Raw genomic sequence first — 66,576 nt, 5'->3', positions numbered from 1 at the left:
CTTTTTTTCCTGTTCTAAGATAGTTATGCATTGCTAAATCTGTACTTCACTGCTTTTCTGTCGACATAAGCAACAGTCAAAGTGTAATAAACTTTAATTTACTCAATTTTTCTTGCTTCGATTTGATTGTGTTTGGAGCTATCAGAGTGGTATGTGTCTGTATTTTCAGAAGAAAAAATGTGTATATTAAGCTGACTTTCTTTTATCCTGGTTAGCTGTGAGATACATGCTAGAAGATGCAGTATGTTTGATTAAACTGTAAGAATAAGAACCATTCTGCAAGTGGTTAGGTAGATCGCCAGATTTATTTTTTGAGTTTGTCTTTTCCATTCTAATAAGATGATATCTGACAAACTAAAAAAACTAACTCAAAAGGGGAAATATTTTAATATTAGATTACAATTATTGTCATAAAGTGCGAGTAAAATCCGACTGGAAGCCTTAACAATCTTTCTGACGTTATGTCTCTAATGTGTAAGTCCTGAGCTTTACATTAGACATGTAGGGAGCAACATGTCCCAACATATGTAAAGAATGGATTTTATTTTCAGACACGATTGGTTTAATGTCACCTATAAACTGGCTGTACACTGTGTGCTAAGATAGGTGTGTCTGAATAAAAACATATTATTTAATTTAAAGAGTGTATCAATGAGATGCACTCAAGATATTATTTCAATGTTGCACTAAGTCAGTGAGAGTTTGTGCAATTGTCCTTTAAAATGTTCTGTATTTACATGAGGGGAAAATGTTCACATTATTATCAAGAGTCACTGACATTGACCATAACATGACAGGAGCTAAAAAAACAGAAAAAAAAGACAGGAAACAGCATGAAATATTAGACATTATAGTATTATCTAGGGACTTCCGTGTATGTGTGTGTGTGTGTGTGTGTGTGTGTGTGTGTGTGTAGCAGGAAGTCAAAGCATCCCCTCGGACTGTGAGACCCCTTAAACGTACACACACACACATGCAGGGAAAGATGCAGCACTCTCCTCTTAAACAGGAAGTTCTGTTTTTGTCCGCCATTTCCTGTCTGTCCCACCTTGACCCTCTCTCTCCCACACACACACACACACCATCAGATATTAAAGTTTTAATGTATATAAATCTTGCAAGAGTCCACTAGATATGCAGGTTTTAATGACACAAATAGTATCAAAGCTGATGTATTAGTGGTTAGGTAACAACATAATCCTGAAGTTTTTCAGATTTTTCATTTGAAGAATAATTACTGTAACAGCGATTAGAGAACATACAGGCAACTATGTTTTCATTTTATGTGCGTGTGAGTGTGGCCATTGTAGTGGTGAGTGTACTAGTAATTAGGAAAAAGTAATGGGAAAAAAACAGCACAACTATTTTAAGTAACATATTTTAGTGTTTCCTGGAAATTGTGGAGAAATGAGACCGAATGATGGCGAGAGACCGGACACAGACCAGAGACAAAGACACAGACCGAGAGGGGACACAGCTGAAACATGTTTGTCTCTGGCTTTGGGTCTCTTATCTTTTCAGGAGGAAACACAGAATATCTTGAACTGGTTGGTCAGAGGTAATAAATGTGGAGAAGTCAACAGTGATATATGAACGTTTATGTGTGTTTGCGTGCACTGAATGTGTGTGATTGATGTGCGTGTTTGTCTGGTGGAGGAGCACCCATGGAAAAAGCTATACATCAGGACAGACACACGGGAGAACTGGTTTCTGAGAACACTGGGTGTGGATGATTCTCTCAAAAACCCACACACGTCACTGTCAAGCTAACATCTTTGTGCAACCACGGTTAGTAAAAGATAAAAATAGATCAAATAATCTTAACTCACGGTCCACTTATTTTTTAGCTTTCTACTGCATCACACATCAAGGGAGTTGGCTCAGTTGTCATGAAGGAGAGAAAAGGAGAAAGCTATCAATAAACATCCTACATAATAGATTGATTGATTGATTGATTGATTGATTGATTGATTGATTGAGTGATTGATGGATTGATTGATGAATGAGTAATTTACAAGCCTCTAACATACAACAGTTTCAGCCTATTGATATTAATTACAACATAACATTTATTACATAAAGCATTATTATAATTACTCATAATAATTGATATCATCTGAAAATGCTATGAGCTTTGCACTTCAATGCATGTTCATATGCACTTTAAACGACATAGTATATAACGTGTGACTTGGATGTTTATTATGTTACTTTTTCAATTTCTCTTGATCGAACTAGAGATGCACCGATTGATCGGCTGGTGACTGGAATTGGCCGATTTTAACGTGATCGGCCATGACCGGCGACCGGCCGGTCAGTCTGACATATGATGATTTTATGCCGGTCAAATGCACTCAGGCGCCGCATGAATTAACATCACGCAACATCAGCATCACACATGCACACCCAGGATTACCACTATATGCATGTAGCAGCGGTGCACCGCCGCTCCATCAGCTGTTTATGAAATGTCATAAAGTCGTAATTATGCACGGCTCTGTAAAGCAGTCTGCTCTACTGATCTCAGGCGAACAGTCAGCTGCTCTCTCTCCCCTCTGAGGCTGAACAACTGGAACATGAAAACCGCACTCACGCGGGTCTTGTGAAATATGACAGCTACAGTTTATCGGAAAATAGCGTTGGGCACACTGACTTTGATGAATTTACTGTTTATCAGACCTCAGATGAGACAAGAAGCTAACATTAGCGAACGCTGCAATCCCTCTGCCTCTGACGCCCCGCTGCAGGAGACGCTGTGTTCCTCCGACACGCTGTATTAACGTTATTGTTTCGCTTTCCAGGTTAGTGGGGATGCATACCGCTCAAAACCAACATTCAAAATGTAGTAATCTTCCCTCAGCGTTTTGTTTTGTTGCTAAATTGTGTATAAAATGAGGGGCGATGTTAAATCATCTGTTTCAGGTAACGCACCTAGGGTAGCCTACCGTCTATTTGCTGGATTGTTCCGAGGTAACCGTCGGTAGCTAACATTAGCAGATAAGCCCGTTCATAACTTTCATATTTATGCACAATGACAAATAAAGCAAACTTGCTAAAAAAAAAAGGAACTACATGCTGTTTTCAGGTAACGTTACTGTTGACATTCAAATAGGCCTGTGTGTGTGTTTGGAGAAATATTGTAATACTGCAAGGCTATATTTATTGTATTTTTATTTGTTATTTATTTATTATTTTATTGACATTACTTGTTTCCCCTGTTTTCATACATACAAAAGTTTAGTTTGCTAAATATATTAAAAAGAAATTGTTGGATATTGGATGTGAAAAGAAGAAAATGGTTCTTCCATAACATTGCACTTTAGAGGTGTGTGAATTTCCCACACCACGAGTAATTTATATAGTTCTACTCTATAGCAATCGATTATCTGTTCAAGAAAAGATAGAAAATAAATATTTGTGTGTGCTGTAAAGTGGTTAGGATGAATGAAATCGGAATTGGCTAAAATCGGTATCAGCAGGTCAAACTCAATGAAAAATCGGAATCGGCCTAGAAATTGGGGTAATCGGTGCATCTCTAGATTGAACCCTTGACATTAAAGGCCTGTATATACTCTATGTTAGAGTTAGACAGCTGTTCCTCTTCTGTTTTAAAACATAAATTCAAGATAAACGTGTCTTTTCCCCCTACATTTCTTTAATCTCTAGTTCTGTTAATTTCTAAAGCTCTGCAGTCTGACCTGAGAAGGCCTGCAGACAGACACTTTACCTTTGTGACAGTTATTGTCATGAGCTGCTTCTTTTAACCTGCCAGCTGTGAGCTTCAGGCAGCAGGCAGCTCCAACAACCAAGGAAATAATCCCTCACCAGCTTCCCATCGGCTAACCCTGCTAATTTTGTTTATTGGAAAGCACGACCAAATCGAGGAGGTTCCTCTGAAGGGGCCTAAACCTGACCCACACCATAGAGTTACTGTAAGTACACTGACACATTCACTTGTGACTCTCAGTCACAGCTCATCGCTGCTTCGATAGTGTGCGCGTGCTTGAGGGTGGGGTGGTCACAAGGTCAGTCGAGGGGTGACACCCTACTGTTAATTGCCCCCTGTCTCTATGGTGACGGAAAGTGTGAGAGCAGGACACAATAACAAAACAGAATTCATTCTTTCACTCACACTTCGCTTACATTTTTTCCGATTGCTAAACGACAGTGGTCAGAACTGAAGCCACATGTGTAAAACTCTAACCACAGTCTGCACTACCAACAGTCACCTGAGCCACAGACCACATCACCTGTAAAACTCATTTCAAGCACAACAGGTGACAAGACTGTTCCTACAAAGTGTCTACCTGGTTCATTTAAATAACTAATTTAGTCAAATCATGAGGTGAATTTAAAAAGAAAATTAAGTTGAAAATGAGAGGGAGAGATTATGTGTGTGTGTGTGTGTGTGTGTGTGTTCTTGTTAAACTATATTTGTGGGGTCCAAAAACCAGGAGTCCAGTATACTTGTGGGGTCCCGACAGCTTTGTGGGGCCAAAATGCTGGACCCCACAACTTTAAAGGGCTGTTTAAGGGTTAAGACTTGGTTTTAGGATTAGAGATATAATTAGGTTATGGTTATGGTTAAGGTTAGGGTTGGGTGTAAGAATTAAGGTTAGGCATTTAGTTATGATGGTTAAGGTTAGGGTAAGGGGCTAAGGAATGCATTCTGTCAATGACGGGTCCCCACAAAGATAGTGCCACAAACCTGTGTGAGTGTGTGTGTGTTTGTGTGTGTGTGTGTGTGTGTGTGTGTGTGTGTGTGTGTGTGTGTGTGTGTGTGTGTGTGTTTGTGTGTGTGTGTGTGTGTGTGTGTGTAACCCAAAGTCCTGGTGGCTGTTCCTTAAAACTATTCCTGGCTAAAACAGAGGTCAACATCCTGTGAAAACACACATGCATTCATGATGCAGTCACTAATTTATTTGGATGCTGTAATATGTGCACATCTCAAGTTGATAATTTCTCAAAGAATCTCTTGTGCCATTTGCTTGCCAAATATGTCTGACCTTTGTTTCGGAAACTGGGAACCATTTCAAAAATATACCACCTTTTGACCGAGACTAATTTTAACAAAAGTGTTACCACTGTTATGACTGTACTATTTCAAACTCTTGGACTGGTGGACAAATAAAGCTTATTGTTGTGTTGAATTGAGAATTTCTCCCGTAAAGTATATATCTCAAACTAACGCATACGCTCCTGTCAGTTCTGCTTGTTCCTGTTCAGCCTGTTAGGGTCTCAGTCACTCGTTTTAGTTGTTTTAAAGTTTCCTGCCTGTATACAGACAACACAACAATACTTCACATTCTTGTTACACAGTACGATAAGACAACACATCACGCTATTGTGATCTCTAATGTATTCTAGTTTCCTGGCAGTTATCCTTCCGGATGTTGCTGTATCAGAATTTTAGATGAAATGTCAAGACACACCTCAGATATTCTACTTTCTCAGGGAGGACATTTTTCTTCTTGACATTATCATAAGCTCTCTTTCCTTCACTGTTCAAATTTGGGTTTAATCCATGTGGTTTCTATCCATTTCTGTTTAATGTCTTTTAAACCTGCAGTCAGTTAATGCATTTATACTATACTAACTCCCTTCTCTTCAGTTTATGCCAAATATGGTGATTTTGCTGTGCTCCTGTTATGTCTGCATACTGCCTATATGCAGGAACACGAGCTTTCAACATTGTTTTTAAGAGTTGTCCGAATGAGGAATTCTCTGATAGGTTATCAAGGAACATTATGTTTTTTAGGAAGAGCAGGCACCAGACTGACTCAGCTGTAGACAACTCCTTTATTGAGGCATGGACAGTATATATCAGTCATCGCTATAATTCTTACTGATTATTATGAGAACAGTAAGTTCATCTTAAAATTGATATTCTGTCACTTAAAGGGGCTCTTTAACCAATTTTACACATTAAATCCAGTTTACACATTTTTGACAGAATGCCTTTGGATTAGTAGCATTTACATGGATATTACAAGCAAGGAGGGTCTAATAATCAAAGATGCTATCAAGTTGCATTATGGGAATGTAGTATCCAGTGCTTTTGGAGCTTGAGTCATACTAGGGACTAAAAGTTAGAATATTTTGACCGATGATTCAATTTTGACCATTCTTGTTTTAATTTATTGTTTCTTGTGAGTCTCCCAACTTAACAGAAATGCAATACTAAAGCGCTAGAATACTCCTTTCAGTAGATTATGATGCAGTACTGCAGTCAAGTGCATCAAATTACAAAGTTCCTAGTCTCGCATTGCCAGACCTATCTCCACAGCACTGTGGAGTTCTCTTTTATAGAACAACCAGTTTTACTTTTACAGTTTTATCCAACATTTGACAAAGTGTTTTTTACATCAAGCTGTTACTGTCAGTGTGTCATTCTTAACTCTAAAGGTCACTTCCCACCATCACTTCCTACTCCACTTGTGGTTTAATTCTGCATTTATCAACACGTTTACAGCCTGATATGAACATGGTGTTCTTTATTTGTCTTATTTTGCTCTGTTGTTTGATTGCGTAAGGGCTGAGCATTTTTCCGGCAGGCAGGGTAAGTTGTCCTGGAGAGCCAGCACACTGACTGAAAACGGAGGGAACACTGTATCGCTTGATGAATGAGCGTCTGTTATCTGAACTGGTCAAGGGCCAGGATGAGGAGAGGATGTGCAGAGAGGAGACGGTGGTTATTGTTTGCTAAACATTCTCCTCTTTAACACACAGACAGGATGTATTCTTAGAAAACACTAAGTTGAAATATTAACACTGGTAATAAAAGCCTGGCAGTATTTTTGAAGTTGATAGTCCAATTAAAAAATGACAAGAGCACTTTTAGACTCAGTGTTTTCTCTTCATTAGCCTACTGACAAAGAAATTAGTTCACATCCTATTCCAAATCTCCAAAAGGATCACTGTGGAATCCATATTTGATGACACATCCCAAGTTAAAATAGCTGAGCATTTAAATGTATTCAAGACACAGTTTCTGTAATCAGATCAGCCTAGTCCATTGGTCTCTATGGTGTTATACACAACACAAATACACAATCAAAAATAATGCTAATACACAAAAATCATCAATAAGCTGTGTTTTGGTTTAGATTAAACAAATAAAAGTGAAACAGCAAAGACTAAATTCCTCTTCAATTCCCTCTCCTCTCCGTATGCCTCTGCTGCCACCCAGTGGTCACTCTGTTACTGTAACATTTCAGGCTTCATGTTCAAAACTCTACAGCACTTTAGATTCTGTTCTTTTTATTTCCTTTCAAACGACACTGTCGTATACGACATAAAGCTTAATTTAGTGTCTTTTTAACATGATTAAATAATTATCAATCCAAAAATCAACTCACAAATCTTAGTTTTGCTACACAACCTTTCAACCCAGCGTCGCGTCAGTTTCTAGCTTCGATAACCATTAGCTCCAGCTTTCCAGGAATATGTTTGGTGTCTTTGTAGCCCTTCCAGAAGTTTAGTAATCCGGCCGTGAATACAGTGACTTTTCTGAGACTCTGATGAGTAATTACAGAGCGATAAATTAATGACTGGATGGCTATTTGTTCTCTAAATACATCCATGCTATTTAGTCATCATTCTGTATGAAAATAATAATAGGCCTAGCTAGCTAATCCTCCACTCTGTTTGGGATCCAAGATGGCGCTAATAGGTCCATCGACCAATCACATTTCACGGCAGACATGTTGCCATGTCATAGTAGGAAAAGCACAGGTGTATTAAAAACCACTAATGATGCCTGCATTCCACTTAGGAGAGGTGCTGAATCACTGAAATAGCTTACATACCTGCAAACTAGTCGCAAACTAGTCGCTTTTCGGGGGGATCCGAGCACCGGTGCTAATATGGCACTGGTGCTTTAACAACCGTTATCTACGCTAGTTAACACTACACTTGGCAGCAGGTAACGTTAGCCTACCGTTAGCTAGCAGCTGGAGTAAACACGGTTGAAATGCTGACAGCTACAGTGTGTCTGTATTTCACCGTAGAGGATTCTAACCCTAGACTGTAGCTGCCGTTGTCTGAAAAACAACACAGACTCAGGACACAGGAATTTACTGGTGAAATAAGTTATTGTTATAAGTTGTTGTTATTACATTTGTAATAAATCATTCAATTTTGACCCTGTGGCATTAGCAATACACAAGCCATTCTTTAATGTTGCCGTTTTGTGCTCCTTTTTTTTTTTAGATCAACTTTTTGTTTTATATTTTTGAACATACAGAACAGACAAATACAATTGAACAAGGTGCTCCTTTTTTATATATAAAAAGGCACACTGACTTATTCAGAGAGAAGCAAAGAAAATGTGTGTTAGTGAGTAAGTGATTATTTTTGAGTAAGTAGGACTAGAATCTAGAGAATTAGAAAAAAACATACAGATTAATGATAAATATAGGTGAAATGTTAATATTACATGTATTACAGATCAAGAATATACCATCTAAATTTGAACTTTTAACAATTAGAAAAAGTTCCTTATTTTAATTCATTGTTTCACAAACCAAAAATCAAGATGCCAGAGGGCTGAGGTTGATAACTTGAAGCAGGCTATATGCTGAGAAGTGTTTCACTGCACCTGCCTGCATGTCTAACCACAGCATGCAATGAAAACCTTTCACCCAGTGTGACATGCCTCCCTAACAGGCCAGCTCCACTAAGCAAAAGAAAGGGAGGAAACCATCTATAACAGGAATTACTAGCTGGTTCATATTCAACGTCAACATAATGAATAAAGCTATAAACATTGCATGTAAATGACTAAATTCAAATGTGTCCTGTCTGTTTAATAACATCACAGGTCTAAGCCATTTTTTCCAATATTTGGTTTCTCATGGTCTTCTTGTGTAATAATGCCTGTATTAGCTCAACCCAACTGACTATCATCTTTTCTGCCACGGCGAGCCTGCTTCATGTGTCTGTTCATCATCCAAGTCCCCGTGTTTTTGCTGTCATATGCGAGCAGCGTGCTGCACTTAATGCACTCGACAAAGTGGTTGTAATGATGAACATAACTCAGTCAGTAAAGTCAGTTATGTTCATCATTTCTTTCAGGAGAACCTGGGCTATCAGAATATGCTGCAGGGATGTCACATACATGTATAAATTGTGACTATAAAGACAAAAGAAACGACTAAATGGAAACAAATCTCTTAGAAATTTATTGGAATCACACAGAGAACAATAATGACTAAACCTTTTGGCTTTTGAAAATGGACCTTTTTCACAGCAGATATTTTGACTTGTCATAGTAGGAAAAGCACAGCTTTTTCAGTGCTCCTTTTTTTTTAGATCAACTTTTTATTGTTTTATATTTTTGAACAGAGAAATACAATTGAACAAGGTGCTCCTTTTTATATATATATATAAAAGTAGCGAAAGGAGAGAGATGTGTCACCTTTTTCAGCCCTTCTAAGTTTGCAGGTATGAGCTTACTGGGACACGTGATGGAATTGAGCCATCGTTAAGGTTTCAATTTCAGCTGTGCTTTTCCTACTATGACAAGTCAAAATGTCGGCTGTGAAAAAGGTCAATTTTCAAAAGCCAAAAGGTTTAGTCATTATTGTTCTCTGTGTGATTTCAATACATTTCTAAGATATTTATTTCCATTTAGTCTTTTCTTTTGTCTTTATAGTCACAATTTATACATGTATGTGACATCCCTGCAGCATATCCTGATAGCCCAGGTTCTCCTGAAAGAAATGATGAACATAACTGATTTTGCATCACAGGGTTGAGCTAATACAGGCATTATTACACAAGAAGACCATGCAAACCAAATATTGGAAAAAATGGCTTAGACCTGTGATGTTATTAAACAGACAGGACACATTTGAATTTAGTCAATTACATGCAATGTTTATAGCTTTATTCATTATGTTAATGTTGAATATGAAACAACTAGTAATTCCTGTTATAGATTGTTTCCTCCCTTTCTTTTGCTTAGTGGAGCTGGCCTGTTAGGGAGGCATGTCACCCTGGGTGAAGGGCTTTCATTGCATGCTCTGGTTAGACATGAAGGCAGGTGCAGTGAAACACTTCTCAGCATATAGCCTGCTTCAAGTTATCAGCCTCAGCCCTCTGGCATCTTGATTTTTGGTTTGTGAAACAATGAATTAAAATAAGGAACTTTTTCTAATTGTTAAAAGTTCAAATTTAGATGGTATATTCTTGATCTGTAATACATGTACTATTAACATCTCACCTATATTTATCATTAACCTGTATGTTTTTTTCTCTTTCTCCAGATTCTAGTTTTACTTACTCAAAAATAATCACTTACTCACTAACACACATTTTCTTTGCTTCTCTCTGAATAAGTCTGTGTGCCTTGCTTAAGTTTGATTTTAAGGTTTTTTGCTTTTTGGCGGAGAGTTTATAGATGAGAAGATTGATACCACTGTTAACTAAAACATTAATCTAATTTGTTTTGTATTTCATTGTGTTTACTTATAGAATTAAACAAACAGATGTCAAAAATGTTACAGTAATCCAGCTTGGTGGCATGTCGAGTATCCTAATATAACACTAGCCTAGGCAAGTCATCCTGGCTCCAAATACCAACCATGTGCTGACCAACTGCAGCAATAGAGCATGTTACGTATAAATGGGCTTTTCCTATAATATAAGATAATTTAATTTGCCAATTCCTGATGTATGTGGATTCAGTTTTACTAAGGTAAGAAGCTTAGATCTGCTAATTTGCCATGAGCCTCGATTTGTCATGCTGGCAAATAAAACCCTACCCTACCCACCACCCACCGCAACACCCCAATTTGTAAGGCGGACTTTCCATTTCAAACTTTCCAAACCCAGCGTCGGGTTAGTCAAGTAATGTCATTTGAGCAAATTTTCCAGTCTTTGCACCGATCCTTCCGGAGCCAGAGAGTGCTTTATATAACTTTATTTCATATTTTTAGCTCTACTACCAAAAATGTAGCCAACAGATACAGAACAGATACACCATGAGGTTATCTTAGGCTGTTTTCTATTACATGTAAAATGTTTGCTCACACATTCTCACTTGTCGATCTTTTCCTGAAATGTATAGTTGTAATAAAGCAGTTTTAGATTAGCATTTATACAGTAAACCATGTCTAAACATTGTCTGTGCTCAAATTTGCTTACTAAAGGAGATATTTTACTATTGGGTTTCACACGTCCATGTTAGCACATTCTTGTTGCAAACCCCTTCCTCTGTAACAGACCACAGGTTGCACTTTGAGTTAGCAGAGGATTTCTGCAGCAGCAGCCTCCGCTGTTTCGTGTTTGTGTGTCTTATCTGTTTTATTGATCTGTTTGTCTTTATCTGTGCATCTATAACCAATGACTCATAACCAGAAGAAAAAATATATATATATATATTTTTTTTTTATATTGTGGTAGCAGAAATAACATTTTACATGCATATTCTTTTCTGTGTATTTAAATGCACACTGCAAGACAGAGTGGCAAACGCAGAATATGCCACACATTAAATGCAACAAAAACCATCTACAGCTGTACTGAGCTAACAAGTCAGATCAATATGGCTCAGCCTACAGTTTGAAATGATGTGGACACATAATCACTAAACATTCAGCCGAGAATTAAACTATTAGAGATACAAATATGGTGTGAAGTGATTGGTTCAGAATGTGCTGTCATGACATTCAGGAAGGCATTTTTTAACTAACTTTGATCTTTTCTCGTGTCAAAAAATATTTCACTTGATATTGACCTACTATGTGCTAAGTTATGTAGGCAGTGTCATTGTTTGTGGTTGAGAGAAACTATTTTTACTAGACCACTTCTTGTTCCACCTCTGTCCCTTCATTTCCTGTTATATCACAAATGTCAGAAATCTCTAAGATTATGTTTTTCATAGTAAAATATACATAATGACATTCATATAAGATCTTTTAGACCCTGAAATATACCTATCCCAATTAATTATGTGGCCTGAAATGTTCATAATATGCGTGTTAGATAGCTTTTGTCCCACAAATGCTTTTTTTTTTTTTTTTTTTAACATATATTAAATAAGCAGCCATCTGCATGAAAAGTCAAGGAGCACAACATGATGTGGACAGACTATTGTAAGGTTATTTAGTTTCAATGAGTAGAAAGAAGATTTCAAAATAAATCTCTAATAAAATATTAGTTCCTAATCAGCTCTATGTACTGTATATTTATATACAGTATATTTATATTATAGTATTTATATATATATATATATATATATATATATATATATATATATATATTTATATATACTAGGGACTGTATATTTTCAGAAAAGTGACAGATTTGAGCTGCTTCTTGAAATAGACCTTTTTGACTTTTTTATGCATGTTATCTTGCAATATATTTAAACCCATTACTTAGATTAAAGATAATTTTTCATTTATCACATTTCTTAATTATAAACCATATCCTTTAAAAAACCACATGAACCAGCAAGACGGAGAGGAGCTTCAAACCACAGTGCATCTGCAAACACACACACACACACACACACACACACACACACACACACATGCACACACACGTACATGCAAAATTGCTGAGGTGGGGATATGTTTTCTATTTCATAGATTCTGAGAAGCTGCTCTCACCGACAACGTCCTCTGTCCTCCCCTCCCCTCATTCTTCTTCCCCCAGTCTCTCTTTTTACTGAGAAGTGTTGACCACATGACCGCGTTTTGTTTGCTTATTGGGTAATTTCAAGTTATGGTCTTTTATTGTGTAGTGGAACACACACACACACACACACACACACACACACACATACACATGCAGCATAATAAAAGTGAGGGGCTTTGAGTAAAGTGAACAGAAAGGAGACAGACACCTTTAAGACAACAACATAAACAACAAAAGCCAATCAAGATGATGACGATGATGAAGAACCCCGTCATTCTGGTGACCTGTGCCTTACTTTTCTCATCTCTTGCTGTCCTGGCACATCAAGGTAAGCTGTCAAATCTATCCTTAGGTCACTGTAATAATTTCTTACAGTAATATCTCTCTTGGGGACCAATTTAGTGTTATCTAATCTGATAACAGGTCAAAGTAATCAATGATACAGTTCCATAATTTAAAAAAGAGATTAAAACAAACAAAAGCTACTCAGTTAAGTCAGCCTAATAAGGGTTACACTGTCTCATTTTGGAGTGATTGGAGCAGAAAGGTCTTAACCCTTGTGTTGACTTAGGGTCAAATTGACCCGTTTTCAATTTTTGTTTTATATCAGAAAATATGGGACGTAGAAATAAGCACTGAAAATGTAAAGAAGAAAAATTTTATAATTTAAAACATTGGAAAAAACAAAAACAAGGTGCAAAACAAGGTGAAAAAAAGGCGTCAAAAATGTCGACGGGAAGACCGCACAAGTTAAAGCATCTCGTAAAAGAAAACATTATCAACAGTCACTGATTTAACAAATAAACAGATGTGATGAGAATTTACAGTAGCTTTATATAAGTGAATAAGCTTTATATAAGTTATAAGTTAAGAGTTAATTATTTAACTGTTTTTGTTACTTAGCAAAATGTTGAATCATATCAGAATCAAATGCCAGCCTTGCTCACCAGGTTGCAGCTGCATTGTTATTTATAGGGTAAATGTGCACATTTTATGTCGATATAATGGTTTGGTGTAGAATACCACGTAGTCTCTCTCTATGTTGATGTCATTTTGGTTTCTTTTTTTGATTTCCCAGGCAGCTTTGGTCCAAATGAGTGCTGTTTTCAGTTTATCTCTTCAAGGCTGCGTACAGACCGGGTGCTGCGCTACGAATACACAGACAAGCGGTGTTCAATGGACGGTGTCTTGTGAGTTTCTTATCTCTTGTTATAAAACTTCAACTTTACAAGTTCAAAATCAAAATCAGAATCACCTTATGTTGACCTTATATGTTTAAATATCCCAAAAAAAAAAAAAAATCTTAGTAGCTATATTCATGCACAGTGCCGAGAACAAATACACAGGAAGATTCACGTGTAGACATACAGAAATGTAAGCACACACAAACATACTGTACGTACAAGCATGGAAGAATGAATATAGATTTACATATAAACAACAAATGGTAAAAAATGCACAATATAAGTTCAAATGTTGACACCACACTATCCATTACAAAATAATTGACACTGAAACCTGCATCAACAATCTTTGTCTCTTTTTTAGCTTTACGATGAAGAGTGGTGCTCAAATGTGTGCCGACCCATCTCTGCTGTGGGTCAAGAACCTCATCAAGGCCAAAGAGAGGCTCCCATCCAAATAACCCAATGCATGGTTTAACACCACACTTAACAGCTCACAGAGCCGAGCCCAAGTGATGGTGTACTGGTGATTTATCTTCATAACTTTCTCTATTTTTAAGGGTTTTCTATTAGCTTAAAAATAAATATAACCCCTCAAATTACTTTTTTTTTCATTATCTGTTCTTTTGTGGGTTCAAATGTGGTTTCAATTCATGTATATAAATATTGTTTTCTGATATAATAAAACAATTTTTTTTAAATCGTACATTATTGCCTTAATTTCTCTTTGTTTTAATTCATCATGTAAGGCAAACTTTGATCAGAAATAATGAAATTCTTCACTATGGTTTAAAAGGCTGTTAAACAGTAGTGACACTTGAGTTGATGTGGTTTCTGGCAGTGAAAGCCACAGGAAACTCAGCTGTGCACCACAGGCTTGGCATAAACAATCACATTTAACTCTTTAATGTGATTGTTTATGCCTATCTTAGGCATATATGTCTGAAAATACACATGAACATGAAACTAATTATTAGCAAAGATTCAAAGGCCTATTTGTTAAATCTAAAACAAACATGGCTTACTGGCCCATAGGTATTGAATAGTCCAGTAAGGTATAAATATATGAACATTTTTACTACAAAAATAACAAAAAAATAAAATTATTATTTTAATAGCTTAGTATTGTGTGCACCATAAAAAGGTGTGTGTATAGACTTTAGGCCACCCTACACGTTATTGTGGGCCTAGTTTAATATGCAACTAAATTGTATGCAATGCGTGTAGATGGGGGTCCCTGTACGTCTCTCTTTCAGGTAAGTGGGTCCCTGCAAGAGAGACTTCAGGCGCTCTAATTTGCAGTTTGTGTGATGCACCTCTGTGACCAGCAGATGTCGTTCTTCTCTCTTTTCTCTTCTCTCTGACATTCTATACTTTTAAATGTTTCATATTAGTTTCCAAAGCTATGTTTTTTTATTGCTCTATGTCGACTGCAGCAAGAATGAGGAATTGTTTAATCTAATGTTAATTGCACTCATGAGAACAGCGGCTCAGTGAGAGCATGTTTGATGTATCTCAACTCAGTTTTTTATCAGCTAAACCATGTGTAATATTGGAGTTATGTACTAAGTCAAATGTAACAACTTAAAGCCCTCCCAGATGGCTTCTGTCTGGGGGTCAATGCTAAAATTAAACACACTTGAGTTTAACTCCCAGTGCTCTTACTTTGTTCGACTTCCTCGACATTTCAAGACAAATTGACCCAAAAAAAATTATCTTCCTGTCCCAGAACGACGCCTTAAATGACGTCAATGTGGTGACGCCATCGCCCAGCTTTTCTTTAAATAGTTTCAAACCTAGATTACCCATATACCCATATATGGGTGTGAACATACACAATCTTAGGAGCTTTACACTCACACAACAGGTGACCCATTGAAGGAGATGGTCTAATTAGATTCTGGAAAACCTTGCTGCATAGCTTTGCATATTAATGAGGGAAATAAATCAGGCGGGAGATGGAGGAGCTCAAGCGCTTTGTTTTTTGCTATTGTAAATCAACAATCATGTTAAAAGCCACCATATCTCACTTAAACACTTTGGATTTGTTGTTGGTTTGGTGAAAATACTTATTCATGAGACAACGAAGGGAATGTGGAGATGTCCTCTTAAATTAGTCTGTCAGCGTGACCTACCTGTGGTTTAAAGAAATGAGGACACAAGCAAGGAGAAAGAGGTTTTTACAGTCACCAGCAATGGAAGAAGATCCTTTACTTTGGTAAAAATACCAATACTGTACATAAGAGTATAAATACTCCATTACAAGTAAAAGTCATTCATTAAAATCCTACTTAAGTAAAAGCATTATCAGCAAAATGAAGTTTAAGCCTAGCCAGGCTCTGCCCTCCTACGTACTTCCGCTCAATTTAAATTTTTCCTTCAGTACACTGTCTGGGTTTACGGTATATTCTTGGGTTTTCTCTGGTCAAATCTTTACCGGTCCAATCGGCAAACAGAGGGAGTGTCTGAGAACGATGACGTTGAGGTTCGGTAACCATCGGTGAGTTCTGTAATTGGCGGAGAAAGATGCGAGCGAAGCCATTCGGTCCATTGTTGCAACGCTACCGAATATCCAGAAGTTAAAGCCCGAGCAAGAACAATCTTTGAGTAGTGTTGGTGGCCATGATGTTGTGGCCCTCCTCCCCACAGCGTTCGGGAAAAGTTAGATTTTCCAGCTCGCTCCGTTAGTGATGAAGGAGTTGGCTAAGGCTAACGCTAGCGATGCTAAGCCGAAGTCACGACCAAATGTTAGCGACTGGTTATGGCAGATCCAGAGTGGCTCTGGGCAGATCCAATAGTTTTAAACTTCAACAATGGAGAGTGGCCAGACTCTCTGTACAAATGAAATGTACGAGAGTCTGGTAGGACCAGGCTAGTTTAAGCCCTGATTCTGTGAGTGATTTCATATCATATATAATATATGACATTATTAGATTGTGTTAATACATGCAACAATCCATCGATAGCATTTTAATTTTGGAACCAGTTACTTAAAAAAAAGTTAGGTAGTTTAGTAGACCTACAGTGGTTCCTAACCTAGGGGTCAGGGCCCATCCAAGGGCCACATTAGTCTTTTTTTTTTTTTTTGACTTTTCTATAAGCTTTGCTTTGTTGTCAAATAATAGATAATTTTAACCTGATTGGGTTTTTAGCAGTTATTTAAATGACACCATCTGAAAGATTTAGAGAGGACATGTCTCATTAGTGGAAAAAAAACTCTGTATATTACAATAAGTATAGTGGTACTTACTTACAATAGTAAATGTACTTGTTATTTTCCACTACTTATTTTTCCCAGCCCTAAAGTATCAGATTTAGCTAGGACTATTACTTTCTCTACAGAAATGTGTTTGTGTGCGTGTCAACCAAGATATATTTGGTATTTTTTTCAGATGGTGATACACAAACCCATCTAATGATCACTAAAGCCACAAAATAATGAGCCAGTGAGCTTGAACTAAAAAAAAGCTCAGATGATGTTGAGCCAAATAATCAATAATCAAATAATTAATAATCAAATAATGTCTGTTTATAAAAGGAAGTTGAGTGAAAACGCAATCTGCTGTGATACACTCTTTCAGGGAATTCATGTGGTGTTATGGGAGAGAAATGAAGGGAAGGTAGAACAGAGAAACATAAAAGCCAGCGAGCGTCAGCTGTGACTGTAAAAGAGAGGTGAGAGAAAAAGAGTGTGTGAAGAGAACATTCATTGTGGGGATGATCCAGTCAAGGGTGAGGGACACAATGGGATGTCATCAGCAGCACATACACATATGTATATATATATACGGTGTGTGATATCAGCTTTTCCTGACAGATGGTACACATATACACACACACACACACACACACACACACACACACACACACACACACACACACACACACAAACACAGGCATATACACATACACAAACAAAACAATTTACAGACCTAAGAGCAACACTTACATTTCATATTACAACCTGTTGAATATGGCTTGCAGACATGCACATGCACGTGCACACACACACACACACACACACACACACACACACACACACACACACACACACACACAATTAGGTTATTACAATGCTCACTGAAATGGGAAATTAGACTGTATATCTAACAAATCCAACAGAGGTACATTTCTGAGTAACTGGTGTAAATCTCAAAACCAAAATGTCACTTTAAGACGGTTGCCGTATAACTTTTCTAATCACGTTGTCATGGTAATAAGCATCAGCACATGACACTGCATGCCTTTGGCTGAACAATCCAATGATGATTGAGTTCAGCGGTCCAGATTTCTCTCAGAGTCCTTCACCATCAGACACATGATAATGCTGCTTTGAATGACAAAAAAGAAGCAAAACCACCTTCTATGGCGGCTGTCTTTTGTGATAAAGATTAAAAGGAAATTATTAAGAGCGAGAGAGAGAGAGAGAGAGAGGCCGATGAGAAAGAGAGGAGGGGGGAGACAGAGAAGGGACTAAAAACCTTGAGATAAATATCTTCCGTCTAATTACCTACAGCTTCCTGGGTTGCTAAGAGACCAAATAGAGAGAGGGAAAGAGAATAAGAAGATGAGATTGCCAGAGAGAGAGAGAGATAGGGGGAGAGAGAGAGAGAGAGAGAGGGAAACACACTCACCCACAAACAGAGGCAGAGAATAATTTCAGGGTTGCACTGATTTTCTTTGTGTTTTTGCCAGTTGTGATGAAGTGGAGCTTATCCTGACAGAGTGGAGAAGAGGTGAGGAAGCAAAAGAAGAGGTAAAAAAGTGAAATAGAGAGAATGAAATAAAAGTCAGAGTTACAGTAGGGGTCGAAGGCGGGGGGATGAGGGGATAGAAAAATATGGTTTTTAGGGGATTTGGTTGCATGAATAATGCAACCAAATTTGTCTGTCTATATTCATGGTTATATATTCGTGCAAAGCATGAATTTGAAAACATGCTGTATCATATTATATCATCATGAGCAATTACGACAGAATGGGGACATTTGCTGATGCTTCTTTTATCTAGGCCATCATCCCTTTCTGCTCACTTAAATTTCTTGTAAATGAATTTACGAAATGAAACAAACAGAACTATAATCTCACAGCATTACACTATAGAAAACATTTTCAAAGGTCTCTCATCTCATACAGGAATAATTTGAATAACAGTTGAATGCATTTATGCCATTAATCTCTTATTCAATTCAGATGCACTCAGTGAGAGCTTGTTGAATGTGATCTTATTGAACGGTAAAATAAAATAGAGTGGTGCACTGTTCCTTTAAATAAAGGGAGAGGATCGGGAGCAGAGGCAGAGAGAGACAGGGAGAGAGAGAAGGAGAGAGAAGTAGTAGAAAAAGGGGGCTTGTGTGTGCACTTTCTCTTTGTCTTTGAGAGGTGTGTGGGTTGAGCGTGATTTGACAGAAAGAAAGAAAAAAAAAGGAAGTGAAATTACTGAAAAGAGCTACACATCTTTCGAGGATTTCTTTTCAACATTTTTTAAAGAGGAACTGTCATTTAGTCAACATTTCTTAAGAACATGTTGGACATGGAAACACAGGTCAGATATCACTGATCTCTGATGAGACACTGTGCCCACTTTTGAGGACTTAAAGGGACTTAATTGAGGAGAAGTCAACAGTCTTGAAGAGATTTTTCACCAAGAAAAAGTCTTGCTTTACTTATGACTTCTTGAGACTTCAACAGCTGGATCAGTCTAAAGGTTTTTAAAGTTCACTTTGGGATAATATTACAGGATATTCCATTGAGAGATTTAAACATCTATGGTTATTGTGGCTATGGACATGATGATTTTCTTCAACCACTTTACCATAGAATTACATTCCTTTTAGTTGTTACTTATTTGCTAGCGAATGTGACATAAGTGGTGACTTGTGAGCCAACTGTTGATATGTACTGATGAATATTGTATCCAATTCTCAAAGGATACACTGAATCAAGATTGATTATTTTCAGCTTCTACTTCTTAGTCTAGAGGGAGAGTAACTGAGAGGAAAAAATATTCAAATCCTTTTGTAGAAACCTTCAAAATACCCTCAACTAGCTTACCTGCATATTACTAGCTGTTTTCAGAGCTAATAAACCAGAAAGAGGAAAAGAGACACGGCGAGATGGCACAGAAAGAGCAGTTCCGTGTTTTGACCGGGGACCATCTTGGGGCCAAAGCCATTGCTGGGGCCCCTGCAGCAGGTGGAGGAGTGGTGGTGGAGGTCAGGGAGAAGAAGGGTACTCTGAGGGCTGCGATACCCACAATGCCATTCCCTTTGGCTGTCATCTGTCTGTTTCTGAACACCTTCATACCTGGACTCGGTAAGTTGGGAATCACACTTCCCTCTTATCTCCATCTGTAATTCAATACTGAAATCATTTCTTACGTGCTTGTAAATGTCAGGCTAACTGAGAAAGGGACAAAAGAAAATAAAGTTAAGAAGAAAATAGAAAGAAAAAGTAAAAAAAAGAGACAGAACGGTCGTAAAACTGGAAGACTCACACAGACATGCCAGCCAATAACAAGATAAACAAACATGAAGGCAATCAGAGGGGAATGTAGAGTGACCATAAACGTTGCATGGAAAGTTTGCAGGCTGAGCCAAATAAAACTGAAGGCAAACCCCCCCACGCCCCCAAAAAAACAGCTGGAAAGTAAACCTGAACTGTGTGAGAAAATGTTTCAGAAAGATAGCGAGACACCCCATTCACACCTTGTGCTATAATAAGTGTGTCAGCGCGTAAATACACACAGCCTCAGTCTGCCGGTGTGAATGCACACAGGGAATGTGGGGTGCTAAAATCCTATCGATGACACATATGTCATCATTATGGCCAACGACATCATCGCAGTGAGCTGGTACATCATCACAGCAGGTAGAGACATCATCAAAATACTTGACACAGTAGTTTTAACATGTTTTAGAAGATATTTACTGTAAACAGTATCAGGGGGAAAGTATGCATATATATACATTGTGAATTTTGACATTTATTTTGGCTGTGAAATGATATCCAAGATTTTGCTTGTAAATGAATTAATGCCATCCCTGTTGCCTCCTAAAGGATCACAGAAGATGATCCACTCCGCAGCCAAGATAGAGGTTTATTTTACCACATTTGTTGTAGTTTTTGTGCTCAAAATCTAACTACAGAAGGCACACCCACAACATATACAATACACTACCCATACATGTAAATACATTGTACTATATACTCATTGTAAATGAGTTGTAAGAGTCACATGTTAAAATGGCAACAGACTCTGATGTTTAATGAATTAGAATTTACTCAACTGTTGTATTGGACTGCATTAGATTTAACCAGTGTACTGTAATAAAGTGGTCATTGAGTGTATTTTGAAAAACATAAGTTATCCATTCATTTTTGGATATTTTCCATTTTGTTTTTGTATAACATACCAAATTGTTGGTGTCCATTTTTTTATGATCAATTTTTTATTATTTTTATATTTTTCAACATAGAAGTTGGTGTCCATTTGAAATAAATTGCCATAACATTTGGACACAGTGTGCAATTGCAAATTCTGATAACATATGTACAATTAGAAGCCATTTTACCTATGGTGGCGTTCCAACAAATGTTGAATTTAAATGGCTATAACTCAGTATTGTTGAGTCTGACTCGCTTTAAACTTTGTGCAAGTCACCCGTTTTAAAATCCCCACTGATCTCGAGATTTAGGTATTCTGATTCTTATTATTTCACAATGTGTATTTTGATGCAGATTCACAAATTTTCTATTGTTAGGGTGCCTCGTTGCCTCTAAATCCTCCACTTGGTTTATTGTCTGAGAATGCATTTCTGTGTATAGTAAGATTAGCTTCTAAGATTAGAACAGCTGGTGGCTAAAGACACACACACACACACACACACACGGCATGCAGTGTCAGCCTCATCAATATATTGATCCTCACTTTGTACATGACAAAGCCTGTGGAGCCAGACTGAGAACAATACATAGAAAGAACAAAAATCAACAGAGCGAGATACACAAAGTGATGGCTTTCTCTGAAGGATTTACGAGACTGATGTCTCCAAAGTGATCACTCAGATTCGAGTCCATCACCAAATAAAGTGTGTCCCCTCCGTACCTCGCCTCTGATCTATTGGCCATAACTCTCTGGAGACTTATTACATGTATGTGGGTGTATGTGTGTGTTTGCCATCTCATCCATCTTCTCTTTTCCTGCTTTAGATACTGATACTGAATATTTTCTCTTATTCATTCAATCTTTGACACACATTCAACAGTCTGTTTGCTGCAACCTTTCTACAGTAAATGCCAAACAGACATGTATGAAAGCAAACGCTGTGGCTGAAATGATTAGTTTCCCCACGTTTTGGCAGGCATGTTGCCCTGACATGTTGCTTTAAAAATTCTCTCCAACACATGTGAAAAGCATCAAGGCGACACCTCATCTAGGTGTGTGTGTGTGTGTGTGTGTGTGTGTGTGTGTGTGTGTTGCACAGTGTGAGTGTGTATGTAGGTTGGCCTGAATGCCTTGACATTTTATTGAATAGCTGTGACTAGTTGCCATGACTACACTGACTGAAATAAACACACGTGTCTGTTTGTGAGTGTGTGGGTCAGGGCGTTTGGGTTTAATTGACTGAAAACTGTGGCTTCTTCTATTCAGGGCATTTTGTGGAACAGACAAATATTATTATAATAGACAAACAGCTGTTTGGCAAGTAATAGGTGAGCATATTATTGAACTCCAGACAGAGCCAGGCTAGCTGTTTCCCCTGTTAACGGTCTTAATGCTAAGATGAATTGATTCCTAGCTCTAGCACCGTACTAACGCACATGAGATACCTAGACATGAGAGTGGTATAGATCTTTTGCCAGAAAGAAAGTGAATAAGAATATTTCTTAAAATGTTGAATAATTCAACCTTTAGGATTACGCAACTAAAAGTACTTGATTGTGGTTAGGAACAAATCGTAGTTGAAGAAACAAATGTTGACTGTTGGTACTGTAGGAGACAGTAAGGATGCAAACAACAATTTCTAGTGTCAACTTCAGACTGTAGAAAAACACCATTTCACATACAGTGTGAGAAAGCCACGTGTTGTTTTCTGACCATTCAGATAACAAACAAATGGGTCCATCCAGTACATATAAAATATAAAATCAACAAGCAGGTTTGATTTTATGAGAATTTCTACACTCTAGACTAAATATAAAGAGCCTTTGTTATACACCCAGAGCTCTACAGCGAGTTTGAAGGATTCATGCTGACAACCTCCTTCTCTCAGGTCCACTTGCTTTTACTTTTTAACATTAATCCTGCCTGACATCATGTTGCCAGCATCTTAGATGGCCCCTGCAATGTAATGAAGACTGAGTAAAAAAATCTATTGAGCACCAGAGAAGCTGTTAGTGCAGTGTAAACTGATTAAAGAGCCTTCGGCTTGTAAATAATTACACATACTTATTGTGGAGGGGGGGGCAACAGCTCACCACAGGACTTCTATCTTTATGAGGACTGAATGGGCTCACAGCAAAAGTAAAATGTAGGTCAAAAGTAATCTTGGAGTTTGATCTAGTTTTAAAAGACTGTGGAAAATGTCAATAGGGTTCATTTTAGGGGTTATGGTTTGGGAAAAAGCATTTCTCTTATGGTAGCCTGGAAGTCAACACCCACATAGTATAGTGTATTCTGACTCTGGTTAACACTTAGAATCAGGTGCACATATAGTTGATGGCTGTAAGGCTTATAAAAGGCTCTATCCTGCAGGGCATAACAGTTGATTAAATTGCTGCTGCTGAGAAGTGAACATTCCCGTGTGATGCCAGGATAATCCTGGAGATAAAAAACCCCCAGAAATTATGAATTATTCAGACTAATAATAAAGGTAGGATAATCCCTGAAGTCAAGATACTGTTTTGAAACATTTAGATTTTTTTTTCAAATGCTAAAAAATGGAACAAAACACCCCAAATTCAATGAAAGCAGAGATCCAATCTTTTGTCGTACTTGCGATGCACGTTGTATGGAATCATCCGTGTTATTTTTGGGTAATTACAATTAGGTAGCAACAAAGAAACCCATATTTCTGATATAGACATTTAGAAAACGGGTCAAATTTGACCCGAAGACAACACAAGAGTTAATGTCTCTCATCATGACCTGACTGATGGTGTTTTTGTAGGTGAAGGCCGAAGAGAAGTTTAATCATAGAGATCCATCCTGTACATGGATGACGCTTTTTATGATAAACTGATCAAGTACCAGTCACTGGTTGCAAATATCACAGAGCTAGGATATAGTGATACTGATATTAGTGATACTGATATTTGACAGAAAAATAAAATAAAAATAACTAAACAAAATGTAGCAGACAGCTGTTAATATCTGAGGCCTGTAGACTAATGTAATTGACAGATTCAAATTAAACATTTAAAATGTGTGTGTACATTCTAAAAGGGTAGACATTTGACTTACAGTATAGAACTAAAATAGTTCCCCTCCCACCCGCTCTGTCTCTCTTTTAGCTTGTTTACAGCAGTGTAGGGCAGTAACATTTTACTTGATTACAGTACTTTTTTTAGCAGCACGTTGTGTAATGGATTACAATTTCAAATTTTGCAATTGCCTTGGAGTTTCTAATGCTTGTAACACAAAGGTGGTGTCTGGAGGTGTGGGGAGGAGACTAGCTTCTGTGTAAAGTGGAGAATTGGCCTCCTAGTAACTCCTGTTAAATACAGACGATGCGTGGTTGTAGAGCAAGCACCAGGAACAGTACTGGGCCGTGAGGCCATTTTGGCACATCAATCACAGTCATTATTGCACGTGGCGTACACTGGCCCAAAAGGCTTTTTCCCACCTGTACAGTTTTGTCAGAATTTGATCCTTCTGGTCCAATAACATTTTGAAAAGTCCTATGTTTGAACACTGCTTTACAGTTCACCTGTCTTTCACATTCAATTGACTCCCTTTCTTTGCCTTCTTCCTTTTTTTTCTCTCCCTATATGTCTCCTTCTCTTTCTATCTTTCTGTCATTCACACACTCCATCATTAACCTCCCACTCTACCAGTGGGTGCTTTGTAGAGTTCTCTGTGTAATTATAGTCATTAGTCTGGGTAATATCTAGGCACACACACATAGACACACACGCACACACACATCTCTCACATGCAACATCCAAGAGCTTTTCACACATGGTGGATTGTTCGAGTAGATTTCTCAAACTGAAAGATTTAATGAACCTTTCTTATTGCACTGGAGGATTTTTGAGGACATATATGTTCAATTGTTTTTATCCAAATGCAGACATTTATACACAGCAAGCTATTTCCTTGATGGTTTGCCTTGTTCAGATCATTATGGTGCAGTTTGAAAGGCGCTGTATGAGGTCAGCAGCTGCAAAGTGTAGAACAGTGAGCTAGTTTTTTTTTTTGTTGTTACTGCTTTGATATTGCCTGTAGTGTAGATTTAATCTTTCATTCACAGCAAATTTCCTTTCAATGATTTAGGATATTTCCCTTCACATCCAACAACTACCATGTTCACAGCCATGAATTTTGTTCCATTAATAACTCTTGTTCATGAAACAAAGATACATTGGTAGGATAACGAGAAAGCACAGAAATCTGATGCCGATCTCTTGGACGGATGCCGATAAATGGAACCACAGCAGATCAGCTTTGCTCTGTGAAAGCGTCATGGTGGATCACACATATCAGGTGAAATTTTACTGGACAATAGAGCTGTCCAATTTGAAAGTGAATTAAATCTGCTCTAATCAATACTTTTTGATGGATTAAATTACTAAAACGTTTATTGGTTACAATTTCTCAGATGTGTAGATATTTGATAATTTTCTTGAATACCTAATAGGTTGGACTGGACTGTAAAACAAAACTAGCATTTTGAAAAGGCCCCTTTGGCTTTTCACTATTGGCTGACATTTTATACATAATAATGAAAATAATCATTAACACTGATGATTGAAATTCAGTGAACGCAACACACTCGACTGGTATCTGAAAAACATTCCAGACTGTATAAATCCTGTTTTACATGCCAAAGATGGAAGTGATGTGTAGGCTAACCATTCAGCCACCAGCTGGCTGTCAATCATGGCTCATGTGTGGAGGTGGGCAGCTCCAGCAGGAGCCAGAGCATCTGCTGGTGGGCGCGACCTCTGCGACCTAAAAATGTTTCTGTCTGATCAGACCGGATCGGCTCTGGGTGGAAGCTCATTTTTGCCCAATGTTGCTCTTTCCGTGAGATGCTTTGAAAAGAGCATCGGTTAAAAGCTTGAAAGGAAAAGTAAATTGATCTCTACTTTTCCACACGTGAATGTTGCCTTTTTTACTTTTGCTGGGCTGCTTTCTATTCTGGGATTGTAAATGTATGGACAATGGACTTTCTAGTCTTAACGACTACTCAAAGCGCTTTTACATAGTACAACATTCACACACATTTACACTCCGGTGGCGCAGCATCAGGAGCAATTAGGGGTTCAGTGTCTTGCCCAAGGACACTTCGACATGGGAAGGGGACTGCAGCGATCGAACTACCAACTTTCCCATTGGTAGGCAACCACTTTAGCCACAGCCGCCCATATTGTGCTTGTACCAGAGTTTTTGGAAATCATTCCTAATAAGGCCAGGCATGTGCAAGTAAATATAATGGTGTACATTCAGACTCGTCAGAGATTATGGGACACATTGGTATGTCTGTGTTTCTATAGAAAGAGTCATGACAGAGCTTTCAGGTTTTAGTTTGCCTGATAACTTATAGTTAATCAAAAAGAGAGATATGATTTTGACAGTTTGAGAGAAAAACAGAGTAACAGACGGAGAGAGAAAAAGTGACAAGAAACTTCAACATGAGTCGACTTTGGCCTTTCCTCCCTCCCGAGAAACGAGATGCAACTGGCTGTCTGGCCGTTCTTGTTCCTCCCTCCCCCCCACCTGCTCGGCTTTGCAAATTCTTCCTATGTGACAAGAAAAGGAGCTCGCAGAAAGAGAAGGGCCAAGGCCATGGTGAACACCCACCAGGCATTTATTGTGTGGCATTCAGTATTCACAGTATTCAGTTCCATATTTGCAAAAGAAAGCCTGCAAACAGAAGGTCTAAACATCAGCTGATTCTGTGAATAATTGAGGATTTTGTATAAAATCAAAACATTTCAAGGACTTAATGAGTCAATCGTTAACAAAGTCAGGCAGTTTTACAGTTTTATACTCAATGAGACTTTGTGAATAAATACTAACTAAATGAATGCATTCTGAGTGGAACCAAAAGACTAATGTCTTATTTCATCCCATTAATCTTAACCAGCCAGTTCAGTGACACTTTTATCAACAATAACTGCTGTAAAATGCAGAATCCCATCAAGGCTGTTTATACAGTCTGAATTATATGAATTCAAACTGGCATGTGTCACACATTAAAGTTAGGAATAAAAACACACTCAATAATACAAACCCGTGAAGTGAAATAAGATGAATATTATTACAGAATCCTGTTGGATTATGAGGGGAAAAAAACTGTTGAACCCCTTAAATGTGTTTGGGAACAAGATTTGGGTGCATCATTAGAAGATGGGATAAAATGTAAAACATTCTGTAGATCACTGGAAATCTAGGGGGGGGCGAGGGTATGAATGCAACGTGGACACACCCCAAAATCCATCAATTCTGTATGATGATTTGCTGGTATTTAGGAATGTCAGTTAGGAAAAGAGGCTGCATTTGAAAGAATGCCATGCCCCATTCACAAAAATGATCAGGTAGGCTGAAACAAACACTGCTAGAATGTATAATAGTGACAGCGAAAACACTGCAGGCTGGTACAATGAAGTTGTCAAATCTGAATTTGTCATTGATAATAAGAGGTAGACCCATAATACACAGAGTAAAATTCATATTTTAAATATCCTATTCCTGAGGGAATGTTGTCATGGAAACTCATACACACACACACACACACACACACACACACACACACACACACACACACACACACACACACACACACACACACAGTAATGCAGTGAATGGGGCCTGGGAAGGTCCAGGTCTCCAGATAACAGGATAAGGAGTGATATTGGATTTCATTCAGGGAGACAAGTATTGTCCACAGAGATAATCCTGTTTTAGCCTAGTGGATGTGAGTATCGATGTGTCTGTGTCTTTCTATGCTCTCTTTTCCAAGGCATACAGTAGATCCATGGATGTCGTAGCCAGATAATGTTACTTACAAACAGTGGCCACTGAAATACTGACACATGACTTTGTGAGATACAGCTGTTATTTCTTCTGGACAGAGGGGAGTTTTATTCTCTTTGCCATGTTTTTATAAAGCGACAAACCTTTGGTCATCCAATACTTTGGTTTATGACCAAACTATGACAAAACTAATGACATTCCCATCAGTCATTGTGTTTAGTGCTTATTAGCAAATGCTATCACGCCAAACTAAGATGGTGAACTGGTAAACATAAACTGCTAAACATCAGCATGTTAGCATACTGTCAGTGTGAGCATATTAGCATGCTGACGTTACATTAGCATTTAGCTCAAATTACACTGGAATATACTTGTATCATGTTTTCAGTCGAGGCAAGTACGTGTCTGTGACTGGGTTCTTTCATTAGAAAGTCTGTTGTCTGGTATACTTCACCGGGAAATTAACTAAAGACAAAAACTCCTTTCAAGTTTTTGGATCAGGGCTAAACACATCATGGAGCCAAATGCACAAACCTTTTTTAATGAACGTTGTAGTTTAAGTGTTTGGTAACAGGATGTTTTTGCTGTTTTTGCCCCGCAGGTACCTTTATCTCAGCGTTCACGGTGCTGTGTGGCGCTCGCAGCGAGCTGATCTCAGAGCGAGGTGTTTGTTGTGTGTTCTGGCTCAACATGGCAGCAGCCCTCATCCAGATACTGACAGCTGTTATCATGGTTGGATGGATCATGAGCATCTTCTGGGGAATGGACATGGTCATCCTGGCAAGTCAGTACTGGTCCAGCTGAGTTTATCTTTTTGTCTCCTTTTCTATTTTCTCTTCTCTTCCCTTGTCCTTTTCTTGTGCTTGTCTGTCTCACACGTGACATGCAGTAGTTGGAGTTCATCCAAACAACTATAAAAAATAACATTCACAGCATGCAGCACAGCATCACTGAGAACTAACTTTCTATGACCTCTAGGTGCTTTTTCTCACATGCTATTTCAGTATTAAGCTATTTTTAATAAGATATTTTAAAGGATCAGTCTGGTGATATTCTATGCTTTTCTAGTTTTTAACAAATCCCATGAAAAAACAGCAATGAACAAGTTTTGTCTTATTCCTCGGTGCTATTGCATTGGGTGCCATGTTTCTAAACTACAATGAACGCAGTCATTTATTTTGACTCAGTCCAACATACACCGTCCTGATGCCGTAAATAATCACTATGCACCAAATGTATATTAATCCGCAACTGAAAATAGTTCCCAATAAATGCTAAAATCTGCTGTTTGAATAACATTTGCTGAAAACTACAGTGCCCAGCTGTTAGAGAAAGAAAGAAAGAAAGAAAGAAAGAAAGAAAGAAAGAAAGAAAGAAAGAAAGAAGAAAGAAAGAAAGAAAAGAGGTTAGGTAATTTTACTGTCTTCTCTGTCAGAAAGTAGTGTTCTCCTCATGCATTGATGCATGAACAAGTACACACGCACACAAACATAAACACACACGCAAAAAGTCACTATTCTCTCATTGCACAAAGGCAGCCTTTGAATTACCACAGCGCTCTCTCCTTTGTGTCTAAGATTGTGCATTTGTGAGGTAATTGCTGCCTGCCTGTGCAACCCAATGTGTATTTGTATGTACATGCCTGCAAGAATGTGTGTGTGTGTGTGTGTGTGTGTGTGTGTGTGTGTGTGTGTGTGTGTGTGTCCGCGCGAGTGTGGGAGTGAGCGGCCCCCCTGGTGTGTTTTTGTTGACTGCTCCCCACTGTGGCCTCTGTGCACGTCTTATTTAATTGTTGCTGGTAAAAAATACTCCTGTTTGCACTCACAAATAGTATTGAATATGTAAATCATTACCTTGTTAGCGGTGAAGGCCAGGCTGAAATCATGCATGGCTTTTGCTTCTAAGATTAATTATTATTCAACTATTCATCACCACAATACACGTCTTTGTAGCTTCGGGATGCTCTTATTCAGCTATTCCCTCGTTCTTCCTTCATGCAGTGAATCCCTATGATAATGTGGCATATTTATTTATCTCTCCTTCCCTCATGTTCCATATGATCAATGTTCTCTTTCTTTCCATACCTCTCCACAAACACCCCTCCTTCTTTTCTTTCTTGTGCCCCCCTCCCTCTCTTCTCTTCCTCCTATCTATCTAATGATCATGGTATTAACTTCCTCCCACTGATCGCCTTCCTTCTGCCTCTGTCTCTATCTAATGATTGTTCCTATTTGATCTTGCTCCCTCTCTTTCTCTCTCGCACAGTATTCCTCCCACTCTATGCCCCCACAGCCTTCCTCTCCGCTACATTTTTCTTCTTCAGTCTTCTTTTTTTTCATCCCTATCTCCATATTTCTGCCAATCAATCCAGCAAACCAGGCTTAGGTTACCATATGTGTGTTCATTTGAGCATGTAATGTATCTGAGTTAAAGCGAGGTCAGATCTTGTTGAAAGGTTTTTCTTTTCCCTTGAAAATGACTAGAATTTCTCTTTTTGTGCCTTTACAGTTAACTTCTGTATGATAATACCTAATAAGTGTTAAACAACGAAGCTCATGGTTTTCATCACTAACTGTCTCTCTTGTCTCCTCCCTCTGTTCTCTCTCTCCATGAACTGAAGTTTCTGATGGTAGGTGTTTCTCTTTTTTTTCTCCCTCACTAACAGTTCCACAGCCAGTTGAGAAAATTGTAGAGTGTTGTTAGAAGCACGTCACGTCAGCCAAAACAAATAACCCCATTTCCCAGGCTTAGAAATACTTTCTCATGATCTTTTATCTGGGTGGACAGGATTCACTTATTATGTTTGGTAGCTTCACAAACATCTCATAAGCTTAGGCATTAAAGTTCATTCTTGAACTAAGTTAAGTTTAGTTTAGTAGTTTATAATGTCGTGGACAGTCCCCCTTAATTTACTGTACAGTAAAAAGAGTAGATTTAGCCTTTACAGCTAATTTCCAGCTGTAGTCCCCAGCCAGCTGATACAATGGTTACAAATTAAAATAAATGACATTACATCTATAATGACAGCAGGCCTAAGCAAAAATGATTCAAACACACAAACAAGTGGCACACAAACAAGCAAGCACAGATGATGGCAAAGGCATTAAAGCAAACTTTGGAAACAGTTTTGACGCACTTTGAGGACTTCTCATCCATGTTGGCTTAAAAAAGTTGTGTATCAAAGGTCCATTTACTAGCCTTTCCAGAGCTTTAATTACACAGACTTGATCAGCAGATGAAGACCATTAAAATATTGTTCAAAGCTCCAGGACAATTTAGCAAATTCTATCTGCTGATAAAGGTGTATTTGTGGCTTAAAATCAAGTGGACCTTGAGTGGTCATAAGGAAGTCATAAGCTTATATTTTTAATTTTTGTCAGGTTACAGATGGTGTAGATGATGATCTAACTCACCTAAACGTTAAACAAGAATTTACATTTTGTGGAATTGAATGAAAAAGAAATGGAAAAAAATGAAAAAGAAATTTGATGTTTCCTGAACAGCTACCAATATTCATTTAAAGGCGCCCTGTGGAGTTTTGTTAGTTATGTTAATTCAATTTAACATAAGAGACGCGTGAAGCTGTCCGCAGGGTGGTGTATCACTAAACCCGAATGCATGCCTGCCCTTGTGCGAGTGAATGTGATGATAACAAAAAAGGGACCTACTCTTAAAAACATTGTTCCATAGTGCTACTAGTAGTCAACAAATGCACAGGGTACCTTTAAAGTGCCCATATTATGAAAATATGGGATTTGGGGTGTTATTTTGTGTCCCTGGTGCTTCCACACGCATACAAACGTGGATGTATATGGGTTTCTGAATGTAACCTGACTTCAGTCTTTGGGTGAGCTGTTCAAAATCTGCAGGGCTTTCTACGTCACTAGCCGAAACAAGGGGGCTATCGTTTAGAAGAAGTCTCCCGGCTAATCCTGCCTTGTACTGACTGAAGTTAGAGAAACAGCTAGCTAGCTGATGTGATCCTTACCTAGCTACTGCACATGTGCAACTCCCAACAAAGATGGTACAGAAGTGAGATGTCTCACTTTGTAGCTAAAACAGAGACCTGAACACACAGGGTGAAAAGAGGAGCTGCAGCAATGTGCAGTACAACAAAAATATGGTGTTTTTTGAAAATTAAACCATGTAAACCTATTCTGGTACAACCTCAAAATACAATTATGAACCTGAAAATGAGCATAATATGGGCACTTTAAAAACACAAGGTGAAGATTAATAGGAGGGATTCCTCTTAATGTTGCAGTTACAGTAGGACTTATCCAACAACACCTGTCCGAGCCTGTTGATGCTTAGCAGAACACAATGAGTGAAGCAACAACTGTGTGCTTTACGAGGCTGTCACACTTCTGTTTTTGGAAATGTTGGCTCATTAATAACAAGAGAAGTTTCTTATTCATCACTGATGGAGTTTGTTAAAGTTTCCAATCTATTTAAAACCATAATACAAACCAGACTGGTATTGTTTGCCACTTTGGGGGAAGCTGGGGAAATGGCTTGCCAGCCGATAATTGAGCATTAGCTCTTATTGCTCCAGCCAAGCTCCTTTTTGGTTGTTGGCAACCTCTTTGCTTTCATTTCTCTCAATTAAATGAAATGGAGAAAGGGAATTATTGTCAAAAGGTCAAAATAATTGTTTAGTAATTACATGTAGCGCCTTAAAACCCTCTTAACTGGGCCCATAAAAGCCAGATAAAAGATTTTACAATCATGTCTACAAGCATCCAAAAGTCTTTCTCTTTTCTTCCTCAGGATATAGAGACCAGGATCTTCCTCAGGATGTCTGAGAGAAGTTGCCTTTATGTCTGCTGATGGATCATGTGGACAGTGGCTGCCGGTGGCCTTTGTCTTTGTGATGACCTATGGCTTGGTTTGTCTTTCATATGCCGGACCAAAGAGAAAAGCAGAGACGTTCAAATAAATTAGCCACACAGGGAAATAAAGAAGGAAAGAATCAGCAGACTGCTTCTGGTTGCGCGCTGCTGATTGGTTGAGACCACATTTACATTTAAGTTTAGGGATAAGGACAAGGAAAAAGAGACCAAATCTGTACAGTCGCCAAAAAAACAATGTGTTATTGAGTAATTACTATATAAGCGTGATTTTTTTTTTTTTTTTATCCTGTCTTTTGATCTTTTTTATTTAATCTTTTTGAAAAAAACATAAATCTGTAAAAAAAAATTAAGACCAGACTAGATGTTTCCTACATGCCAGGGAGGAGAAAAGGTAGAATAAAGGAAGATGTGTTGGAATGACTGTGTTAGAAAAATTAAGATATTGATATGCGAACTTTATTTCTGTATTTTTGCATACATAACAGTTTTTCCCGAAACCAGCGTCACCAGTTTTCACTGCCACTGAATTGGCTGCCCGGTCCAGCAGTTTATTTCAGGTTTAGATCATGTTACTGGATTTATTGGCGAGTTTTACTGTAACATGGTCTGTTTGAAAGACACCACGTCGCTGCTCTGAGGAGTAACTGTAAGGTACTTCACTGAGAGGTGAATTTGTTTCACCTTAAATCAACTCTCAGAACAAAACATGTTCCATCTTCTCTAAGTTGTTACTGTTTACACACAGTACAAAGTCATGCTGCCTTGCCACTAAATCTAAAAATCACTTATTTTACAATCATTCAAACCATGAATGTGGAGCAAAACATGTCTTCCACTGGAGCATGTGATCAAACTGTAAATGGATCTGATACTCATTTGGTTTGAACTTAATTGTGGTAATCGATCAGCCTATAGTTATTGTAGCTACAATATTTTCCTTTCAGGCAATGTTTTTTCTGTAATAGCAAACACATCTTTAACACGCTGACTCTCACCAGCTGGTCACAAGATGTGTGTCATCCTAAAATTACAGGGCTGTGTGCAAAATGATTTACATTTTTCACACCTCTTAAATGTGTAAATCAGTGTCAGAGGGATATTACACATTGTTAGAACATTATATCAAATTACCTTTATGCCACTCTGGAAGCACAGTCATCACGCTGTCTGCTCCTTATAACCAAGATACAGTTACTGTGATTGAGTTTGTGTCTGAGGCCGAATTGGTCCATGTAAAGTCAAAAATTCACGCAAGCGGATTAGATGAATATTAAAATCAGAAATATTTAGGTGTGTACATTGTGTATGTGAGATATTGGAAATTGAGGTTGGAGAATATATGATATGGCCTCAGTATAACTGTGGGAATGTGTGTAGTGTGGGAAGGTGTGTAGATGGATAATTCTATTATGTACAAGACTATTTAAAAATATTTAACACAACTTGCCTTGGAACTATCGATCCAAACAAAACCTTTGCCATGATGCCACGTCAGCTTTCTCATGCACGGTATCATTGGCTCACTTCCCTGCAAAATATCAAATCAAATCAAAAGTCAAAGAGCTTTTTTCAAAAATAATAAAACCAGCTTAGCTTCAGATGCAACACTAAAGAAAAGTGGGGCACTAAATCAAAATCACTGTTTGTAGGAAGCTCAGTTACTGCTGAACAAACTGAATGAACTTCAACTCGGGCTATTTGACAAAATGCTATTTAAAGTACAACTCTTATAATATGGGACGGATTCAGCAAATGATATATTCATGATATATTTATTCATGGCAAACTTCATATTCACTGATTCTTTGTAATCCCTATATATATATATATCTTCATTATCTTATCCAAATGCCTTTATTTTAAGAGTACTGCTGTATTTTGGACGGCAACAACAAATGTTTTTCTGTGTTTATGTTGTACAGTGTTTGTTTGTGAGACAGATTAGGATTATGATGATGATGATGTCTGTAATGTTGATGATATTTTATGCCTTAAAAAATGACCATGTTCTCCCAGAAGTGTTAGCAGTGATGCTGGAGTTTTTTTTGCTTTGTTTGGGTTCAGGTACAATTTACAGATCTGAATCATTGTTATTTGGACACTTTATTATTATGATGGTGTTGTTGTGCTAGCTAGATTGTAGAACGAACATACTGCCATGTAAAGTTTTTTTGCATGCATAGCTTTGGTGTCAAGTCACTGTAATAAACACACACACACACACACACACACACACACACACACACACACACACACTTAACTATTTTAGGATTGTAGCTTTTTTCTGTGACTTTGGAACATTGGTTTTATTTGAAGTTGTTTGAGGTGATTTGTAATTAAAAAAATTGGTTTTAATCACTGAATACTTGTGACTGAATTATGCATGTTCTTGATTTAATGTGAATAAGTATTTTGGGGGGTTCATGGGCAGATTGTTTATCCGGTGAAACTAAGGAATTGTTTATAACAAAACATAAGGAATAACAAAACATACACTTCTGAATATGGCTTGGCTACAGACAATGACATGACAACTGTCAAAGTTGTGCTAGCTGTGGTATGTTTGACATTTTTCTTTTGCTATAAAATTAGCTCTAAATTCACTTTTTGGCAGTTTGCATTCAGAACCTTGAGTGATGTTTCAGTGAGCACGGAGAGCATTTCATTGCTTCTCGAGCACCATTGACGGATTCATCTGTTTAAACAAAATTTTTTGCCCCACGAAAAACATCCTTCGTCCGTGGTTGCCAGAGGAAAAAAAAATCCTAGTTTGATGATTCTATGACTTTTCATCTGGCGTCATCACGTGGTTGACATATGTAGTTTGAAGTGAAATGTCATAACTTTAGTCTTGTTTGCAGGGTACATGTTTACAGTATGACATTTTTTTTAGTTCAATGGGCTGTACTTGATATTCAGAACAATGATATAGCGGAGAATAAAGTCACACTCCCTCTGTGTGTGTTCCATTAAGAGCTTCTTTATTCTTTGTTTTGATGGCCGGTCCGGCCTTGCATGCATCTCACAGAATGGTCTGTGAGAGCCGTGTGGAGGCAATGCTTTTTCAGTATTTCGAGCACAGCGCCTTTAACCACCACTGAAAGGAGTCCATATGGTGATTTCTTTGTCTTTGTCTGTCAGCAGGTCATACCTAAAATGGGAATTCATTTCCATATGATTCTGTCGAAAAGGTTGGACAATAGGAATGGAGGAATAATACATAAGGTGTAGTGGTAGAAGGAAGCCTCAATGATCACCATTCAAAGTACAATCAGAAGAATGTGTGAATTTCTAGTTAGAAGTGAAGCACAGGGGCACCCGTATAGCTCAGTTGGTAGAGTGGGTGCCCATATGTAGAGGTTTACTTCTCGACGCAGCGGGCCAGGGTTCGACTCCGACCAGCGGCCCTTTGCTGCGTGTCATTCCCCCGTCTCTCTCCCCTTTCCTGTCAAAATAAAGGCTGAAAATGCCAAAAATAAAGAAGTGAAGCACAGGAAAAACACATTTTGTGACAATCTCTCAAGTAAAACTGGCATATCATAATGATTCCACAGCTCAGCTGAGTCCCGCCTTCTTCAGGCTTACAGTTAGGAAGTGAGTTTGATAAAGGCTCAATGCACTTCTTGAGTACTCCACACTAAAAGGGTATAAAATCAGTTTCCATGGCAAATATGAAAATTATTTCACCATTAACCATCTGCAGGTATGCTGAGGATAAAGATGAAAATCCTACTGACAAAACTGCTTAAAGCTCGCTCCAATAGTGGTGAAGGAGTTGGCTAAGGCTAACACTAGCGATGCTAATGCTAAATATAAGCTTTGACGGTCTTCCCCTTGTTGCACATGCGCATGACATATGTCATGACCAAACGTTAGTGATTGGTTATGAGAGATAAAAGGTAGCAGAAGATTTCTTTATATAGGCATAATTGTATATATATTTGTTTTCATAAAATAACTTTAGATTGCGCAATGTGGTTGTATGTCGGTAGCCAACATTAAATTACGTCCCCCTTCCGTTTAGCGCAGACGTGTTTCCTTTTAGTCTGTTTTTGTGTTGGCCTACTATTTTCTTTTCCCTAAAGTCCCCCTGTATTTGTGTAAAGCGTCCTTGGGTTTCATGAAATGCGCTATATAAATCTAAATTATTATTACGTTCGTTGTTAAATGCTTTGGCTTGTGACACAGTGACAGTGATACCCGGTTTAGCTCACAATACATCCAAAGTATGCTAAGTTACCGTATTAATTTAATTTAATCCTCTTGGCCCCCTTGCAAGCATAGGGCGTCCACCATGGATCTCCACCTCACTCTCCTCTGCGCTAAGGTCTTTACTTCTTGCCAGGAGGTCCCGGTCTTGGTCAGTTCAAGCGTGGACCACCTCCGGTTGGATTTAGGTCTCCCTAGCTTCCTCTTGCCTTGGGGATTATGGTCCAGAGCCTGTCTTGCTATGTTCCTGGGATCCTTCCTAAGTGTATGACCGATCCATCCCCAATTTCTGGATTTGATTTCAATGTGGATTTGCTCCTGGTTCATGCGTCTCCACAGTTCTACATTTGATATCTTGTTGGGCCACCAAATCCTCAGTATGTATCTGAGACAGTTGTTAATGAATACTGATGAATGACTGATTTGGTGGTTTCCAGGTTTCACAGCCGTATAGAAGGACAGATTTTACGTTTGTATTGAAGATTCTGATTTTGGTGTTTCTAGAGAGCTAGGAAGAGAGCCATCCAGGTCGGAGTGTTCTAAAGGCATGTCTTGCTTTGCTGATGCGCAGCTCGACATCTTTATCAGCTCCTCCATCTGTGCTGATGTTGCTTTCCAGGCATACAAACTCGACCACATCTTCCAGGGATTGCTCCTCGACTTGAAATGCAACGATGCATCTGTAACATATTTTCTTATTGTAAATGAATTATTTTCTTTCTGAGCAATATATTCATCAAAACTATATGACCTCCCGGTAACACTAACTCAGTAATCTACAGTGGGCAATAAAGCACCGTAAAGAAAAGATCTTTACGACAGCAGGTGTGGTAAAAACACTACCCGCTGAAATCAACACAAACTGAAAGTTACATAAAACCACTTTAAGTAAGTGTTATGAGAGCGTTTGCCTTTAAGGATTGTGTCCATACTTGATCACTGTCCTCTCTCGCCAAATAAGGATTTCTCAATGCTTGCTCTTTGTACATAACATCCCCGCTAACACTCCCACCATCCTCTCTGTAGTGTAAACACAACCAAAGTGGAGTTGTTTCCATCTCAGCTCAGCAAGTTGCAATGTCAAAACACATTTAGCTCATCAAGATGTAATGCAGCGACAAAAACGGATAGAAAACCTTTTCCACCCAGGAACCAAACTGCAGTCGACATCCCAGCCTCATTAGTATTCTATTGATATATATTTACAAGAATGGGACTTTTAAACTATCTTGGGTCCTGACCTCATAGTTAAGATACTCTCAGAGATCTGGATGAGAGTCAAATGTGGTTCCTAGATAACGGTTTTGGAAAATGTATTCTGGGAAAACAGCAGATGGTATTTGACTGGAATTAATGAAATTGCATGAATCTCTTGGCAAGCTTATGCTTCCATAAGAACATTAAATAAAATTTAAAAAAAACACACTTTATTAATGCTGTAGATTATGAAGTTGGCAGCCACAAAATGAGAGCATTTTGTTTGATTAGCCTATTCAGCCTCAAATATATATAGTTTTACCCTGAAGTGTTTCAGGTACATAAGCGCACATGTGTATTTAGACTCAGGCTATCAATATTATATATCAAGTCAATGAGCACCTTATGACCACTGTTGCTTTGTGCAATCATTTCTCACTTACAACTCTGCTTACCGGATATTGTTTAATAAAGCAGAAATTACACTCTTACATCCAGCTGAGTTTCATTTAATTATCTGGCTTGCTTTAGGCTGGTAATGTTTTGTTCTTCTTATTGTTATGTCAGTATTTCTGGAACTGGTGGAGCTTTATTCTACATGACCTACTGAGTCACTGTGTGGAAACACAACAGCGCCATGTGCTGGACACTGAGGTGAATCACAACAGACTGACACTGAAAGACAACAGTTTGGAGTAAAAATGTGTGAACATACAAGTCAACTCCGAGAAATAAAGAGGGGAAGGACGTGTCTATCTACATGCATTCACTCTAAACCACTCACTTTCCTGTGCACAAGTACTAATATTTTGGGAATATTTGTGTGTGTTCTCTCATTTCCCAGGCGGTCTTCCAGTTCCCCCCAGTGCTGGCCAAGACATTGCTAAATAAGGAAGACAAGCCTTCTCTCAGCCTCCCCCTACTGTATTTTCTCAGTTTTTCCTCTCTCCTCTAAACACAAATTACAACCTCTTAACCTACAGTACAGGATACATGACCAACATCTGGGTTATATATACATTGAGATCTGTTTTCCCCAACTACACTGACACACTATTTGATGTTTCTTCAAGGAGCTGCAGTCCTTTGAACATATTAAAATCACACACATAAACCACGCAGAGCCACATGAAAAGTATACAGTAGATGAAACATTTACTCTTTTCATACAATATTTTTATTACAACATTTAGTTTGATTAGAACATTTAAACCATATTTTTGCCGAGTCCTGATATGAAATATAAAGTTGAGATTTCCACTGGAAACTACAGGCACCTTGTGCAACAGAATTTTTTTTTTCATTTTTTCAGCTTTACACCATAGACCATTATAACTGTACTCACACAGCAGAGCAAAGTTTGACAGTCGCACACCAGCCAGGTGACGGAGGATTTAACACCCGAGAAGGCGTGGAGAGTTTACCCACTTGTGAAAACAGGGTGTGCCCACGAGCTGAGCTTGTGCGATTTAAGATGAGTTTATTCCATCCCGGTAGTTCATTAACATTCATGACTAAGCACAGGTCCATGTGTCTTTCGGTCAGACTTCTTACAGTGAGCAACATGGATAAATATGGTTTCATTTCTATATGCTTTTACAAAACAGTTAAATCATGCTTTGGTACTAATAAAAAAAGAAAGAAAAAAAAAAACTGCATCTGACAGAATTACAATTCTGAGCTATAATGCTAACATGTTGACAATCAACTGGAATTCACAAGCTAAATCTGCCCCATATGGACAATGGTTGAAGACAAATCATCAGATGGGACATAAAGGGATAAAAATGTACAGCAGAAGCTCTGCAGACTTTCATCCCCAGACCCAAACTGAGGAAAAAAAAATAAAAAATCACGCTTCAACCCAAGGTTCATTAACATTTACATATTCTGAAAGTCATGTTAAATGTCACTTGAAACAGACTGGTGGTTTAAATCAAAATTCTGCCAATAGAATAATAGGTTTCCTTAAAAAGCTAAAAGCTATAAACAGCAACTGATATCTGAATTGCTACACTGATACAGAAAATACACACAAGTTAAAAGTCAGCCATTCTTCTGTGGAAATGCTGACAAATTCCAGTTTGTCACATTTTCTACAAATGGATAAATCACCCTGAACTTGATTGCCTGGCAACATCTTGACAAACTATTTCCTTCTAATCCAAACTGCTACATTTACTTTGCCTTCTACATTTAGACCAAGCCTTATCATTAATATTCAGACAATCTAGTCAAACTCCCCAGACATGTTGGTCCTGGCCAATACTGTGTGACTCCTACAGCCCATATACTGTAGTCACTCCATTATTATGTGACTGTGTGTTTACATTTAGATTTGAGTCTTTTTTATTAATCCCATACCATTACATAAAGTTGGTACAGTTGGTTGGATTTTCCAAAAGATCAATAAAACACAGCAATGCAAAACAAAAGAAAATGCAATAATCATCTTGAAAACATCAGGAGAGCGATCAATATCAAACTTTTTACATTCATGTTACAGCTGAACTACTTTTCGTAAGGCTGTCTCTCTCCTTCCAGCCACCTCAGTCTTTTCAGTCTGTCCTCTCAGGGCCATGGATAGAGTTTTGTCTTAATGCACTCCAGACGCCATGTTGCGGCTCCCTCTCAAACAAAGAAATGATGACATTACAAGTGCTGTTGAAAAACTCATTGTAGTGGGGTTCCCAAAATGGGAAAGATAAGCTGGTGCTCGATGACTATTTAAGGGCAGGTAATATGGCATCTGCTTTGCTGTTGTACGTCTTCACAACACAACCTCACCACCGGCTTGCACTTTGCCATTGGCCCCAGGATCTGTCCATCAAATCGCCTGACACTTGGGATTGGCAAAGGCTTAGTGAGAGGGTGGTGTGCGGCCTTCCCAGTACTTCTGATATGCTTTTTGGAACATGTCCTTACATTGCAGCTTTGCATTCAGCCGGGAGCAGATAAGGAACGAGCCGCCCATCTTACGGTGGAGTGAGTACGTCTCCTCGGGAGGGGGGGTGAGCCGGTGTTTGAGCATTACAGGGATGAGGTTGTGGATTCTTTTCGTGGTGGACTGGGAGCCAAATTCAAATGTGTCGGTGGAGGCGAAGGCCTCACCGAGGATCATCACCGCATCCACATGGGCAATTATCATTGCCTGGACACAAAAAGGGGAAAAAACATATTGCATACTTAGTCACCACTAATGACTATCCTGTAGAGCAGGGATGGGCAACTGGCGACCCCTGGGCTGCATGCGGCCTTCATTCTCACGCAGTGCGGCCCGCGAATCAATTTCCAAATATCAAATTGTTGGTTTTACAGGCGTTGGGAGCAAGCGGCCCATTACATTCCAATTGTAATTATACTGTCCACCGTTAAGACGGCGCTCCCTCGAAATGCAAGAGGTTTGTTGCCAAGCAACTGCAGCCTCGTCAGGTCTTGACCTTAACCGCGACCCACGGCATGAAGAGAGACATGACAGAAAGACAGGTGCGATATATAGCGTTACACCGTAGCTGCCAGAGCCACTATCATCGCTGTCCTCAAGGCATCTTATGCCGTTTCCCTTGAGTTTGCTAAAGCAAAGAAGCCCTTGTCAGATGGCGAAACAGTGAAGCAATGTGCAGTAGAGATGGATAAAGCTTTACTGTACGTACACACCGCCGCCGACTTGAGCTGCAAAGAAGCTCTAGCCGCCCTGTTAAGGACGCTTGTCAAAAAGTACGGGGAAGCTGTTTGACGCTTTGGCCGCTCTGACGTGGCAGCGTTCTTCCATCATGTTCAACACACAAATGAAGACAAAGCACAAGCAGCCACTGCACAGCCAATACACTGACACTAGAAACCTTTTATAAATTACATATATAAGGACAGTATTGTTTGTTGGTCGCAGTGGTGTCTGTTAGCAGTTAGCTCGCTCGTTAGCCGCTGAACCGCAGCAGAATGCAGGCAGAGCGAGCAGCCGCCAGCTGTTGACCCGTGCAGGTCTTCACCGTGAGCGGACTGTTTAGAGACAATGTGACGGCACGTTAACTGGTCCCTATACGCAAACAACGTTATATCATAAATGATAGGGGAACCCAGCAACGGCGATTATGAGATTTCCCTCCATTTTCATGGAACGAATGTCTTGGTAGGAACAAAAGTTTACATCGTATGTTTCTCCAGAATCAGCCAGCGAGAAGGACGTCTATATTCCGATTGGTTGCTGCAGTTTTCCGTTGCTTGCCGCTGAACCGCGTCATAGCTCATTACCATAAAGTTGACCAAAGTTCAACTTTCTGATTGACGCTCAAAACGCCCAAAACGCGACGCCGACAGATTTGACGCTCCTTGCAGCTGAGAGAAGCCAGCTTCCATTGAAAACGAATGACTTCCGGTATCTTTAGAAGCTCAAGTCGGCGGCGGTGTGTACGTACAGTTAAGAGATAACCGTTAAAAATTTTGAAACTGGCTATCTTTTCTCGTTGCACGGTGACACGAAAATGTTTTGATGTTTTTGATTGATTGATTTATTTCTGGATCAAGACAATAAAACAGTAATCCAAAAAGGATGACACGCTAAAGTAAAATATTTATTTCCAGCACAGTCCTTGGTGTTACACACAGGAAAACAATAGACAAGAAGCAGACAAACTCAGACTATAAAGACATACAGTATTAGGAGGAAAAAAAGACATCACATAAAACAAAATAAATAAGAAACAAATGCTGGAAAAACTATCCAATTTATCAAATATTCACCTTGTTCGATAAAAGCTGCTTGACCTGTCTTTTAAAAATCCCTTGAGATGATAGGAGTTTTGTAGCAGTAGGCAAACTATTCCATGCCTTGATACCAGTGTGAAAGAAATAATTGTTTGGAGCTGCCCCTACTGCTAAAAAAAAAAAAAAAAAAAAAAAAATCCTAAAAGAAAACACTGATATCACTCAGCAATGTGGATGTTTTGAGTTCATCAAATGAATAGAAGCCTTACTAAGTGCATTTGAATATGAAAAATAGAGATGCTGGTTAAATTGATTTGATTACTGGTCTATATTTTGTTGTTTTCATTAATTTAGTAGCTATACTTGGCTAATTGAATGATAACAGTACCCTACTGGTGAAGTGCACAGTCACAATCTGGCCCTCGGGTAGTGAGGATGACATTTTTGTGGCCCTCTCTATCATCAATGTTGCCCTTTCCTGTTGTAGAGTAACATGGGTCACTTTAATAAAATAGGAGTATTTGGTGTAGCAAAACCAACAAACTAAATTTCAGACACAGACGGCTGAAAATTTTAAATGAAATCTGCATCCAACGATTGGTCAAACAACATCCAAATCTACAGTACATCTCTTTATGTATAGCATATGTTGCTTTTACTACAACCACTGATGTATTTGTTTTTGAGTTTGTAACTACTACGACCCATTTCTCCTTGTTATGGCAATACCAGTGGCAAAATGGTTTGTGATGCAGAATAAACAGACGGACAGTCCAGTAAAGAGAGATTTACCTTGGACTCATACCCAGTCAGGAACTTCATCTCGATAGATTTCTTCAGAACTCCCTCTCGGTCGCCCTCAGCAGCTGAACGGATTACCTACAATCACAAACAGGTTCTAACTGTTACCACCATCATTTCAATGTCTTTCTCTCCATCTCGGAGACATGTTTAAATATCGTATGCATGGCCAAACAAAATCTGTATAATTGAAGTATTTTTAGTTCTGACATGACATGAATCTCATGCAAGTAAGATTGTTTAAAACTTTAATGATTTACTGCAAATTAAACCAGAGTACAAATGTCAAAATGTCTTTTCTGCATAAAATCAAAACAAAAACAGTAAGGGTGTGTGTACAGCGGGTAGTGTACAGTAACTGAAGCTTTATGTTGATCAAGAATATAATATTGGCTATGAATTACAGTTAAAAATAAAAGTAAAGAAAAGTAAGAATGAGGCTGACTGATCTTACCTCTATGTAGGCATCTGTGAAACTCTGATCGAATCCTCTCGTGGCTCCAAAGTCCAACAGCGCCACCTAGAGACACAATCCAATGATCACTTGTAATTTTCATTACTCTTAAATCTCACTGTCAATTCCCTAATATTATTAATCGTAGTAGAGGTAACTATCATAACAGTAGTATTTAGCCTTTAGACAGACTCACCCTGTGTGTCTGTGGATCGTAGAAGAAGTTGGACCAGTTTGGGTCAGTCTGCATGTACCTGAACTCAAGCAGCTCTCTGAGGCACAACGTCAAGATGTTCTCACAGATCTGGGACAGAAACAAACACGAGGACGTGAGGAAAGTAGGGACTTGTGGGAGGAAATGAAAGGAGAGGGGAGAAAATGGGGTAAAAGTGGAAACAGGTGGGTAGGGCTGGGCAATAGATAGATAATATATCGACATCGATATATGAGACTAGATATCGTCTCAGATTTTGGATATTGTAATATGACCGACAAGGTAAGTGTTGTCTTTTCCTGGTTTTAAAGGCTGCATTACAGTAAAGTGATGTCATTTTCTGAACTTACCAGACTTACTAGCTGTTGTATTTGCCTTTCCCCACTTAGTCATTGTATCCACATTATTAGTGATTATTTATCAAAACTCTCATTTTGTTAATATTTTGTGAACGCACCAATAATCACCCCTACAATATCGTCGCAATATCCACATCGATGTATCTGGTCAAAAATATTGTGATATTTGATTTCTTTTTTTTCTTCACATGGCCCAGCTCTACAGGTGGAGGCAGAAGCACTTCCCTTTCCTGCCACCAGAGACCGATTCATCCATGTAGTTATTGATCAGAAAGAAACCAGTTCTGTCTCCCACAAACACACAAATACACCCTCTGAACACATCAACTCCTTCCTCCCCAGATAAATGCACACATTAGTCAGCTAAATATCTATCCACCCCTTCTGTCTGTCTATCTGTCTGGTTTGAAAATCTCTACCTCGTTCTTCAGCTCCTGTGAGAGGTTCTCAGCCTGGTCCAAGGGAAACCCGGGGACAAGCTCTGTGGTCAGGACATGGCTACTGCACAGCTCCTCTATCACCTCCGGTACATAGAAGAACGGATGGTCCTTCAAAAGCTCCCTGGTTCAGACAGACATGTAGACACATAAATCCAGGTTAAGTAGGCAGGTAGTCCATATAGAGTATTACATCTAAATATAGTTGGCTGGCAGATTTAATTGTTCTGACTTTGAACCAAAGAGATGGAAATGTAATGAGGCAATGGAATAAGCTAGCATTATACCTGTAGATTTGAACCTGTCTTTGTGTATATAATTTAAGTGTAACATAAGTCTCTGTATTGCTTTGCAAACATGCAGTTAAGGCAGCGCTTGTGGCCTGCTCTACATCCACTGCAATTATAACGATTAAATCTTTAACATAAAAAAAATAAAAATAAATTACTAAAAGCAGTCATATTTTCAGCAGTTACAACTGAATGTATATAACATGTATTGGAACATAAATGCATGCAATGGAAAGAAAAGTTGCAGTGGAAGTTAACAGAGTGGGCATTAACTTTCAAGACTGTGTCAAATACACTTTAACATATGCTACATAAGACTTACCTGAATTTCTTTGCACACTGGGCTTCTCTAATATAATCACACTCTAGTGCTAGCTCTCTTCTCATTACGTCTATCAGGTGCTCTGGAAACAGACCTACAGAGAGACAGACACCACACACACAGTACAGTATGGCATACAGTGGTGTACAGAGTACAGGAGCAGATGGACAAATGTAGAGTGAGGATACAGAGTGACATTGAATGCAGTTGTGCATGTGTGTTTGAATATTAATTAGAAAGTGAGAAATGATTGAGTTTCATGCAGCATGACAGATTGTTTTTTTGAATGTGTACCTTCAGGAAGGGCATTGCTCATACTCAGCACCGCCATCAAGTTGTTGACATCACTGTTGATACTCTGAGCCACACCAGGGTACTGGGTACAAACAAACCGAAGAAAATATTATTTTCTTTTACTTGAATTGGATGATAAAATGAATGGAAAAAACACCATATTTGATATTAACTTTTCTGTGCGGTTTCTATTCATAATCTCACTTTAAAATACTGTAATGACCCTGTATCGTGTTAAAGGTAATCCAATAATTGATGTAGCTTTATGGTATAATGTGACCAAGGCTTTCACTGGCATTACAATCATTATCTACAAAGTATCATGAGGTCTTAATAATACCATTGTGTGAATAGAAGCTGTGATATTCCCTTTCACTCAAAAAGGTAAAAAACCTACAACTACCAGAACGCACTGCACCGCACCAGACCAATAAACGCTCCCACTGGTGGGTGACATAATGCAAGCACGTTGAGCTCTTTCATACACAGAATGGCGGCAATGTAGGAAACAGTATGGCATCCACTTCCTATTTACAAACCATCGTATTTTAGCCAAACAGTGCACTACAATGTTTCTGAAAAGTAGGTAATACAGTAACCAAATCTTGCTTTATATTTCTCTCGCTCTCGTTTTGCATCGAATGCGTCACTTGGAGGTTTTTCTGCTGGCCTGTGAGTAGGGAGATCTAAAGGTAAGTTTGCCATAGTTCATTTACACATACTACCAACATTATGATACAAAGTTGGTTGAATGGCAAAGCCCCCCTTTAATAACATAAGAATGTGCTGTGTTCCCATTAATCTTCACAGTGTACCTGTATTTTCATGGCCACCTCCCTGCCATCCTTCATCCTCGCCAGGTGAACCTGGCCGATGGACGCTGCTGCAAACGGACGCTCCTCAAACGATTCCAGCTTGTCTCTCCATTTAGGACCCAAATCATTGTTCAACGCTTTCTACAGACAGACACAAATAGTTGAAATTTTTGCAGCTTTTCAAATTCAACTTGATATCTTGTCATTAGAAAATGTCCATGTTATAGTTTTTCACTGGTGGAATTACAATGGGCTTGACAATAATAATGATAATACTGTCAGAGGTAGAACTAACATGGTTACTAATTACATCAGTCAATACTTAGTCAATAATAATTGCCAGTTTAAAGAAAGAAAAGACACTTACTGTCATTTGTTTGATTGGCATGAAGTCAGCACTCTGTCTTACGCGATCAAAGATCTTGGCAAGTTGAGGGTTGATGAATGCATCATCTGAAATACAGGAACACAGCTGAGTTTATCTGAACTGGACAGAAATACAGGTCGAGAGGCAAAGGCCGGCAAATTTCACAACAAGTCTGAATTCTGTGAGTTTCCAAGGGCTGTCAAACTGCTGTCAAATATGGCTATACAAGCAAATGCCAGTATTTTTACTCCAGGTGCGGTCATTGCTTTTAGATGCCCATAAACTGCCAAACATAATATAGACATAATGCGCACCTTCAATATGGGTTGACAGTGTAAGCCATAAAATCGTACTAATTCAAATGAAATAACTAATATCCCAGGTAATTACCATCAATGAGACTCATTGCAAAAAGCTAATACTGTTGGGGAGCTACAAAGATTAATATGGCTGACATTGCTGATGATATGAGCAATCCGTACTACAAACTTTGTTATCAGTTTTGAAAATGTTTTAGCCCCCTCAAGGTGAGCGTTATTTTGGACTGGTACTAAAGGGTACAATGGTTGGACGCACAATCATCTGGTGTGTGTGTTCAGCTACAAAAGACTACTGTGACCTTTGTGTCCATTTTAGATTTAAGAATCAGCTTGTCAGCACCTTAGAGATAGAGTAAAGCTATGTATGCAAATAAGCACACACATGCAATCAAGGTCAATCTGTGACAAGCTGGGGGGGGGCGTTATATAAGATGAAGCTTCTGACCCTACCCTTTGGTTATGACCAATAAATTCATTAATTCATTCATTCAATCCACTGTGCTGAAAAGTGATTAGCAAACACTGGGCAGCCAATGTCCTTTTCTCTCCTATTACTGTTTTTGTAGCTTATTACATTTGTACAATCTGTGTAAAGTTTATGCTATGTTATGATCTCAGTATATGAATGCCAAAGAACAAGGGGGGTGACAACAGTGATAAAAAAAATGAATAATGCGTTTAGTGCCGTTGCCTGATCTGGCACTACACTAGCTCTGTGCCAGGATGTTTACTGCCACTGGCCCTCCAACCTTGAACAACTTGCTTATAAGTGCAAAACAAAAACCTGCATCAATTCAGCATTTTCTCAGCTGCTGCTACCTGTGTTTGTGTCTGTGTGCAGGTCAGTGTCACAACTCCGAAAGAGCGTATAGAAAACCACCAACAGCTCACCGACACTACATCGGAGTCAATCCACCAGTCGTAAATGACCGCAAACTGTAAATTAATGCATGTACGTATGGGTGCGTTTGTCACACACCTTGAATGCTGAGCATCTGTCCCAGTTTTAATGCAGCTCCTCTGACCTTACACAGGGTTCTGACAATGCGTTCAGCGTTGGCCTCTGACAGGAACGGGCTGGAGTCCAAAACGCCTTTCTTATTTTCACCTGCAGAAGCACAAAACAGAGGCTTTGGATTTTGTTAGTTTAAGGTTCAGGTTTATGTACAACCAGTGCATGTGTTTACACACATGCCCCAGAAGTTGTTTGTGTCTGTGGGGATATATATATATATATATATATGTCAGTAGGTCGTCAGGTAATGCGTTTTAGTGAGTCTAAAGCTGCCTTCAGAGGCTTTAACAGAGATTTACCACACACGCACGCGCCCACACACGAGGCACAAATACCACAGATTTACGCCTGTTTTTGTTTAGCTCGGTCTTGGAATTAGCAGGCTCACTGTGCAGGGCAGGAAAGTCTGTTTAGTTGGTAGGTTGGTGTGAGGGAGCCTAATTGCGCTGTGTTGGCAACTTGGCATACAAAAGGTGTGTAGCATGCACCGACATGCATGAAGGATGGGTACTAAAAAAAATTATGTTAGCTTTTACATAGGTGCTAGTCAACAAGAACACAGTGGCAAAATCCCATAATAAACAGAAACACAAACATCTGTCCTTGCAGGCACAAAACTCTCAAATGTGGCCTATAATAACTTTACTTTAACAGAGCATTTATGTTCTGCATTCTTCTGTCTACACAAATCCATAGTACAATGCATTCAGAAAGCAGCAGCGGTGGTAAAACCATGATGGTTTGATATGCCATGTGCGTGATTATCTATCCTAGACAGTAATAACCTGCTATTAGCCTTAAATAGTTCATCATTTCAAGACAAAAATGGAATGGCTGAGTCTCACAAAAAAGGCCTAACAATAATGCAAAAGCAAACATAGCTGTTTACATGTATAACTTAGCCATTTGGTAAAACGGCTAAGATACTGTGTAAGCAAGTGTGGGTGTGTTAGTCTGTGTTACCTGCTGCATCACTGTGTCTGATCATGGTCTTCTTGGCAACTTCTGCCAGGGCTCCAAACCCCAAACCTACAGCTAGACCTGGTGGAAACACAGACAGAACACAACACAATGAATGTGGACTGGCTTAATATACAAACAATTGTTTGAACTGGTACATCAAACATTATACTTTTTGCCTGTTGGGCTACTTTATATGCTGAGGAAATGAACTGTACATATCTATATACTATATATTGTTGTAATTGGCTATGGCGCCTGTTTGCTTGCTTTATTTCTCTCTTTCAATTGCACTGGAACTACGCTACCTTTCTGTACCAAAACAATTATCACCAACACTGGTGCATGGCAATAATAAAGTACCTATCTAATCAAACAATGTAATAATGTAACAGAACATGTTGTAAAATGATAGACATAAAAGCACAGTCATGTTGGCGCTCTAAAAATATCCTTTTAAAAGCGTAACTCTCGCCAAAATGCATCCTAGGGTATTTTTGTGAATGTACGTGAGTCAAACTTTAGTTTAAAAGCATATTTAGGACCGAATCGACACTTTTAAGATTCACCGTATTCTCGTTTTTGGGTCAAATGGCCTTTTGAATGGAAGAGCTAGGGGCACTCTCATGCTGGTCTCAAAATAGCTATTTTCGAAATACTAAGAAGGCTCGACACAACATGAAACTTTGCTTCAAGTATCACCAGGAGCAATACACCTTAACGCAAGCATTGACAACATTCTTTGTGTACACAGATTTACTAAAAAAAGAACGTTTTTGAGCAACTCACCGCAGCTGTTGTTGTTTCCGGCCACTACCACGTCGGCAGTCAAAACAAGTCGATATCCGAATGCGAATGAACAGACTCCATATGAGGCTCCTTTTTCAACTAGAAGGTCAATATCGTTTTTCAATAACGACAAAACAACGACTTATCCGTGGATTTATATGGAACTAAGCTTTAGGAGCTTTCCATCAAAACCTTTTTTAGTAAACTCTGGGTACACAAACAATGTTGTCAAAATAGCTATTTTGAGGCTAGCATAAAAGTGCCCCTACCACTCCCATTCAAAAGACCATTTGACCGAAAAACGAAAATACGGTAAATCCTGAAAGTGGCGCTTCCATCCTAAATATGCCTTTGAAAGAAAGTTTGACTCAGGTACATTCACAAAAAGACCCTAGATGAATTTTGGCGAGAGTTACGATTTAATGAGTCAATAGGTGTATTGGTAGTCAGGTGCCTCAACGGGACCTTCAGCATAAATCTGTAAGAATATTTCAGAGTTCAGTAATGTCTCTGTTGCCTCTGAAGAATGGGATTCCCATCAAAACAACATATGAAACTGAACATACAAGACAAATAAAACAAGTGCAGATCAGCACTTTGATCAACTCGGCAGTGTGCAATGACAGAACTGTAACAGCGCCACTGCCAACCCAACAGAGCACATGGAAATCACATTAATGATATTAACAATTAAGCTCATAAAATACTTAATCCTTCAAAAAGGTTAGAGGGTTATTTTAGCGGATAATAAAAAGTGAAAAGCAAGCAAGTTAGGGGCTGTTTGTGAGCGAGTTCCTCCAAGCCTGGTCTCTATCTTACATAACTCCGCATTACATAATCAGTTAGTCAACAGTCTCTGAAGCGACAAATCTGAGATCCAATGGTAGATGGTCAAATAAGGACACAGCATGCTTCAGTGCCTTGTATACAAGTTGGCTGAGCATGTCTTCATTGGTAAAATATGTCATCACCTCTATTGTTGAAGACAGGACCAAAGGGGATAAGGGTGTGAATCACACTTTGTTGTGTGTGTGTGTGTGTGTGTGTGCATGTGTGCCCTTGTGTAACCTAATGTAGCATTATCTTACACAGGCTGACAAGTTACGACTTACAGGCTTTAAAGACGATTCTTGTTCATTCATTTGATATTCAGAACCAGAAGAACCTTAATATGTACTCCAGTTTCCTCAGAAATCTCAGCAACACCGTTCAAAGTGTCTAAGCAAGGTTGCTATAATGCTGTTGCCAGGAAACATGCCGACAGATTTATGATTCTATAAATCACTTTGCTGCTTGTCCTCTCACCTGAACTGACTAAAACCTGCATTCATTATCTCCACTCGCAGCTGTGAATAAAACACCACAAGCAGAAGAAGAAAAAAAAAAAGAAATCACCTGAATAACTTTGTCAACAAATGTTGCAGGAGAGTGAAGGACAGACAGAGGCCACATTCCTCCACCCCCTCCCCACCTTTCACCAACACCTTCTAAATGTTACCACTGTCAAAATGCTGTATCAACTTGGCTCTGCCTTTTGCGTCTCACTGTAGCCTGCCTGTGTAAGCGCAGTTTATTTGGTATGAGCTGCGGCTAAATTCTGCTGCGTGTTATTTGTGTTGGCAGTCCAGTCTGTCTCTGTTCTGGGTTCATTTCTGTACACAGTTTATGTTTACCCTCACTCTGTGCTTTTAGCTTCTCTGTCCAACATTATGCCACCTGAAATTACGCTACAAGCTTCTGATCTACAGTACAAACTTTGATCTGTCATGTTAAACTACGTCCAAGGCTAGTTGTGAGATTTTCAATGTGCTTGGTGATTTGTTTTGGCTGGATAATCTTATCGCTAAAAGAACATCCTGTTTAGATGGGACTTTGAGACTAGGCGACCCATATCTGCTTCAATTTTGTATTACCATTTGGAATTGTGTTGTATATTTATAAACCATTTTCTCTCATTTTTAGATATGCTTTTATATATTGATTGTCATTTTCATGTTTAAATATGTCAAAGCTAATAGGCTTAGAAAACAGGCACCGTGGTCAAACAGAAGATTAACTTAACGCACAACAATCTGCAGCGCAAACTCGCACAGATTTTATTATAGCTGCTGCTGTACTCTCTCTCTCTATTTCTCAGTCTGTTGCTGACTATCAAGGAGTGTTGTTATCTTGACAGGGACACATGTCCATTAACAACGGCTAGATATGCTTGATCTCATTTCTAAGAGTGTTTGTTTAAGCGCAGGTCCAGGGTCTGATACTTGACAAACACTTATCTTTGTTACATTCCTGTAGGTTATGTTTCCTTCTTTTCCTTTTAACTCTGTTGTTTTGAGTTTATTGGCATTTAAATGTCTCTGTACATACTAATATATATATATATATATATATATATATATATATATATATATATATATATATATATATATATATATATATATATATATATATATATATATAGTACATTCAGTGGTATTGTCTTGACATTGATAACTGTATAGACTTTGAGAAGGACATGCAGTGCTGACACAACAGCAACAATTGAAGGGATGTAGTTTTTCCTACACTGATAACTAACTTATTATCAGAACTAAGATGTTATAAAAAAAATAATCTCTAGAATCTGCACCCTACTGGGCATTTAAAGATGTTTCAGGTGGAGCGACATGTTTGCCCACTGAGCTCTGTTAATCAGCAAGAGTGACTTCTAATTCTAAAACCTTACTTACAAACCAGTTTGCCTTTTCTTTTCCATGGATCTGACACACCGCATCTCCATATGCCTGCGCACCAAAACTTTTCTCTGCCCTACGTAAGTATGTATGCATGTATCCACAGAAAAAGACAGAAAGTTATACTTGCAGACTTGCACGCAGATACACATGCCTACAGATACAGTCAGACACACAGCCGATGAATCAGCATTTAGACAGAGTAACAAAGAGTTGTATTACTGTACCTCCAAAGTTGGCCAGTCTGCCGAGCCGAGTCACCGGAACTTTCCTCTCTCTGGCTCTCTCACTCAACTAAAGAAGACAGAATTGTCAAGATACCTTTCTTTAAAAATGTCAAAGTGAGTATGGAAAGGTACATGTTCACATCAATGTCTAGGTGTGTTTGGGTTTAAAAATAAGAACTGAGGAACAGGATTTACCATTTGTTTGTGTGATTTGATCTCAGCCTTCTTGCCCCGTCTTGCTTTCTCGATGTCTTCGGCCGTCAGCCCTCCAACTGTGGACGGGTCCTGATGGTAGCTCCTGAGCGGACTGACCTGATGCTGACAGTACAGCTGTCCCCACAAATGCCTGTTCAGACTTTGGTTGTAGAAATGTCTGTCACACCCAAAGCAAAAATGATTACCTTTATCCTCCAAACAGCAAAAATGTGTATACCGTAGATTGCAATTGAGTACGAGACTATTTTTACCTGGTATTTTGGTGGTAAGATCTGGTGTGTCCACTAAACTGTTTGCTGGGATCTTTGTATCCCTCAAACAGCGACTGTTTGATATGGCCCGCTCCTGCTGCCGCTCTGTGAAGGGCTCCGGCATCATCACTACTTCCAGTGTGATCTGCTGTGAAGTCTACACCTTCCTCCCTGAACTCTGAAGCTGCAAATGCATTGTCATCCTGAGGAAAGTCAAATTCGGACTCTGATGAAGAGGTCTGCTGCTGGCCAGTCAGCTCCTGTACAGACACATATGTGAAGACTCTTAAAAAATGAAAACCTACTCATAGTACTCTTTTGACATCAAAAGTGATATACAGTTCTTTATTAATGCTAAACTGTGCGGCCAATTTGCACAGTAGTATTTACACCTACACACACCTGCATTTTCATCATAGCGGCAGAGAGGCCTTGCTCAGCAGCCGATTGGACACTTTGGACTGCAGCACCAACTCCTGCAACCCCTGAGTTACAATTAACAAAAAAAACTGTTATTAGCATTACTAGCACTAAAGTAGACTACAAACTAACCATACAGCAACATTATTAATGTTACTGTGCAAAATAAGTGCCTGACTCATAAAAAAATGAAAGTCAGACTCAGTTTAAACAAGCTAAATGCTATCTAATCACAATAATTTGGATCTGCTTAAAAAACTATGGCTTATTAGCAGTGTTAAAATTCATTGACATTTAGTTGTATAGCTTTTTATTTTTACGGAATAATTTGTCATAATGTACAAGTCTTTAAGCTGAAAAACAGCATTATGTATTTATCATAAATTATTTAAAATATTGCTTTATTATAATACTATTTAAAAACACAAAACTTTTTAATTAAAGCATTTTATTTGTACAACAGGCTACAATGTTAAAAAATGCTGTATTATCAATATGCAAGTTAGCTAAAGGTTTTAATGCAGAACACTGAATGCTAACAAGGCAGTAAAGACTGGCCTCAAGACAAATGCTGAAAAAAAAATTTCCCATCGTATGACAATGTGTCCAATTAAGGCACTAAACCGGTATGGTGAACTCACCTGTTCCACTGCGCAGGGTGCTGCCCTGAGTCTCTACCACCGCCTGGCTCAACTTTGCCAAGCCTCGCATGAGTAACATCATATCGCCTGCCATGATGGACTAGAGACCGAGACAAAGACAGGAATATACCGTTAGTTATGCTACGTCTCTTTCCAAACATAGTAGGCCTGGTAGCATGAAAAGGTACATAGTGTTCACTGACAATAAAGACAAAAATTAGCTCAGATATCTAAATGTGTAACAACAAAAAAGATGAGGAGCACAGACAAAGGCAAACTGATGGACGAGGAAGCAGATGGAAAGAGAAATAAAACCTGTCGTCAACACACATTTGCTGCCAAACAGAAATACGCACACTCACAAACACACACAGCTGTCACATCTTGAGGTAACCTTAATACTTTGTCTAAAAATACTTATGCACGCACGCACGCGTGCTGTGCAGATATGTGCATGTGGTCCAAGGCTGGATGTGAAAATGTCATTGGAAACTATGAGGGTGGAGTTTGACAGTTGCTGGCTGTTGCCTGTTCCAGGTACTTCTGTGCACAACTGAATGTGGGTGCACGTTTAATTCATGTACAAAGTTTACACATCACCTCTCCCAAAATCTCTGCAACTGATAGGACTGGGAGATAGTTTTATATTAAAAAGGCCATCTTAAAATGTTCCACCATTTCTTTTCAAGAATCATCCGGTGTATCTTTTCATAGTTACGACAAGCTGAAACAGTTGGCACATTAAACCAACTAACTTGAACTGTAACATGATAATGCTTGTGAACATATCTCAAGGTCAATTATTTATGACACAAGTAAAAGTAATCTATCTTATCTAAACAACATAGCTCCATCTGTATTCCTCTCTGTTACAATCTGCAAGATTCCAGAGTGCGTTTGTTAGTGTTTTACAGGTGCTATTTTGTGGGTGTGGCAACATGCTTCAACAAGACTCAGCTGGGATTCGGGCCAATGGAAAAAGCTGTTGCTGAAAGAGTCAATGCAGTATGGGTGTCACACACACAGTCAGTGGGTCATCCGTCCTGCTTCAGGTCTGCTCTGTATTTTCAGACGGTAGACTGAAGAACTGGGGTGGGCATACTTAAAGTAAAAACAGACATGCATTTTTTGGAAACATTAAAAGCACTGATTTGTATCTTATTTGAATTATTGGCAATTTATGTCCAAGACGATAAATAACAGAAACACATCTCAGACTTTGTCTGCAGCTTTGTACAATGTGCACGAGTGAAAAAAAAAAAAAAAAGGAAATAAAAAGAAATAATTTAACTGCTAAGGTAACATGTGCTTCGTCTGAATATGTTGCTCTTCAGGTCAAATCCTCATATCAAGCTGTATTCTTAAACATCCACAGGCCACTTGCTGTAAATACTGCGCAAACGTTTTTGATGACTGTACTGCTGTGAAGTGACTGTTAAAGATTTTAACATTCATGTTGACAACACCCAGGACAGCAGCACTAAACAGCTGTGTTGTACTTAGGCATGGGCCGGTTACCGATTTCAAGGTATACCGCGGTTTGAAAAAGTCACGGTTTCAAAACCACTAACATTTTCTGTCATACCGTTCCTAAGGTATGGGCTGTTTTTTATGAGTCTTGAAGGAACACGCCAACTTTGGGACTTTAGCGTATTTACGATAACCCCCAGAGTAAGACAAGTCAATATATACCCTTCTCATCTCCATGCGTGTTGTAACTGTTGTAACTAACTCCCAGCGCTAGCTAAGCCTAGCACAGATCCTGAAGGTAACCGGTTCCAACTAGCCTACTGCTCCAAATAAGTGACAAAATAACACCAACATGTTTCTGTTTACATGTTGTGATTTGTATAGTCACAGGGTGTACAAATAACAAGGTCACTATGCTTTTACTATCTATTAATTGTCTATTGAATTGTCTATTACGCCAACTCTGAGCGAACTCTCTGCTCCTCACCACAGGGCTTCACCTTTCTGAGACTATAGTTCCCAGTTTGTATACGGTTAGAAGACGGCGGTGTCTCATATGACCTTGTTATTTGTACACCTTGTGACTATACAAATCACAACATGTAAATAGGAACATGTTGCAATTATTTTGCCACTTATCCGGAGCAGTAGGCTAGTTGGAACCGGTTACCTCCAGGATCTGTGCTAGGCTTAGCTAGGGCTGGGGGCGTCAGACAGAGTTACAACACGCACGGAGACAAGAAGGGTATGTATTGACTTGTCTAACTCTGGGGGTTACTGTGATTAAGCTAAACTCCCAATAAGTTGGCATGTTCCTTTAAAAAGGACAGAAAGTGCAGTTTAGAAATCCCTGTCCCTGTGCAGTGCATTTAAAAATAAAATACATTGTGTTCAATGGAAAAAAAGTTGTTGTTTTTTACCCAGACATTTCAAAAATAATACATTTATAGCTGTAATTGCAATACCCCAATACCGTGAAACCGTGATATTTTTGCTGAAGGTTATCATACAGTCAGAATCTCATACCGGCCTATGCCTAGTGGTACTCTGGATAACTACATAATGACTCAGCATGTGACAAAGCCCACACAATAAGAGGCGCACTCTGCACTTAACCATCTCAAGGGTCTCAACATTTAAGGCTTTATTCTCAGGCCTCATCTGTTCAACATCTAGATGCTCTCACCAACGCTGATTATTTAAAACAACAAAATATCTTACCATAATCATGCAGACGACACACAGATTTATATAATGATATAATATCATCGATGCAAACGCTGAGCAAGTGCTTAGAACAAATTAATGACTGAATGTGCCAAACCTTTCTCCACTTAAATAAAAAACAGAAAGGATTGTCTTTGGACCCAAAGAAGAATGATTAAAAGACAGTGCTTTGCAAAAACACAGACTACAGTATAGACTGCAAGTTATGTTGCAGGTATCAGCATGTTTGAAATATCAATACAAGATCATAAAAGTTCTTTGTACTTTATTGTCACAACAATTATCACAGTACTATGCTGAGTCAACGCAGCACTGCAGCAAGATCCTGCATGATTTTCTAGTAGGTTGGGAATTTAGGTAGGAAGTTTGTACTGACGCAAAGAAACCTACCAACACAAAGCTGCACAATGCAAATGGAAGATGTTTAGTCTTGTGCTGCAGGCATGGCTCCAACAATAAACAATGTTACTTTAATCAATGTGAATTTCGGCAGGAAATGCATGAATTCAAGTTGCAAGATCTGACACAACAGGGTAAAATATTCAGTTTGTTGCTAAATGTAATCGATTGAGCAGCTTCCCATTTGTCAACGTGGGTGTGTTGCCTCAGTAGTTTATTTACAAGCTGCTTTCTTTCTCTGCATCAGTGCTAACAAGTCAACTATCAGAAACAGAGGAGAGGACACTATCTAGGCCTACATATTAAAACCTGAGTTCAAATGTAAGAGAGGAAAACTAAAAGGTCAATGTTGATGCCCAGTGGGTGAGAAGCCACTACAAGGTAGCCTATTTGTGAAAGCACTGCCTGCGATTACACATGGCAATAAACACGCACACACAGGCGCGCATGCACACACGCGCACACGCACACACGCACACACCTAAGCCTCAGTTGTCTGGGCTCCACAAGCTGTTGACTCACTGCTATGAAAATAGCCAGGCATCCCAGCCTGAGTATGTGTCTATATCTGAATGCTGTTGTTCAGTACACTCATGGCTGACCCACAGACTCCCGTCACTGCCCTTCGCTACTGATCATGAGCCAAAAGTGGAAAATATTTCCCGTATTACTGTGCAGTGGTGATCCACCACAGCTGCACCTTCACCACCACAAACAGGGGATACGTGAAGAAAGCCATGTTTCCTGCAAGCCTACAATACATAGCAAAGGACAGTCTGTTTTTTAAAAGAATTTACCCAATAAAAAATTAATTATTGTGATAGGAACCTGTACTAAAACCCAGACGAGTACTGTTACATACGGTAGGGATGCAGAACGTTTGTGGCCTTCAGCAAATAAGAAAACTATTATTGTTATTAGGGCTGGGTGATATGGAGAAAATCAAATATCATGATATTTTGGACCAAATACCTCAATATCGATACCACAACGATATTGTAGTGTTGACTATTGGTGCTTTCACAAAATATTTACACAATGAGATTTTTGATAAATAAATCAGTAGTAATGGATATCTAATAACTAAGTGGGGAAAGGCAAATAACATAACGGTTACAACAGTCTGGTAAGTTGAGAAAATGACTTCACTTTACTGTAATGCAGCCTTTAAAACCAGGAAAAGACAACACTTATGCCATATTACGATACAACGATATCCAAAATCTAAGACAATATCTAGTCTCATATTACGATCTCGATATGATATTCGATATATTGCCCAGCTCTAATTGTTATAGCTCCAATTTTCTGTTTCTGATTATTGTGCCCGATAACATCAAGCCTTATTAACTGTGACTATTACAAAACACTGAAAGTATAACACGGTCACAAGCAGATGATCGATTCATTTACATAAATTTCACTCGCAGTTCACTGAAAACAGGTAGCCTCGTGGTGCATTCAAAGTTATTGTAAAATAACCTTTTCCCCATCTGGTGGATGTTTTTGTCGTTCAACAGCAATTTACTGGTGAAATTAGTTATTGTTATAAGTTATAGTTATTACATTATTATTAAATCTTTAATGCCACCGATTGTTTAGTACCCTTCTTTCTTTTTTTTTTACTTTATTAAAAAGTATCAGTTCAGGCACCGGCACCATTTTAAAAGTATCGCTTTAGCACCGGTATTGGAAGAAAAACAAACGACACCCAACGCTAGTTTTTTTTTTATTTGATTTTGATTGATAGATTGAATGAACAAACTATGTAAAGTAAATCACCTGAAACAGATGGTATTTTTGCCATTTCTGTGCTGCAAATTCCTACTTATTGACGGTCACAACTATACTAGTCTCGCTTTGCCAGACCATCCACACGCTGCGGAGCGGAGGAGGGTCTGGCTAGTCCACACAACATTCCGGGATGGGAGAAAAACGTGCTCTGGTTTATTGGCATTTCTTTAAACCAATCACAATCGTCTTGGGCGGCGCTACGCTCCGCACGGAGCCTCTGCAAAATAGCCTCGGGATGGAACTTGTTTTGGTGGAACATGTACATTCAAAAGTTGTTTTAGTCGTGCAAGAGAAAATTCAGATTGGACTGATAGTCTAGCTAGCGGTCTCAATTTACCCTGCTGAGATATGAGGATTTAATTCAAACACAAAGAAAGCGGAAGGAAACGGACATCGGCAAAGAGACATGCATCCGTCTGAATTTCCTGCGGCACCGGAGCAATCCTGGAAGTGGAACGTTGACAATATAGACTACAACCATACTAATACATTTGTGAAATCAGTGAATGTCAGACTAGTATGGGAGATGTCATATTACACACCTCAAATTTAAGTAATTCATTCATATACTCTACAGGGCTCCAGACTGCAAAAATTTGAGTGTGCGACTGAATTTTACATCCGGTCGCACATGTGCGATCAGTAAATTTGCCCCCTTTTTTTACACGTTAAACGTGGACATTTCGGGTACCTGCTTATCTGTCCTCTCTGCATATGACAAGAGAGCGGAGCGCACACGCACGGAGCAAACTACTCTGCAGTTTTGTTGAAGTCACAGTTAATCACGGTAATGCCGACAAAATGGTTGCAAGTTGTTCGAAACTTCACGCAGACAGCGTTTGCTGCGATATGATATTAACGGCGGGGCGAAAGCAGTCGCCGTGCGGTTCACGTTACACTTCCTGACAAGCAGGCACAACTGTGGTTTATCTGCCCTGAGGACTAACTGAAAGGGTGAGGCTGTAAGGCAAGGCAGCTTGATTTCTACAGCACCAAGGCAATTCAAAGTGCTTTACATGAAAACAGTAAAGAGGAGTTAATGATGATGATGATGATGATGATGATGATGATGATGATGATGATGATGAAAATAAAAAAGAATAATATACAAATAAAATAATAAAGAATACAAGTCACAGTGAGTAAAAAATGAATAATTATTCAACTCAAGGTTGTAGGGACGGGTTTGGAAGGAGAGATTTTTTATTTTAGTTTAGTAGCCTAAACAATGCATTTTTGTCATGCAATTGTAGACTGGAGACTAGAGCTGGTACCCAGCAAACATTGGTCCGACGGCAACGTTGTGTCCCTGGCCAAAAATAGTCACGGTAGGACGGCAGAAATCGGTAAAAAGATGTTACACAGAACATTTCCTAAAAATGCATTCAGATACATTTGAACATGTCAACAGTTCTGTGGGGTTGCACGTATAATCGTTATTTTTACTTTTAGCTACGTGTACTTCAACATATACCATGTTGTGAATCAGTTGTAAGTGGACGTCCACTAAGTGACGTCCTTTACACGTGCATTTATAGTCCATCATGCCCCTCTATGAAATCAATTGTGATAAAGCTGCGCTAAACCCTTGCATGGTTAATACTGCAATAATTAATTTAATTCGCCAAGTTTTTAAAAGGTTGTGAAGACGTCCACTGACGTCCTTTACACGTCTATAGTCAAGGCGGTGGATAGTCGTCCACTGACGTCTTTTACATGTCTAGTCAAGCAAAACAGAAAAAGAAACACGATTTGTATACAAAGTACATTTACTTTATGTGGTTTAAATAAATTATAATTACACAGTGCCCAGTGTGGCTAAGTGATTGCAAAGCCACTGCATTTTAGTCATTATTTCAACCTGTTGTACCTGATGTATTCTTTGTTTTTTGTTTTTAAATGAATGTATGCATACATGTAAAACATATATGCATATATATATATATATATATATATATATATATATATATATAGAGAGAGAGAGATTTTAGCTTTTTCTAACTCAGTTTCATTCATGAAACTGGTGCAAAATCTTGTTTCATTTTTTTTTTTTAATTTAGTTATAGGACCATAAAAACATTTAGACAATAATTCAATGTAATTTTTTTCCTACGGTTTGTTTTGTTTATTATTGTAATATTCTCTTCCCTCAGATGCTGTGAAGAGGTGGAGCCCAAATTCAACTGAATCAGAAATTGATGCGGCTATGGTGGAACACTTGAAACATGCTCCAGGAAGAGTGTGTTCGTTATAACAAATAACTTTCCTGGTGTAAATGATGTTGCTACACAAAGGGAGATATTTGTGACAGTGTTATTGAACTGAACTAAATTAACAGAATTGAGCTAAAACTGAATTTGTTTTGTAATGAACACGTTTTTCCTGTTTCCCGGGTGAATCTGTATTGTATAAACCGTAAAATAAATAAATGGGATTTGGAATTTTGTGGCTTTTTAGTTCATCCCGTTATCTTTATGATCATTTGTAATGAACTACTAAAATGAAAATAAGAACAGTTTATTTTACAGTGTCCTTGTTACATGTAGTTACTGTAATAACTATAAATTATGCATAATTACATGCAACAAACCTTAACCCTATATTCAGATGCAATTAATTATATTAAGAACTTAAATGTATAAGTAAAGTGTTGTTTGATCGACACGTGATTATAACGTGTTATAGACGTTCAGGTATGACTGGACCGATTTTGGACCTTTTTAGAACCTTTGTCAAGTCAAGATCGCCGTTCACGATTTAACACAATGGGTGTATGATTGTTTAATATGCAGGCTTATAGCCTACACTTATGCAGAAACACACCTTATAAACATTCAGAAGAAGACTAATTCTGGCGTCCAGGGACGCGCAGAAAAGACGTGGAATTCACGGCCAGAAAAGACGTGGAATTCACGGCCAAGTGACGTCAAAGACGTCGGTTCAACTTTCATTTTGGAACTATTTTTCAACCATGACGGGACGTCTCGGACGGACGTCTTTTCAACGGTCATTAAACGTCCAAATGTTTGCTGGGTATGTTTTTTAAGTATTTGTACTGTCATGACAGCGATGGTGCTGTCAGTTTACTTTTTATGTTGCATCTTCAAAAGTGCACAATAAAATGTGAAACTAAATTTGAAACAGCACATTGTAATTTCTATTATCAAAGTGTTTATTAGTAATACAGTGAAAATTAGTAGAAATGTGACTACTGTGTTAGCATGTTGATTTACGGTGTACCCCTACATTTTCTAGTTGTGCCCCTAAAATTTTCAGTTGGGGGCCACTGTGATCCTAGTGAAAAAAGTTAGTCTGGAGCCCTGTACTATGTACACTATGGAAAAGATGTACACATATGTTTAATTACTGTATGCAAGACATATGTTCATACATTAAAAAAAAAAAAAGATTAGGCCCAAAGCCTATCTGTTCCATTAATCGTCCCTATAGGTAGATTTTTTATTTGACACATTTTCAAAATATCTGAATCAATGCAAATATTCGACTATGATTTATGCTACAAGGCAAAACGGTTTCCTGTTGGGCAAGGAGTAATTTTACAAATGGCGTCACTGTATACGTTCAGAACAGGTTAGCTGGCTGCTCAGCATATCATATTTCAAAAGTATAAACTTCTTTAATACACCTCCAGCGCAGTACGGTAGCCTACTACCGTTTCACTTTATGAGCGTTAGTCCACATAAATCATCAACAAAGCTGGTCCATGTGTCCGTGATTATAAACTTCCTCGTTGGCGTTTAGCCACGAAACCGCAATAACAAACGCGTGCCACGCTGATAGTTGGTAATTATCCAAAAACATTACAGCTCCTGTAAAAAGAAAGCATGTGCATATTATCAGAATAACCGACTGAGATTGAAAAAAAATCTTATATACATCTATACTTCTCAGGTAACGTTACTTTAAATAGTAAAATAAATCAGCACTACGTGGGTAGGTAAAGTTTGCAGAAGTGACAAAGCAGCCATAGACGACAGGCACGTCAGCACTCTGCAGATAATTTGTTATTGTAGGATGTCGAAGCTACAGGACTAACCGAACTGCTACTTTAATTCGCATATTTAGTAGCTAATGCATATTAATTAGGGATAGCATTTTAGATACTCACCAGCAGCTGTCGCCTCCGTTTGTTTCTCCAACTGAAGAGGTCAACGGTCTGAGCGCGAGTCAAAGTAAACCGCTCTTTATTTAGTATGCATATAACATACAGGTCGTGTGTTGGTCGCCCTCCTCTCTGTGCTAGCTGCTGCTAGTTTCTTCCAGTTCGTCTCTCTCTCTCTCTCTCTCTCTCTCTCTCCACCGCGCGAGGTCAAGTCAAGCCTTATTTACCAACTTCACAGAGCAGCCAGAGCCATGCATTGACGCAACCCGCTACCTGACCCGCTCGCTATTGTTTAGCACACAGGCTCTTACAGTCAGACAAATGTGCAAATTTTGCGCAACATTGAAACAGTACATGTATGCATTTCAATGATTAAGCTATAATGTTTTTTTGCAGATCAGCCCTGTACTCTCTCTCCCTTTTCTTCCCTTCAATCCCCCACCCTCTGATCATTAATTATCCTTTAAATCTAATCTGACCTTGTTTCACCACGTAGTACAGTTTATCTCCACGTGTAGACATGCGCCATGCCCTCTTTGCTCAACTTTATGTATGCACGTTCTGGTCTTTCTCTTCCCTCCCACTCATCCTCTGCTCCTATTGGTCCTTGTCGTTTGTTGACAGGAGGTTGGAAATTAGACGCGGCTTCTCATTGGTCGAGCACGCAAGAAAAACAACGTTTGTGCTGCACCCCAAATCCTGACGCTGTATTGAGAACAAAGATAGGCTACTCTGCGGTCTCTGTCGAGAATAACGACCAATAAAAAAGAAAAAGGACACATGTCAACACAAACCATAACCAAACCATAAAAATAATAACCTCGGCTTTGAAATTAGCCTCTGCTGCCATCTGTCGTTGGTAGGACAGCACCCCGACACTGCGCTGTTTGACTGTTACTAATCACTTAACAGAAGAAATTACAGCTTTAACTATGTGATCATTTGACAATTAAATATAATATCAGTAATAATGACGCAGTTAAAATATCAACTGTAGTAAAATGTACAAATAAAATGCACAACTGCAATAGATATAAATAATTACAAGTTAAGCCATTTCCTCAGACAATAATTAAAAGTTTCTTTTAAAATCCTGTCATAATGCAAATTTGGGTCCTGACTTTGACTTTTTGAGATGATTGTCTCTATGTAGTGTCATTAAAGTGACAGCAGAGTGCGCCACAGATCCACACAGCATGTTATTGTTATGTAAAGAAGGTTATAACATTTTCCCAGACTAAAATTAGTTCACTGGTCCTCTTGAGTTTGACAACTCCTGTGTCACATACAGGATCTAAACTAAGGAACATAAAGAATGATCACTCACTGTAAGGCTTAAGGATACTAAAACTTGTCATGTCATAGCTAATGCAAAGTTAGTTATAACATATAATCACTTTAAAAAATGCACAAAATGGGTAATGAGTGGCCAGAGAGTATAAAAAAGTGTAAATATCTTTCGAAATGTCTACAGTAGGAGCTGCATGTTCAAAAGACCCTAAAGAATTCTCCTTCTGCACCCCCCTCAGCTGTGTTTTCTCCATCCACAACTTCTCCGCTCCTGAATCATGTCATTTCTTTCCCACCAGCTCCGGATGCTGCTGCTGTTGTGGACAGGTGTGATTTGAATGGCAAATGACCTCCATGCCACCACAGTAATGAATGTGGCCGAGCAGCAGCATCAGCCTGGGGTCACTGTGGGTTTGCAGGTCAGGACCAGAGGTTGGGTCCTCCTAGCAGATCAAATACTCTGAGCCGTTTCGTTATAAACCGTATTTCCTACGAGTTTTAGTATGGATTAATCAAACTCTTGACTGATGATTTGATATTTCATTATATATGTATATATATATTCATTTGACAGATAGACGATGCTCAGACCTCTATGATAAGATCCCAGAAATTCACTGAAGTCACACATGGAGCAGGATTTTCTTTGTTTACCAAGTACACACTTTTTTAAAGCAACAATCCAAATAATAAATACACAAGCCTGCATAACCAAAACAATATAACACCTACAGTACTAACAAACAACCCTAAGTGCACATTGGGGAGCATATGCAATAGTTAAAATGGTTGTCATAAAGAAAAAGTTTAACATTTTGGGAAAGGTGATACCACGCTCATATCTGTCCTTTAAAAATGAAGCTAGAGCCAGCACCTGGTTAGTTTAGCTTAGCATAAAGACTGGAAACAGGGGAAAACAGTTAGCCTCTGTCCATGGGAAATAAAATCTGCTGACCCATAATATTAAAGCTCACTAGTTCCTCTGTCCATGGGAAATAAAATCTGCTGACCCATAATATTAAAGCTCACTAGTTCACATATCATTGTTATATATATCTTCAATTCAAAAAACTTGGTTTTGTTTCTCTGTTTCCAGGCTTTATGCTAAGCTAAGCGGTTGGGATGAGGATCAGCACCTAATCAGCTGCTGGCCGATGGAATGCCTTCTCCAGGTAATGAGTCTTGAAGGAGTTCATATTTAGGGTTGTGTTCACACAGACAATGAGAGTGGTATCAATCTTCCCATCTAACAAAGCTCTCTTTTCGTTCCTACCCTCAAAACAGGGTCATAATAAACGCATCCAGGGTACTTTATTTTCCAAAATGTCAAACTACATCTTTAAGAAGGCACTGCA

The 66,576-nt window shown here is 38.7% G+C and overlaps 3 protein-coding genes across 4 annotated transcripts; 2 read left to right on the top strand and 1 right to left on the bottom strand.

Moving 5' to 3' along the window:
- The first annotated feature begins 12,807 nt into the window (after positions 1-12,807).
- On the top strand, positions 12,808-14,535 carry LOC114573670 (C-C motif chemokine 4-like). Its single transcript, XM_028605953.1, has 3 exons — positions 12,808-12,973; positions 13,724-13,835; positions 14,194-14,535. Exons 1-3 carry the CDS (start codon positions 12,892-12,894, stop codon positions 14,288-14,290), a joined length of 291 nt encoding a protein of 96 aa, XP_028461754.1. The 5' UTR covers positions 12,808-12,891; the 3' UTR covers positions 14,291-14,535.
- A 4,626-nt stretch (positions 14,536-19,161) lies between these two features.
- On the top strand, positions 19,162-35,247 carry stum (stum, mechanosensory transduction mediator homolog). Its single transcript, XM_028605949.1, has 4 exons — positions 19,162-20,143; positions 28,633-28,815; positions 30,652-30,660; positions 32,802-35,247. Exons 1-4 carry the CDS (start codon positions 19,945-19,947, stop codon positions 32,834-32,836), a joined length of 426 nt encoding a protein of 141 aa, XP_028461750.1. The 5' UTR covers positions 19,162-19,944; the 3' UTR covers positions 32,837-35,247.
- A 4,174-nt stretch (positions 35,248-39,421) lies between these two features.
- coq8aa (coenzyme Q8A, genome duplicate a) lies at positions 39,422-64,488 on the bottom strand. 2 transcript variants are annotated; one of them, XM_028605719.1, is made up of 17 exons: positions 64,411-64,488; positions 54,919-55,018; positions 54,260-54,342; positions 53,858-54,117; positions 53,586-53,763; positions 53,391-53,457; positions 49,646-49,723; positions 48,647-48,775; positions 47,348-47,433; positions 46,981-47,121; positions 46,166-46,247; positions 45,872-45,965; positions 45,242-45,383; positions 44,446-44,553; positions 44,250-44,315; positions 43,787-43,873; positions 39,422-41,441 (listed from the first exon to the last, which is right to left on the bottom strand). In XM_028605719.1, the coding sequence occupies exons 2-17, from the start codon at positions 55,010-55,012 to the stop codon at positions 41,151-41,153; spliced, it is 1,986 nt and encodes a 661-aa protein (XP_028461520.1). In that variant the 5' UTR covers positions 55,013-55,018; positions 64,411-64,488; the 3' UTR covers positions 39,422-41,150. The 2 variants fall into 2 exon arrangements, with proteins under 2 accessions (XP_028461520.1, XP_028461519.1); XM_028605718.1 differs by lacking the exon at positions 64,411-64,488 and adding an exon at positions 63,938-64,404.
- Between the last annotated feature and the right edge of the window lie 2,088 nt (positions 64,489-66,576).

The sequence above is a fragment of the Perca flavescens genome, chromosome 18, assembly GCF_004354835.1.
Source record: "Perca flavescens isolate YP-PL-M2 chromosome 18, PFLA_1.0, whole genome shotgun sequence".
NCBI classification, from domain to species: Eukaryota; Metazoa; Chordata; class Actinopteri; order Perciformes; family Percidae; genus Perca; species Perca flavescens.
This window is presented reverse-complemented; position numbering and strand designations above follow the sequence as displayed.

Bases quoted from the DNA above. Each gene is read 5' to 3' on its own strand.
- LOC114573670 (XM_028605953.1), top strand. From the start codon at position 12,892: ATGATGACGATGATGAAGAACCCCGTCATTCTGGTGACCTGTGCCTTA. The intron at 12,974-13,723 runs GTAAGCTGTCAA...TTGATTTCCCAG, and splicing joins TGCTGTCCTGGCACATCAAG to GCAGCTTTGGTCCAAATGAG. The intron at 13,836-14,193 runs GTGAGTTTCTTA...TCTCTTTTTTAG, and splicing joins TGTTCAATGGACGGTGTCTT to CTTTACGATGAAGAGTGGTG.
- stum (XM_028605949.1), top strand. From the start codon at position 19,945: ATGGCACAGAAAGAGCAGTTCCGTGTTTTGACCGGGGACCATCTTGGG. The intron at 20,144-28,632 runs GTAAGTTGGGAA...TTTGCCCCGCAG, and splicing joins CACCTTCATACCTGGACTCG to GTACCTTTATCTCAGCGTTC.
- coq8aa (XM_028605719.1), bottom strand. From the start codon at position 55,012: ATGGCAGGCGATATGATGTTACTCATGCGAGGCTTGGCAAAGTTGAGC. The intron at 53,458-53,585 runs GTAAATCCTGTT...TGTCTTCTTTAG, and splicing joins TCAAATCACACAAACAAATG to TTGAGTGAGAGAGCCAGAGA. The intron at 44,316-44,445 runs GTGAGTCTGTCT...TTGTGTCTCTAG, and splicing joins ACGATCCACAGACACACAGG to GTGGCGCTGTTGGACTTTGG.